Below are 64,994 nucleotides of genomic sequence, written 5' to 3'. Positions count from 1 at the left end.
ATTAGTAGAGGACGTGTTGGTAAAGGTTAAAGGCCTTTACATTCCTGCTGATTTCATAATCTTGGACACTAGGAAGGAGGAGGATGAATGCATCATCCTTGGAAGACCTTTCCTAGCCACAGCAGAAGCTGTGATAGATGTTAACAGATGAGAATTAGTCCTTCAATTGAATGGGGACTACCTTGTGTTTAAGGCACACGGCTATCCTTCTGTAACAAGAGAGAGTAAGCATGCAGAGCTTCTCTCAGTACAGAGTCAAACAGAGCCCCCACAATCAAACTCTAAGTTTGGTGTTGGGAGGCCACAACCAAACTCTAAGTTTGGTGTTGAATCCCCACAACCAAACTCTAAGTTTGGTGTTGGGACTATACAACATTGACCTGATCACCTGTGAGGCTCCATGAGAGCCCGCTGTCAAGCTATTGACATTAAAGAAGCGCTTATTAGGAGGCAACCCAATTTTTATTTATCTAATTTTATTTTTTATTTTATTGTTCTTTTATGTTTTATTAGGTTCATGATCATGTGGAGTCACGAAAAAATTATTAAAATTAAAAACAGAATCAAAAATACCAGAAGAAAAATACACCCTGGAGGAAGGACTTATTGGCGTTTAAACGCCAGTAAAGAGCATCTGGCTGGCGTTCAACGCCAGAACAGAGCATGGATCTGGTGATGAACGCCATAAACAAGCAACATCCCGGCGTTCAAACGCCAGGAATGCACCCTGAGGGGAGCTGGCGCTGAACGCCAGAAACAAGCATGGAACTAGCGTTCAACGCCAGAAACATGCTGCACATGGGCGTTGAACGCCCAGAACATGCATCACTTCGGCGTTTAAACGCCAGAATTGCATGGAAAGGCATTTTACATGCCTAATTGGTGCAGGGATGTAAATCCTTGACACCTCAGGATCTGTAGACCCCACAGGATCATCTCAGGATCTGTGGACCCCACAGGATCCCCACCTACCATATTCTCCCCTCTTCTCAACATTCATCCTCTCTTTCCAATAAACACTCTTTCCCAAAACCCTTCACCAATCACCTTAATCTCTCTTCCCAATCACCCCCTTCACCACTCACACCCATCCACTATTCCCCACAAACCCCACCTACCTTCAAAATTTAAATTTCTTTCCCATCCAAACCCACCCTAAATGGCCGAACCTACTCCCTCAACCCTCACTATATAAACCCCTCCATTATTCTTCATTTTCACACAACACAAACCTCTTTTCTCCTTCTTGGCCGAATACCCCTCTCCTCCATATTTTCTTCTTCTTCTTCTTCTCTTATTTCATCTCTTGCTCGAGGGCGAGCAATATTCTATGTTTGGTGTGGTAAAAAGCATAGCTTTTTTGTTTTTCCATAACCATTGATGGCACCTAAGGCCGGAGAATCCTCTAGAAAAGGGAAAGGAAAGACAAAAGCTTCCACCTCCGAGTCATGGGAGATGGAAAGATTCATCTCTAAAGCCCATCAAGACCACTTCTATGATGTTGTGGCCAAGAAGAAGGTAATCCCCGAGGTCCCTTTCAAGCTCAAGAAAAATGAGTATCCGGAGATTCGACATGAGGTCCAAAGAAGAGGTTGGGAAGTTCTAATCAACTCGATTCAACAAGTCGGAATCTTAATGGTTCAAGAGTTCTATGCCAATGCATGGATCACTAGGAACCATGATCAAAGTAAGAACCCGAACCCAAAGAATTATCTTACAATGGTTCGGAAAAAATACTTAGATTTTAGTCCGGAAAATGTGAGATTGGCGTTCAACTTGCCCATGATGCAAGGAGATGCACGCCCCTACACTAGAAGGGTCAACTTTAATCAAAGGTTGGACCAAGTCCTTATGGACATATGTGTGGAAGGAGCTCAATGAAAAATAGATTCCAAAGGCAAGTCGGTTCAACTACGAAGACTAGACCTCAAGCCTGTGGCTAGAGGATGGTTGGAGTTCATCCAACGCTCCCTCATCCCCACTAGCAACCGATCTGAAGTTACTGTGGATCGGGCCATCATGATTCATAGCATCATGAATGGAGAGGAAGTAGAAGTTCATGAAGTCATCTCCCATGAATTCTACAAAATAGCCGATAAGCCCTCTACTTTGGCAAGGCTAGCTTTGCCTCATCTTATTTGCCATCTATGTTACTCAGTTGGAGTTATCATAGAAGGAGACATCCTCATTAAGGAGGACAAGCCCATCACTAAGAAAAGGATGGAGCAAACAAGAGAGCCCACTCATGAAACCCAAGAGACGCATGAGGAAGCTCATCACCAAGAAATCCCGGAGATGCCTCAAGGGATGCACTTTCCTCCAACAACTATTGGGAACAACTCAACACTTCCTTAGAAGATTTGAGTTACAATGTGGATCAATTAAGGGTGGAACATCAAGAGCACTCCATCATTCTCCATGAAATTAGAGAAGATCAAAGAGCAAGGAGGAAGGAGCAACAAAGGCAAGGAAGGGACATAGAAGAGCTTAAGGACATCATTGGTCCTTCAAGAAGAAGACGCCACTAAAGTGGATTCATTCCTTGTTCTTATTTTTTCTGTTTTTCGTTTTTATCTATGTTTTATGTCTCTACTTCATGATCATTAGTATGTAGTAACTATGTCTTAAAGCTATAAATAAATTCCATAAATCCTTCACCTCTCTTAAATGAAAAATGTTTTTAATTCAAAAGAACAAGAAGTACATATATTTCAAAAATTGTCCTTGAATTTAGTTTAATTATATTGATGTGGTGACAATATTTTTTGTTTTCTGAATGAATGCTTAAACAGTGCATATTTTTTATCTTGTTGTTTATGAATGTTAAAATTGTTGACTCTTGAAAGAATGATGAAAAAGAGAAATGTTATTGATGATCTGAAAAATCATAAAATTGATTTTTGAAGCAAGAAAAAGCAGTGAATAGCAAAAGCTGGCAGAAAAAAAATTTAGAAAGAAAAAAAAGCAAGCAGAAAAAGCCAATAGCCCTTAAAACAAAAAGGCAAGGGTAAAAAGGATCCAAGGCTTTGAGCATCAATGGATAGAAGGGCCCAAGGAAATAAAATCCAGGCCTAAGCGGCTAAATCAAGCTGTCCCTAACCATGTGCTTGTGGCATGCAGGTCCAAGTGAAAAGCTTGAGACTGAGTGGTTAAAGTCGTGATCCAAAGCAAAAAGAGTGTGCTTAAGATCTCTGGACACCTCTAATTGGGGACTCTAGCAAAGCTGAGTCACAATCTGAAAAGGTTCACCCAGTCATGTGTCTGTGGCATTTATGTATCCGGTGGTAATACTGGAAAACAAAATGCTTAGGGCCACGGCCAAGACTCATAAAAGTAGTTGTGTTCAAGAATCAACAAACTTAACTAGGAGAATCAATAACACTATCTGAAATTCTAAGTTCCTATAGAAGCCAATCATGCTAAACTTCAAAGGAAAAAGTGAGATGCTAAAACTGTTCAGAAGCAAAAAGCTACAAGTCCCGCTCATCTAATTAGAATTAATATTCATTGATATTTTGGGATTTATAGTATATTCTCTTCTTTTTATCCTAATTGATCTTCAGTTGCTTGGGGACAAACAACAATTTAAGTTTGGTGTTGTGATGAGCGGATAATTTATACGCTTTTTGGCATTGTTTTTAGGTAGTTTTTAGTATGATCTAGTTACTTTTAGGGATGTTTTCATTAGTTTTTATGTTAAATTCACATTTTTGGACTTTACTATGAGTTTGTGTATTTTTCTGTGATTTCAGGTATTTTCTGGCTGAAATTGAGGGACCTGAGCAAAACTCTGATAGGAGGCTGACAAAGGACTGCTGTTGCTGTTGGAATCTGACCTCCCTACACTCAAAATAGATTTTCTGGAGGTACAAAACTCCAAATGGCGTGCTCTCAATGGCGTTGGAAAGTAGACATCTAGAACTTTCCAGAAATATATAATAGTTCATACTTTATTCGTAATTAGATGATGTAAACTGGCGTTCAACGCCAGTTCCATGCTGCATTCTGGAGTCAAACGCCAGAAACACGTCACGAACCAGAGTTGAACGCCCAAAACACGTTACAACTTGGAGTTCAACTCCAAGAGAAGCCTCAGCTCGTGGATAGATCAAGCTCAGCCCAAGCACACACCAAGTGGGCCCCGGAAGTGAATTTATGCATCAATTACTTACTTCTGTAAACCCTAGTAGCTAGTTTAGTATAAATAGAACTTTTTACTAGTTTATTAGATGTCTTGGACTATCTAGTTCTTTTGACCATTCGGTCTTTCATGGGGGCTGGCCATTCGGCCATGCCTGGACCTTCATCACTTATGTATTTTCAACGGTGGAGTTTCTACACACCATAGATTAAGGGTGTGGAGCTCTGCTGTACCTCGAGTTTTAATGCAATTACTACTAGTTTCTATTCAATTCGACTTATTCTTATTCTAAGATATTCGTTGCACTTCAACATGATGAATGTGATGATCCGTGATACTCATCATCATTCTCACCTATGAACGCGTGACTGACAACCTCTTCCATTCTACCTTAGACCAGCCGCATATCTCTTGGATTCCTTAATCAGAATCTTCGTGGTATAAGCTAGAATTGATGGCGGCATTCATGGGAATCTGGAAAGTCTAACCTTGTCTGTGGTATTCCGAGTAGGATTCCGGGATTGAATGACTGTGACGAGCTTCAAACTCGCGATTGCTGGGCGTGATGACAAACACAAAAAAATCAAGGGATTCTATTCCAACATGATCGAGAACCGACAGATGATTAGCCGTGCTGTTGAAGGGTGTGATAGGCTTAGAGAAGGGGGGGTTGAATCTATGCCTTCCTTTTTACAGTTGCTGTTTTGACCCCTTTTAATCAAAGTTACAAATCTGATTCTGTTTGAACTCAGCAGCGGAAATTTATGAGACAATTTATTTTTGTCTCATGAATATCAGAAAACAGAACATGACAGAGAAGAAAAAGCTAACACCAGCATATATCCTGGTTCGGTTGCTTTGTGCTATGCAACCTACATCCAGTCTCCTCCACAAATGTGGAAGAATTTCACTATAGTTAACAGTATTACATACACCAATTTCACACTCAAGTTCTAACCTAACTTGACATTGGCTATGCTAACACCTAACTATTTACTCTTAGTGCTAACCCAACTAAGAAACGGATACCAAACAGGTTCAAAATACAAGACACTTAACCAACCTAAAGAAATCTGAAAATAACTCTAGGCTTTTCTCTCAAGTGTATCTCTCAGCCTTTTTCCACTCATGGCTTTTTCTCAAGATTTTTCACAATGCCTTTTCTCTCAAGAAATTACAGAAAGATAAGCTTAGAAAAGTACATCACAATCAGAAAAACATGAAGGAGATTGACTTCATCAACAGCCTCTGTGCTATGCGAAAAACCAGATTAGCAAGCCTCTGATTTAGTTCTTCATACTGGCGGAATGCACCTTTGAATAGGTTACACCATCCAGTTAGTTGAACTTCTTCAAAGAGCTCTTTCAGAACAAACACCTCAAGTTCACTGGTTATCTCTCCTTACTTCAGAATGAACAGCAAGCTTCTTTTTATCTCCTAGCATGTTCCTTGGTTCTTCCTCCAAGGTCAACATCTTGAGCCTTGAGCTTCACCAACCACAGATTCACTTTTTCTCCTTAATCATCAAAGTAGAACCTTTCCTTCTGACTTTTCCAACTTGACCGAAAGCCACAAAGGAGTAACCGAAATTGTTTTCCAATGGTCAACCAAATCTGAACCCTTGAACACCAACTTGGTCCCCAAGTTTTGATTAAGACCGTAGATACACAGCAGAATAGGGCAGAGAACAACTTTCCCTTCAAAGCCATTTTCGGATAGAGCAGAGAGTAGGGAAGAAAGGATGAAGATCTGATGCATGCAAGATGATATGGTTTACCTTTCTTAAGCTTGATTTAGCTTGGGATTTCTGTTTTAGCTTCTGTGCTTCAAGCTTCAACTCTCTCTCTCTTGCTTCTTTGGTTAATGGCTTATGGAAGAAGCTTTTCTTCTCTTTCTCTTTCTTGCTTTTTCTGAAATCTTGATGTGACTTGATTAGAAGGAAGAAGAACGTTGCTTTTAGTTAAGCAAGAGAGAGGGAATTTTAATTCTGAAACCAGTTCGGGCTTGGATCGGGTATTAGTATGCATGGCCCGATTTAATTTCTTTGGTTTCTTCCTTTGCTTTTGCTTGGACTCTTTATTTTGCTTTCAGCCCAATATTCTTTGCTGAATGCCTTTTATTCCATTTGGGCTATTAACATTTGGCCTGCAACAATAAACAATTAGTTAATAAGTAGATATAATTAATCAACACTAATTATTTATTTTGCCCAAAAATAATGTTTGTCATCATTAATTAATTTAGTTAATTTCTTAACTCAACAATCTCCCCCTTGATGACAAACATGATTTAAGCAATAATCAAAAGGAAATAAGTTTGAGTTAGGTTTTGAAAACTCCCTTTGATTTTATGTTGCTCCCCCTATCCTTTTCAACATTAGCTCCCCCTGAATCTATGCTTTCCTCTTTATCCCTGTTTCACATTGTTCTTAAAGAAAGCATGATAAAGAGTTATGTACAATATATCTTGTATAAGGGATATCAAATGAGCAACATCAAATAATCAGCCCAATATCAAGCTATTATCAGCAAACAAATTCAGCATGTGAAAACAAGTATTAATGCAACAAGAATAAGTAAGAGGTACTAGGATCTACTATCCTATCCTATCCTATTGCTAATTTTACTATTGCTAATTTTACTCCCCCTTTTGTCATCAAGGGCGGATAAGAGCAACAAAAACAAAGTCTTGTATCCTGCAGAAAAGAGTTAGAGCACAGACCAAAGTACTAATTAAGCTGTCTAAAGTGCACCAATATTAAGAGTTATTACAGTCATCCAAAATGAAATAGTTCAAAAGTAGCAAAAGAAGCAGAAATCATGAGACAAAAAGAGAGCAGCAGCAGTTTTTATGAGTCTTCCCTAGGCATCAGAACCATTCCCCTCCGAAACAGCATCCTCTTCAATATCAGTGGCAACATCTTCATCATTTTGAAGGTTATCAATGAAGGTCATCAGTACAGCCACCCTATCCCTTGATTTCTTCAGGAAGTTCTCATGCTTGCTAGCCAGCTTCCTTTTCTCTTTGCTCAATTCAATCAAGTGGTTCGATTGGGAGACAAACTCTTGAGCAACATCCCTGACCACATTCAGCAGAGTGGATTTCTTCCCAGTGGAAATGGAAGTACCCTCAGTGGAAGGAGCAGTAGAATCCTCAGGGACAAAATCCTCATCTTCATCATCTAGGACGACTCGTTCAGATCGAGTGGGTCCTTTGTTCTGTTTCACTGAACCACCCCCTTTTAGGTATGAATGTCTCTTCTCATATTTCTCATTGGTCAAGTCAACACCAAAATACTCAAAAATACAAGTTAGAAACATGCCATAAGGTAGAGCTTTGTCCTTTTCACTTCTAACAGAATCAAACATGTATCTAACCATCAAATATGCAAATGAAATTTCAGTTTTGGTGAGAATGGCATATAAAACAAGAGTGTCAGTGTATGAAACCCTTTGATATGAACCACTTTGAGGAAGTATAATGTGGTTGACCATTCGGTGCAACTGAGCACGTTCATATCCTAGGGCTTTGTGTGTGGGTGTAATGCCATCTATTAAGGAAACATGTTCACAAATACTAGCCAGGGCATCATTGTATGAAACACCAACTCCTTCATCCCACTTAACTGACGTGTATGCACAAGGCCCAACATCAGTATACTTCAAAGCTTCACTGATGGTCTCATTGTTTAAAATGATATCTCGGCCCTTGACATACGAATGAGCAGTGCCTTCATGATAAGTCATGTTTGCATAAAACTCTTTGACCAGCAATGGATAAACAGGTTTTTTGATGTCAAAAAGGTGATTCCAGTCCAGAAAAATTAAGTTGTCAACAAAAGGAAAACCTTTTCTTTTCAAAGATGGCAGATCAGCGAGAAATGAAGAGCATAGGGTACGATACTGGATGACTCCCTCAAAAAAATCATTATTCATGGCAGATTTGAATCTATAGGGGTTATAGTTTGAATGAGAGGTCATAAAATGGGCTTTGTGATCAAATGGTCCAATTTCTGGTTCTTTAACATTTTTGAGAGGGACTCGAGTGTTACCTCTCTGTGAACGCACAGGAACTGACCTTGCCCTGGGTTGCTGTGGCTCAGGAACAGGTTCTTCCGTCGCCGGACGCTTCCCTTTGGATGAGGGTGGCTTTGAAGAGCCAGGTTTTGAAGAGGCGGGTTTGGAAGGCGTTGCCTTTGGTGGTGGAGTTGGTTTGGCAGAGGCAGGGAACCTTGGAGTGTTCTTGGTTCGAGCCATGGGGTCACACCGAGGAGGAGAGGTTGGAGGAGAAGGAGAAGGCTTTGTGGGTAGTTTGTAAATCTTCTCACGAGGAGCCCTTTTTGCAATGACTTTCTTCCTCATTTTGGTTAAAATGATGCCTTTTGATGAAAGAGAGATAGTGGTGTGAGAGGGAAGAAACCGAAGGGTTGAGGAGAAGTTATGGAAGGAAGAGAAGGAGTGTTGGTAACCGTACCCAAAAGCAAATTTCCAAAACCATGCAACTGCATCACCATTTGAAAAGACTTGACAAGACATGACCTCATAAAAGAAAAGATTTTATTTGATTTTCAAAAATTAATTTCAAAAAATGAAAGACAATCAGCATTAAATTGAAACTCCTTTTGGACCAAAATCAAACATTAAGGTTGCCAAAAAAAACTTTCCGGCCAAAAAAAATGGCTTTTAATAAAAACTTAAACACACAAGTAAGAGTGTAACATTCACATTGGGCCCAGATGTGGTTTGAATTAATGAAACATATAGGACTATCCAGATCTGAATTGATGTTGGCCCAGATTGATTTTTCACTTGCAATAGGCCCAGAACACGCTGTTTTGAAGGAAACATTCATCATCTGCCCAGAATTGTCTCATACCTGTTTATGAGACAAAATTCTCCAGCAAACACATCAGCACTTTTCAAATAAAGAATTATAACTCAAAATTCCTAGACAAGTCCTAAGCATGCAGAATCTATCCTCAGCTAATGGTTTAGTAAAAATATCTGCTAATTGCTCTTCTGATTTAACAAATTGAATGCAAATATCCCCCTTTTGGACATGTTCTCTTATTGAGTGAAATTTCACTTCAATATGCTTAGTCCTAGAGTGCAAAACTGGATTTTTAGAAATATTGATGGCACTCATATTATCACACATTAAGGGAATATTTTCAGCATTTAATTTGTAATCAGCAAGCTGTGTTTTTAACCATAAAAGCTGAGAACAACAAGAAGAAGCAGCTATATACTCAGCCTCTGCGGTGGATAAGGCCACTGTTGGTTGCTTCTTACTTGACCAAACATTTAAGGACTTTCCAAGGAAGCAACATAAACCAGAAGTGCTCCTTCTATCAACTCTGTCACCAGCAAAGTCTGCATCACAATAACCAACTGCAGAAAAATCATCAGTCTTAGGATACCAAAGACCAAAGTTGGATGTGCCATGAACATATCTAATGATCCTTTTAACCGCAGAAAGATGTGACTCCTTAGGTTTGGATTGGAACCTAGAACACAATCCAACACTTTGCACAATATCGGGTCTAGAGGAGGTTAAGTACATAAGAGAACCAATCATCCCTCTATACCTAGTCTCATCAACATCTTTCTCATTGTCTCCTTTATCCAATTTAGAATTCGGGTGCATGGGAGTCCCCATGGTTTTGGCATTTTCAAGACCAAATTTCTTAACTAATTCCTTGGCATACTTTTCTTGATGAATGAAAATACCATTTTCAGTTTGTTTAATCTGTAGCCCAAGGAAAAAATTAAGTTCACCCATCATACTCATGTCAAATTCACTTGTCATGAGCTTTCCAAATTCAGTACAAAGGGATTCATTTGCTGATCCAAAAATAATGTCATCAACATATATTTGGACTAGGATAAAAGAGTCATTAGAATTCTTGATAAATAGAGTTGTATCAGTGGTGCCTCTTTGAAAACCATTTTTCAAAAGAAAAGAGCTAAGTCTCTCATACCAAGCTCTAGGAGCTTGTCTTAAACCATAGAGAGCTTTAGACAATTTAAAAACATGATCAGAATGCTCTTTATTTTCAAAACCAGGAGGCTGCTCCACATATACTTCTCTATCTATCACACCATTTAAAAATGCACATTTCACATCCATTTGATATAATTTAAAACCACAAAATGCAGCATAGGCTAGGAGAAGTCTAATGGCTTCCATTCGTGCAACAGGGGCAAAGGATTCATCAAAGTCTATTCCTTCTTCTTGGTCATATCCTTGTGCCACTAGCCTTGCCTTGTTTCTTGCAATGCTACCATCTTCTCCCAACTTGTTCCGGAATATCCACTTGGTGCCGGTCACTTTTTTTCCACTTGGCCTTGGAACCAACGTCCACACTTGGTTCTTTTCAAACTCAAGAAGCTCATCCTCCATAGCCTTGATCCAAGAGGGATCACTAAGGGCTTCCTTGACGTTTTGAGGCTCCATTTGTGAGAGGAGGGCAATATTTGAACCTTCATTTGCCTTTCTAGTGGAAGACCTAGTTTGCACTCCATGAGAGATGTCCCCAATTACAAATTCTTCAGGATAATTCTTCAAGAATCTCCATTCACGAGGTTTGGTGGACTTGGAGGCAGATTCGGTCACCAATGGATTCTGTATGATGCTATCTGCAGAATTTCCTTCAGATTCATGAGACAAAATGGAATTGTCTCTTGAATTTTCAGCATTTGCTGTTTCTGGTTCAGCTTGTCCAGAATTTTCTTTTCCATGATTCTGAGCAGTTTCATCATCCTTTTGAGCTTGATTTCCTGCATCACCATCTTCCAAAATGCTTTGCACCAAGTTAGTATCACAAAATGTAACATGTATGGATTCTTCAATAATTCTAGCATCTTGATGATAAACTCTATATGCTTTACTAGTTGTGGAATATCCTACAAACAAGCACTCATAAGCCTTTGGATCAAATTTTCCCAAATTTTCTTTGTTATTCAAAACAAAACATTTGCATCCGAAGATGTGCAAGTAATCTAAGTTTGGTGGGTAGCCTTTCCAAAGTTCATAAGGGGTTTTCTTCAAAAATTTCCTTATGATTGTTCTATTCAAAATGTGGCAAGCCGTGTTAACCGCTTCAGCCCAAAGGAATTTTGGAACATTACTCTCACAAAGCATAGCTCTTGTCATCTCTTGTAAGCTTCTATTTCTTCTTTCCACAACACCATTTTGTTGTGGTGTTCTTGGACAAGAGAAATTGTGAGATATTCCAAATTTCTCATAAAAGGATTCAAACAAATTATTTTCAAATTCAGTTCCATGATCACTTCTTATAGAAGAGATTTTCAAATCCTTTTCATTTTGAATTTTCTTGCAAAAAGGTTCAAAGGCCGAAAAGGCTTCATTTTTGTGTGCAAGAAATAAAACCCAACCAAACCTAGTATAGTCATCCACAATTACTAACCATAATGTTTACCACCTAGGCTTTGAGTTCTTGTTGGACCAAATAAATCAATGTGTAGCAACTCAAGTGGTCTCTTAGTAGAGATGTCTTCCTTAGGTTTAAAAGAACTTTTTGTTTGTTTTCCCATTTGGCAAGCATCACAAGTGATGTCTTTGTCAAATTTTATCAAAGGAAGACCTCTCACTAATTCTTTCTTTACAAGTTTGTTTATTTGAAACATACTTGCATGGCCCAATCTCTTGTGCCATAACCACTTTTCAGAATCTTTAGAGTGGAGACACGCTACATTTTGATCTTTTAGTTCATCAAGAGTAAGTCCATACATATTATTGAAACGCTTGGCAACAAAAATTACTTCATTTGTCTTTTCATTTACAACACAGCATTCAAGCTTTTTGAAAACAACTAAATATCCTAAATCACACAGCTGGCTAATACTCAAAAGATTGTGCTTTAAACCACAAACTAAAAGCACATCATCAATGAAAGTAGATTGCTCATTACCTACTTTTCCAACAGCAATGATTTTACCTTTACCATCATCTCCAAAGGTCACAAAACCTCCATCATACTTATTTAGTTTGATGAAGTAGGTTGACCTTCCAGTCATGTGCCTTGAACATCCACTATCCATGTACCACATGTCCTTTTTGTTCTTGGATGCTAGGCAAATCTGCATGATGAGTTTCAAGTAGCCTTAGGTATCCAAATTAATTTGGATCCTTTGAAGTTAATCCATCTTGGTTGCCCAAGTGCATTGAAATCACAAACAACATTGTAGACTTTGTTTCCTACAACTCTCTTCTCAATGAAGCATTGTACATATGAGTGACCAAATTTCTTGCAATTAACACAATGGTTTTCTTGTGTGCGTTGCTGAAACTGATGTGAGTTATATTGCTTGAAATGATTAAAGCTTTGAAATTTTCTGGTTTTTTGAGGAGATGCATTTCTTTTAACAAACTGATTTTTATTAAAGTTATTCCTCTTTGCAAAAGTATTTTCACCAGAATTTTTTTAACATTATTGCCTTTCGAATATGAGGTTTTGTTGTAAAATGGTGGTTTCTTGAAAACAACCTCATTTTTTAAAACATAGCCCAAACCTGGTCGGTTTGAACTCGGACCAGTTCTTGGTGAAATTTCAGTTTCATTTGTGTATTCTTCATCAGATTTTTCTTCACAAGTGGAAACATATCCGATACCTGATTTATTTGGTATGGATTTAGTATTTGATGAAGAGGCCACAAATTTTATAGAGGAAGTGTTGGAAACAGCATCTTCCTTGGCTATGTAGCCTAAACCAGATTTTTCAAACAATGGTCTTTGACTTGCAAGTAATTTGTCCAAGTTACTAGAACCTTGTGCAAATTTTGCCAAGTCACCATTCAGTCTTTTAATCATATCATTTAATCTTTCATTTTCAGCAATTAACTCATGAGAAGGATCCACAATGTGCTTTCCTTTTAATTTTTCAAGTTCAGATTTTAAAAATCTGTTTTCTTCAATGATGTCCAAAGCACATTCAGTTTCCTTTACTTTTTCTTTTAAAAATTCATTTTCAGCTCTTAACACATCTCTTTCAGATCTGCAACCATTGTATTTATCAAGCAGTTTTGAGGTATTTAAAGTGAGATCATCAATAATAGCATGCAAGTCCTCAATGGTCAAATCATAATAATTTACCTCATCAAGATTGTTGTTTCCAGCCATGAAACAGTCTTTGTCATCTCCTTCAGATTCTTCTTCTTCATTTGAGTCATTCTCAAGATCTTCCCAAGCTGCCATGAGTACTCTCTTCCTTTCCTTCTTCCCTTTGTCTTCCTTTTTGAGCTTTGGACAGTTTGATTTGAAGTGTCCAGCCTCCTTGCAATGATGGCACGTCACTTTACTCAAGTCTATCTTGTGCTCCTTTGAACTTGAGCCCTTGTATTTGCCTTTGCTCTTCAACATCCTTCTAAATCTCCTAGCAAAAAACAAAAGCTCGTCATCTGAAATACCATCACTTGACTCACTCTCTTTCGGTTCTATTTGTGACTTAAGGGCTATTCCCTTTTTCTTTGAGTCTGTGTTTGTGTGTGTGGCTTCATAGGCAAGGAGTTTTCCTCTCAGCTCATCATAGGTTATGGGACTTATGTTGTTACTCTCGGTTAGGACAGTGGCAGTGTTTTCCCACTCTTTTGTGAGGCTTCTAAGGAGTTTTCTCACTAAGGTTTGTTCTACATAGTTTGTACCCATAGCATCAAGGTTGTTGATTATGATTGAGAATCTCTCAAACGCTTCATCAATGCTTTCTCCATCCTTCATGCTAAACATCTCGTACTCTTTTCGCAGCATATCAATCCTCGTTTCTTTGACTTGTTTAGTGCCTTCGTGTGTAACCTGGAGTTTTTCCCAGATTTCTTTGGCTGTCTTGCATCTAGACACCTTCCGGTATTCTTTAAAGCTGATAGCACAGTGAAGAAGGTTGATTGCTTTAGCATTCAGCTCTATCTTCTTCTTATCATCTTCATTCCATTCAGCTTCTTCTTTTGGAGTCACCACTCCATCAGCACTTGTTTTTGTTGGGATCTTTGGACCGCTCACAACGATCTTCCATAGGTTGTAGTCAATGGATTGGATGAAGATCCTTATCCTTTCTTTCCAGTAGGAATAGTTCTTCCCGTTGAAGAAAGGTGGTCGGTTGTTTGACTGACCTTCAGTGAGGGTGTAGGCAACTGTGGTTGTGCCCAAGTTGTTCGCCATTGGATCTTTGCTCCAAGCGGTTAAGCTTGATTCTTGAGACCTTTGCTCTGATACCAATTGAAGGTTGTGGTAGGCTTAGAGAAGGGGGGGTTGAATCTATGCCTTCCTTTTTATAGTTGCTGTTTTGACCCCTTTTAATCAAAGTTACAAATCTGATTCTGTTTGAACTCAGCAGCGGAAATTTATGAGACAATTTATTTTTGTCTCATGAATATCAGAAAACAGAACATGACAGAGAAGAAAAAGCTAACACCAGCATATATCCTGGTTCGGTTGCTTTGTGCTATGCAACCTACATCCAGTCTCCTCCACAAATGTGGAAGAATTTCACTATAGTTAACAGTATTACATACACCAATTTCACACTCAAGTTCTAACCTAACTTGACATTGGCTATGCTAACACCTAACTATTTACTCTTAGTGCTAACCCAACTAAGAAAGGGATACCAAACAGGTTCAAAATACAAGACACTTAACCAACCTAAAGAAATATGAAAATAACTCTAGGCTTTTCTCTCAAGTGTATCTCTCAGCCTTTTTCCACTCATGGCTTTTTCTCAAGATTTCTCACAATGACTTTTCTCTCAAGAAATTACAGAAAGATAAGCTTAGAAAAGTACATCACAATCAGAAAAACATGAAGGATATTGACTTCATCAACAGCCTCTGTGCTATGCAAAAAACCAGATTAGCAAGCCTCTGATTTAGTTCTTCATACTGGCGGAATGCACCTTTGAATAGGTTACACTGTCCAGTTAGTTGAACTTCTTCAAAGAGCTCTTTCAGAACAAACACCTCAAGTTCACTGGTTATCTCTCCTTACTTCAGAATGAACAGCAAGCTTCTTTTTATCTCCTAGCATGTTCCTTGGTTCTTCCTCCAAGGTCAACATCTTGAGCCTTGAGCTTCACCAACCACAGATTCACTTTTTCTCCTTAATCATCAAAGTAGAACCTTTCCTTCTGACTTTTCCAACTTGACCGAAAGCCACAAAGGAGTAACCGAAATTGTTTTCCAATGGTCAACCAAATCTGAACCCTTGAACACCAACTTGGTCCCCAAGTTTTGATTAAGACCGTAGATACACAGCAGAATAGGGCAGAGAACAACTTTCCCTTCAAAGCCATTTTCGGATAGAGCAGAGAGTAGGGAAGAAAGGATGAAGATCTGATGCATGCAAGATGATATGGTTTACCTTTCTTAAGCTTGATTTAGCTTGGGATTTCTGTTTTAGCTTCTGTGCTTCAAGCTTCAACTCTCTCTCTCTTGCTTCTTTGGTTAATGGCTTATGGAAGAAGCTTTTCTTCTCTTTCTCTTTCTTGCTTTTTCTGAAATCTTGATGTGACTGGTGCGCGAAATTGTGATCACTACACAACTTTGCACAACTAACCAGCAAGTGCACTGGGTCGTCCAAGTAATACCTTACGCGAGTAAGGGTCGATCCCACGGAGATTGTTGGTATGAAGCAAGCTATGGTCACCTTGTAAATCTCAGTCAGGCAGACTCAAATGGGTATCGATGATGAATAAAGTATAAAGATAAAGATAGAGATACTTATGTATATCATTGGTGAGAGCTTCAGATAAGCGTATGAAGATGCCTTCCCTTCCGTCTCTCTGCTTTCCTACTGTCTTCATCCAATCCTTCTTACTCCTTTCCATGGCAAGCTTATGCAAGGGTTTCACCGTTGTCAGTGGCTACCTCCCATCCTCTCAGTGAAAATGTTCCTATGCTCTGTCACAGCATATGGCTAATCAGCTGTCAGTTCTCGGTCAGGCCGGAATAGAATCCAGCGATTCTTTTGCGTCTGTCACTAACGCCCCGCCTGCTAGGAGTTTAAAGCACGTCACAGTCATTCAATCATTGAATCCTACTCAGAATACCACAGACAAGGTTAGACCTTCCGGATTCTCTTGAATGCCGCCATCAGTTCTCGCCTATACCACGAAGACTCTGATCTCACGGAATGGCTGGCTCGTTTGTCAGGCGAGCACTCGGTTGTCAGGCGATCAACCATGCATCGTGTATCAGGAATCCAAGAGATAAACACTAGAGCCTTGTTGCTTGTAGAACAGAGTGGTTGTCAGTCACTTTGTTCATAAGTGAGAATGATGAGTGTCACGGATCATCACATTCATCAAGTTGAAGAACAAGTGATATCTTGGACAAAGAACAAGCGGAATTGAATAGAAGAACAATAGTAATTGCATTAATACTCGAGGTACAGCAGAGCTCCACACCTTAATCTATGGTGTGTAGAAACTCCACCGTTGAAAATACATAAGAACAAAAGTGATCATTGGTTTCGGCCCCAGAGAGGGAGCCAGAAGAACCAAGATGAAAATACAATAGTAAAAGGTCCTACTTATAGAGAACTAGTAGCCTAGGGTGTACAGAGATGAGTAAATGACATAAAAATCCACTTCCGGGCCCACTTGGTGTGTGCTTGGGCTGAGCAATGAAGCATTTTCGTGTAGAGACTTTTCTTGGAGTTAAACGCCAGCTTTTATGCCAGTTTGGGCGTTTAACTCCCATTTTGGTGCCAGTTCCGGCGTTTAACGCTGGAATTCCTGAGGGTGACTTTGAATGCCGGTTTGGGCCATCAAATCTTGAGCAAAGTATGGACTATCATATATTGCTGGAAAGCCCAGTATGTCTACTTTCCAACGCCGTTGAGAGCGCGCCAACTGGGCTTCTGTAGCTCCAGAAAATCCACTTCGAGTGCAGGGAGGTCAGAATCCAACAGCATCTGCAGTCCTTTTTAGTCTCTGAATCAGATTTTTGCTCAGATCCCTCAATTTCAGCCAGAAAATACCTAAAATCACAGAAAAATACACAAACTCATAGTAAAGTCCAGAAAAGTGAATTTTAACTAAAAACTAATAAAAATATACTAAAAACTAACTAGATCATACTAAAAACATACTAAAAATAATGCCAAAAAGCGTACAAATTATCCGCTCATCACAACACCAAACTTAAATTGTTGCTTGTCCTCAAGCAACTGAAAATCAAATAAGATAAAAAGAAGAGAATATACTATAGACTCCAAATTATCAATGAAACTTAGCTCCAAATTAGATGAGCGGGACTAGTAGCTTTTTGCCTCCGAATAGTTTTGGCATCTCACTTTATCCCTTGAAATTCAGAATGATTGGCTTCTTTAGGAACTCAGAATCCAGATAGTGTTATTGATTCTCTTAGTTAAGTATGATGATTCTTGAACACAGCTACTTTATGAGTCTTGGCCGTGGCCCAAAGCACTCTGTCTTCCAGTATTACCACCGGATACATACATGCCACAGACACATAATTGGGTGAACCTTTTCAGATTGTGACTCAGTTTTGCTAGAGTCCCCAATTAGAGGTGTCCAGGGTTCTTAAGCACACTCTTTTTGCCTTGGATCACAACTTTATTTCTTTCTTTTTCTTTTCTTTTTCTTTCTCTCCTTTTTTTTTCTTTTTCGTTTTTCTCTTTCTCTTCTTTTTTTTTTTGTATTCACTGCTTTTTCTTGCTTCAAGAATCATTTTTATGATTTTTCAGATCCTCAGTAACATGTCTCCTTTTTTTTCATTCTTTCAAGAGCCAACAATTTTAACATTCATGAACAACAAATTCAAAAGACATATGCACTGTTCAAGCATACATTCAGAAAACAAAAAGTATTGTCACCACATCAAACTAATTAAGCTAGTTTTAAGGATGAATTCGAAATCCTGTACTTCTTGTTCTTTTGTAATAAAAACAGTTTTCATTTAAGAAAGGTGATGGATTCATATTCATAGCTTTAAGGCATAGACACTAAGACACTAATGATCATAAGACACAAACATAGACAAACATAAGCATGAAAATTTCAAAAAACAGAAAAACAAAGAACAAGGAAATTAAAGAACGGGTCCACCTTAGTGATGGCGGCTTGTTCTTCCTCTTGAAGATCCTATGGAGTGCTTGAGCTCCTCAATGTCTCTTCCTTGTCTTTGTTGCTCCTCTCTCATGATGAGAGGGGTCTCTTGTATGCTCCATCCTTTTCTTAGTGATGGGCTTGAGGTCATGCCTTCTCAGTTGAACCGGCTTCCCTCTTGAATTTCTCTTCCATTGGGCGTCCTCTTCACAGATATCTATGAGGACTTGGTCCAACCTTTTGATCAAAGTTGACCCTTCTTCATGGCCACAACTTCATAGAAGTGGTCTTGATGAACCCTTGAGATGAATCTATCCATCTCCCATGACTCGGAGGTGGAAGCTTTTGCCTTCCCTTTCCTCTTTCTAGAGGTTTTTCCGGCCTTAGATGCCATAAATGGTTATGGAAAAACAAAAAGCAATGCTTTTACCACACCAAACTTAAAAGGTTTGCTCATCCTCGAGCAAAAGAAGAAAGAAGAGAGTAGAAGAAGAAGAAATGAGGAAGAAGGGAATGGCTTTTGTGTTCGGCCAAAGAGGGGGAGAAGTGGTGTTTAGGTTGTGTAAAGATGAAGGGGTGAAGAAGGGTATTTATAGGAGAGAGGGGGGATAGGGTTCGGCCATTATGGGTGGGTTTGGGAGGGAAAGTGGTTTGAATTTGAAGAGAAAGATGGGAGTTGATAGGTGAAGGGTTTTTGGGGAAGAGGAGTTGAGGTGATTGGTGAATGGGTGAAGAAGAGAGAAAGTGGTGGGGTTGGTGGGGATCATGTGGGGTCCACAGATCCTGAGGTGTCAAGGAAAAGTCATCCCTGCACCAAGTGGCATTCAAAATCACGTTTTGAGCCATTTCTGGCATTAAACGCCGGGCTGGTGCCCATTCCTGGCGTTTAACGCCAGGTTCTTGCCCTTTTCTGGCGTTTAACGCCAGTCTGGTGCCCCTTTCTGGCGTTAAACGCCCAGAATGGTGCCAGACTGGGCGTTAAACGCCCAACTGCTAGCCTCACTGGCGTTTAAACGCCAGTGGGTTCTTCCTCCAGGGTGTGCTGTTTTTCTTCCTGTTTTTCATTCTGTTTTTGTTTTTTTTTCAATTGATTTTGTGTCTTCTTATGATCATCAACCTACAAAATAACAAAAAATAACAAAAGAAAATAGATAAAATATAACATTGGGTTGCCTCCCAACAAGCGCTTCTTTAATGTCAATAGCTTGACAGAGGGCTCTCATGGAGCCTCACAGATACTCAGAGCAATGTTGGAACCTCCCAACACCAAACTTAGAGTTTGAATGTGGGGGTTCAACACCAAACTTAGAGTTTGGCTGTGGCCTCCCAACACCAAACTTAGAGTTTGACTGTGGGGGCTCTGTTTGCCTCTGATTTGAGAGAAGCTCTTCATGCTTCTTCTCCATGGTGACAGGGGGATATCCTTGAGCCTTAAACACAAAGGATTTTTCATTCACTTGAATGATCAGTTTACCTCCATCAACATCAATCACAGCCTTTGCTGTGGCTAGGAAGGGTCTGCCAAGGATGATAGATTCATCCATGCACTTCCCAGTCTCTAGGACTATGAAATCAGTAGGGATGTAATGGTCTTCAATCTTCACCAAAACATCCTCTACAAGTCCATAAGCTTGTTTTCTTGAATTGTCTGCCATCTCCAGTGAGATTCTTGCAGCTTGTACCTCAAAGATCCCTAGCTTCTCTATTACAGAGAGAGGCATGAGGTTTACACTTGACCCTAAGTCACACAGAGCCTTCTTGAAGGTCATGGTGCCTATGGTACAAGGTATTGAAAACTTCCCAGGATCTTATTTCTTTTGAGGTAATTTCTGCCTAGACAAGTCATCCAGTTCTTTGGTGAGCAAAGGAGGTTCATTCTCCCAAGTCTCATTTCCAAATAACTTGTCATTTAGCTTCATGATTGCTCCAAGGTATTTAGCAACTTGCTCTTCAGTGACATACTCATCCTCTTCAGAGGAGGAATACTCATCAGAGCTCATGAAAGGCAGAAGTAAGTCCAATAGAATCTCTATGGTCTCATTTTGAGCCTCAGATTCCCATGGTTCCTCATTAGGGAACTCATTGGAGGTTGGTGCACGCCCATTGAGGTCTTCCTCAGTGGCGTTCACTTCCTCTCCCTTCTCTCCAGATTCGGCCATGGTTATGGCTTTGCACTCTCCTTTTGGATTTTCTTCTGTATTACTTGGGAGAGTACTAGGAGGGAGTTCAGTAACTTTCTTGCTCAGCTGTCCCACTTGTGCCTCCAAATTCCTAATGGAGGACCTTGTTTCAGTCATGAAACTTTGAGTGGTTTTGATTAGATCAGAGACCATGGTTGCTAAGTCAGAGGGGTTCTGCTTAGAATTCTCTGTCTGTTGCTGAGAAGATGATGGAAAAGGCTTGCCATTGCTAAACCTGTTTCTTCCACCATTGTTGTTGTTGAAACCTTGTTGAGGTTTCTCTTGATTCTTCCATGAGAAATTTGGGTGATTTCTCCATGAAGAATTATAGGTGTTTCCATAGGGTTCTCCTAGGTAATTCACCTCTTCCATTGAAGGGTTCTCAGGATCATAGGCTTCTTCTTCAGATGAAGCATCCTTAGTACTGCTTGGTGCATTTTGCATTCCAGACAGACTTTGAGAAATCAAATTGACTTGTTGAGTCAATATCTTGTTCTGAGCCAAAATGGCATTCAGAGCATCAATCTCAAGAACTCCTTTCTTCTGACTTGTCCCATTGTTCACAGGATTCCTTTCAGAAGTGTACATGAATTGGTTATTTGCAACCATTTCAATGAGTTCTTGAGCCTCTGTAGGCGTCTTCTTCAGATGAAGAGATCCTCCAGCAGAGCTATCCAAAGACATCTTGGATAGTTCAGAAAGACCATCATAGAAAATGCCTATGATGCTCCATTCAGAAAGCATGTCTGAAGGACATTTTCTGATTAATTGTTTGTATCTTTCCCAAGCTTCATAGAGGGATTCTCCATCCTTCTGTCTGAAGGTTTGGACTTCCACCCTAAGCTTACTCAATTTTTGAGGTGGAAAGAACTTTGCCAAGAAGGCATTGACTAGCTTTTCCCAAGAGTCCAGGCTTTCTTTAGGTTGAGAGTCCAACCATAATCTAGCTCTGTCTCTTACTGCAAAAGGGAATAGCATCAGTCTGTAGACCTCAGGGTCAACCCCATTAGTCTTGACTGTGTCACATATTTGCAAGAACTCAGCTAAAAACTGATGAGGATCTTCTAATGGAAGTCCATGGAACTTGCAATTCTGTTGCATTAGAGAAACTAATTGAGGCTTAAGCTCAAAGTTGTTTGCTCCAATGGCAGGGATAGAGATGCTTCTCCCATAGAAGTCGGGAGTAGGTGCAGTAAAGTCACCCAGCACCTTCCTTGCATTGTTGGCATTGTTGTTGTTTTCGGCTGCCATATCTTCTTCTCTTTTGAAGAATTCGGTTAGGTCCTCTACAGAGAGTTGTGCCATAGCTTCTCTTAGCTTTCGCTTCAAGGTCCTTTCAGGTTCAGGGTCAGCTTCAACAAGAATGCCTTTGTCTTTGTTCCTGCTCATATGAAAGAGAAGAGAACAAGAAAATATGGAATCCTCTATGTCACAGTATAGAGATTCCTTGAGGTGTCAGAGGTACAGAAAAATAGAAGGAAGAAGTAGAGAATTCGAACTTAATTAGATAGAGTTCGAATTGTGCATTGAGAAGGAGTGGTACTCCATAAATAGAAGGATGTGGAAAGAGAGGAAGAAATTTTCGAAAATCAAGTGAAGTATTTTGAAAACATTTTTTTTAAAAAAAAAAATAATTAATTTTCGAAAATCAAGAGTGAGAAAGAGATCAAGAAATTTTTGAAAAAGATTTTTGAAATGAGAAATCAAAAAGATATGATTTGAAAACTATTTTGAAAAAGATGTGATTAAAAAAGATATGATTGAAAAGTTATGGTTTTTAAAAAGATATGATTGAAAAGATATGATTTGAAAACAATTTAAAAAGATTTGATTTTAAAAATTAATGACTTGCCTAACAAGAAAAGATGTGATTCAAACATTAAACCTTTCTCAACAGAAAAGGCAACATACTTAAAATGTTCAATCAAATCATTAATTGTTAGTAAGTATCTTTAAAAAAGGAAAGAAATTGATTTTGAAAACATTTGATTGAAAAGATATGATTTGAAAAAGATTTGATTTTGAAAAACTTTGAAAACTTGAAAAAAATTGATTTTGAAAACAAAACCCTCCCCTTGTGCCATCCTGGCGTTAAACGCCCAGAATGGTATCCATTCTGGCGTTTAACGCCCAAAATGCTACCTTTTTGGGCGTTAAACGCCCAACCAGGTACCCTAGCTGGCGTTTAAACGCCAGTCTGTCCTTCTTCACTGGGCGTTTTGAACGCCCAGCTTTTTCTGTGTAATTCCTCTGCTGCATGTTCTGAATCTTCAGTCCCCTGTACTATTGACTTGAAAATAGAACCAAGATCAAATAAACAAGGCATGCAAGACACCAAACTTAAGATTAGACACTAGACTCAAACAAGAAACATAAAATATTTTTGGTTTTTATGATTTTTATAATTTTTTTGTGCTTTTTCGAAAATTATATGAAAATAGAAAATAAAGGTTTCAGAATTCTCAATTTGAATTTCCAAGAATCATTGCAATGTTAGTCTAAGACTCCGGTCCAGGAATTAGACATGGCTTCACAGCCAGCCAAGCTTTCAAAGAAAGCTTCGGTCCAAAACACTAGACATGGCCAATGGCCAGCCAAGCCTTAGCAGATCATTGCTCCAACAGCAAGATTGATAGAAATCAACAAGCTCTTGTGATGATAAGTTGAAACCTCGGTCCAATAAGATTAGACATGGCTTCTTAGCCAGCCAGACTTCAACAGATCATCATGAAACACTAGAATTTATTCTTAAGAACTCTGAAGAAAAAAAATACCTAATCTAAGCAACAAGATGAACCGTCAGTTGTCCATACTCAAACAATCCCCGGAAACGGCGCCAAAAACTTGGTGCGCGAAATTGTGATCACTACACAACTTTGCACAACTAACCAGCAAGTGCACTGGGTCGTCCAAGTAATACCTTACGCGAGTAAGGGTCGATCCCACGGAGATTGTTGGTATGAAGCAAGCTATGGTCACCTTGTAGATCTCAGTCAGGCAGACTTAAATGGGTATCGATGATGAATAAAGCATAAAGATAAAGATAGAGATACTTATGTATATCATTGGTGAGAGCTTCAGATAAGCGTATGAAGATGCCTTCCCTTCCGTCTCTCTGCTTTCCTACTGTCTTCATCCAATCCTTCTTACTCCTTTCCATGGCAAGCTTATGCAAGGGTTTCACCGTTGTCAGTGGCTACCTCCCATCCTCTCAGTGAAAATGTTCCTATGCTCTGTCACAGCATATGGCTAATCAGCTGTCGGTTCTCGGTCAGGCCGGAATAGAATCCAGCGATTCTTTTGCGTCTGTCACTAACGCCCCGCCTGCTAGGAGTTTGAAGCACGTCACAGTCATTCAATCATTAAATCCTACTCAGAATACCACAGACAAGGTTAGACCTTCCGGATTCTCTTGAATGCCGCCATCAGTTCTCGCCTATACCACGAAGACTCTGATCTCACGGAATGGCTGGCTCGTTTGTCAGGCGAGCACTCGGTTGTCAGGCGATCAACCATGCATCGTGTATCAGGAATCCAAGAGATAAACACTAGAGCCTTGTTGCTTGTAGAACAGAGTGGTTGTCAGTCACTTTGTTCATAAGTGAGAATGATGATGAGTGTCACGGATCATCACATTCATCAAGTTGAAGAACAAGTGATATCTTGGACAAAGAACAAGCGGAATTGAATAGAAGAACAATAGTAATTGCATTAATACTCGAGGTACAGCAGAGCTCCACACCTTAATCTATGGTGTGTAGAAACTCCACCGTTGAAAATACATAAGAACAAAAGTGATCATTGGTTTCGGCCCCAGAGAGGGAGCCAGAAGAACCAAGATGAAAATACAATAGTAAAAGGTCCTACTTATAGAGAACTAGTAGCCTAGGGTGTACAGAGATGAGTAAATGACATAAAAATCCACTTCCGGGCCCACTTGGTGTGTGCTTGGGCTGAGCAATGAAGTATTTTTGTGTAGAGACTCTTCTTGGAGTTAAACGCCAGCTTTTATGCCAGTTTGGGCGTTTAACTCCCATTTTGGTGCCAGTTCCGGCGTTTAACGCTGGAATTCCTGAGGGTGACTTTGAACGCCGGTTTGGGCCATCAAATCTTGGGCAAAGTATGGACTATCATATATTGCTGGAAAGCCCAGGATGTCTACTTTCCAACGCCGTTGAGAGCGCGCCAATTGGGCTTCTGTAGCTCTAGAAAATCCACTTCGAGTGCAGGGAGGTCAGAATCCAACAGCATCTGCAGTCCTTTTCAGTCTCTGAATCAGATTTTTGCTCAGATCCCTCAATTTCAGCCAGAAAATACCTGAAATCACAGAAAAACACACAAACTCATAGTAAAGTCCAGAAAAGTGAATTTTAACTAAAAACTAATAAAAATATACTAAAAACTAACTAGATCATACTAAAAACATACTAAAAATAATGCCAAAAAGCGTACAAATTATCCGCTCATCAGTGACTTGATTAGAAGGAAGAAGAACGTTGCTTTTAGTTAAGCAAGAGAGAGGGAATTTCAATTCTGAAACCAGTTCGGGCTTGGATCGGGTATTAGTATGCATGGCCCGATTTAATTTCTTTGGTTTCTTCCTTTGCTTTTGCTTGGGCTCTTTATTTTGCTTTCAGCCCAATATTCTTTGCTGAATGCCTTTTATTCCATTTGGGCTATTAACATTTGGCCTGCAACAATAAACAATTAGTTAATAAGTAGATATAATTAATCAACACTAATTATTTATTTTGTCCAAAAATAATGTTTGTCATCATTAATTAATTTAGTTAATTTCTTAACTCAACAGCTGTGACAGAGCATTTGGATCATTTTCACTGAGAGGATGGGATGTAGCCATTGACAACGGTGATGCCCTACATACAGCTTGCCATAGAAAGGAGTGACAAAGATTGGACAAAAGCAGTAGGAAAGCAGAGATTCGGAAGGAACACAGCACCTCCATACACTTATCTGAAATTCCTATCATTGAATTACATGAGTAACTCTATCTTTATTTTCTGTTTAAATTTATTATTATTATTCGAAAACCCAATAATCTCTTAATATAGTTGAATCCGCCTGACTGGGATTTACATGATGACCATAGCTTGCTTCATACCAACAATCTCCGTGGGATCGACCCTTACTCACGTAAGGTATTACTTGGACGACCCAGTACACTTGCTGTTTAGTTGTGCGGAGTTGTAACAAAGTGTGATTTATGTTTGAGAGCACTAAGTCTTTGGAGCCATTGTTGATGATCACAATTTCGTCCACCAAGCGGCAATCAAAGACACTTACAACGAGGAGGACAGAGGAGCAGTGATGACTAAGGAGAGCAAATCGGCGACAAGTTCAAAGATTACAGCCTCACCAGAGAAATATCGAGAATCGAGATCGAGTTAGAGCAAGATCGAGAAGAGAGCGAGAGCAGATCAAACAAGAGCTATATTGAGATTGAAATTCAGTAAGATCAATGTCGAAGCAAACACACGAAGGAATATATGATTAGATTGAACCGTGAGCGAGATTTGGATTTAAGAAATGAGAGATTTTGATTTTGTGAGCAGTGTGTTTTGTTTCCTTCTGTAAATATGAATAAGTGATTAGAAAAAGGTAACACTTTTTAAAAATTTAAATATATTTACTAACATTTATAAATAAATGTTACTTAATATTTAATTTTATGGTTATTACTAACACTTTAACAACTGTTAAAAGAAAAATGTTACTAAATCTTTAAAATGTTGTAGTGGCGGTTAGGTTTTCCAGGGGTTTGATGTGAAAGAGGATAACGGTTAGTTATTTAGTTATGAATATTTGTGGTATATATATATATATATATATATATATATATATATATATATATATATATAAGATTTTATTCACTCTACAGAAATATGAAAAACACTTCACATAGATCTTCACATGATACATGCATGCCAAGAAAAATAGTTCAATTCGGCTGAATCCTTCGATTCAGAGAAAATAATACGTGCAATTGAGTAATGAGAATAGAAATTTTAATATTAATTTGTATTACGGTATGATTTTCATTGAATTAAAATTATAGGTTTAGTTTAAACTCTGATCCTCTTTGTATTTATATATATCTCAGTGTAAGTGCACAACACCGATCCTTCAATTTTAATCATTGAAATTTTAAAATTATATATATATAAAATAGCTTTAATTTTATACTATAATCGGAAAATTCCCTCCTTAATTAAAATGGCCTCATTAGAGAATTGATCCTTAATCCCAAACGTTTAATACTTTATTCTCAAAATCAACGTATAAATTAACCGACTCCATTTCTTTAATTAAAGTTAGACAAAAACCTAAAAATTGGTAAGCAAACAAACCATTCCCCCATTTAGCTTTAATCCTATTCGTTTTCCTCAAAAAATTCCCTGGCTGATTTGTTATTAGTAAAGTTATCATATCTTAAATGAGTTTTTAGAAGGTCAATAGTTTTTTGGCCGATAATATACTTATAAAAGTGATGTAAATTATAAAATATGGATTTTGTTAGATAATTGATTTTTTCGGCTAATAATCAGCCAATAAGGTAGCGGATGAACAAATATTAAAGGAAGAAAAAGAAAAATTAAAAAATGTACCAATCTTTTGTTAAAAAAAAATCTTAATATTTTATATTATATATATTTTGGGTTTCATATGGGACAATCATATATTGGCTTGTTGTGAAAGCATGCCAACGTGCGATTATTCTTAATGTTACATCGGATTAAATAAGCAACCATCATTTTTGGATGTGTTCTCCGAATAACTTTATTTTGTTTTATTATATATATTACACTTACACATAGTATGGGCGAAATCTCAATATGTAATGGGTCATGCTGACATGGCTTATCAAGAAAGCTGAACAATGCAAAATATATATACTTTGTTTTGGAGGCTGAGGATTGGAATTGTGAAGAAAGCATCCGTTATCTTTAGCTTAAGAAAATGAGGTATCTAGTACACCTTCATCATTATAATATTACGTAAACCTATACATGCACGTACGGATTTAATACTATTTTTCATTATAAGAAATATACGAGGCACTTTACCTACCCTATATATATAGCTCTTTTTTGTAGAGAAATAAAAAGTTGCAATGCATGTAGATCACTGGATTAGAAAAGAGATTTTAATCAGGGTCTGATAGGCAGGATATTGTATTTAAAAAAAAATGTATGGAGCAGCTGAGGCCCAGCACAGTTGGCATATCTGTCCGCCTCATACAATGCTGCACCCGGGTTCAAATCCCAGCTGAGGCTGGTTGTGGTTTAAGAACCTATGATACCCATGGTTGTGTGTGTGAGTGTGTTGTGTGTGTGTGTGAAACATGGGTGAAATGCCTAGGATTGGGGGCTGTCTAATCCACTTGACCAAAAAAAAAAAAAAAATGTATGAAAACCACCATGCCCCAATATTACAAATTGTGGTTTAAGAACCTATGATACCCATGGTTGTGTGTGAGTGTGTTGTGTGTGTGTGTGAAACATGGGTGAAATGCCTAGGATTGGGGACTGTCTAATCCACTTGACCAAAAAAAAAAAAAAAATGTATGGAAACCACCATGCCCCAATACAAATTAAATTGACAGCGGTGTTATACGAACAACAAGTAACAATTTTCAGTAAGTACATTCAGGGCGCTACTCACAGAAAAACATCTTTTCTTAATTTAAAAAAGGGAAAAACAACACTTTGTACCTATAAACTTTATGAACGCTGACAAAAATACCCAATAAAAAAGCTGACAAAAATACCCAATAAAAAAAAAACTAACATTGTATCCATCAAAGATGGATTCCGTACGACAAAAGTACCCAAATCCTAAATTTATGTTGACTTTTTAATAAAATTCCAGAATTACCCCATCTTCTATCTTCAACCCCTCTCCTCTTCTTTTTCAAATCTCAAACACCTCCATTACCACTACCTTAACCACCTTTTATTCTCTACTACTCTACTAACTACCACTGCCGCCATCTTTTCACGCTGACGATAACAAAGACGACAACAAGGCAACCAGACAATCCATCCGTTCCCACGCAACGCGCAAGGTCCTGTGGTGCAATTCAACTCCTCCTAAGTCCACTTCAACCTCATGGACTCTATGGAAATAGGTCCTATATTTACAACAGTACAAATTACAAATTTATTATATAATTAACGAAATTGAACTTTCTCATTCTCCCAAATCACCACCATCATGTGCAAGATTCCTGTGTTACTCACCTTCGACCCCACCAAAGCAATCTTGCCAAAGTTTCAATTTTTAGCATCCAAAGGTGCTTCTCCTTCTGACATTGTATTGAAAGTGATGGAGGAATGGTGGTGATGATAATGACGGTAATAGAGTGTTGATAGGATTTGAGATTGGAGAAATGATGATGAGAAGTAAAATTAAAAGTTAAAGTGAAGTTGTTGTTGATGGCCGTGACAGTGGAGAAGGAGAAAGATGAGGCTGACGGTTGGTGACGGTGGCGGTGATGATGGTATTGGTGAAGGAGGTGGTAATATTGATGAAAAGAATAAAGAAAGGGTTGAAATTTGCTTAAAGGGGTATTGAGATTAGGGTTAGGAAAATGAAGGTGTTTGAGATTTGGAAAAGAAGAGAAGAGGGGTTGAAGATAATGGTGAGGATAATTCTGGAATTTTATTAAAAAGTCAACATAAATTTAGGATTTGGGTACTTTTGTCGTACGAAATCCATCTTTGATGGATACAACATTAGTTTCCTTCTTTAATGGGTACTTTTGTCAGCGTTTGTAAAGTCCATGGGGTACAAATGATTGTTTTTCCTTTAAAAAAGCTTCAGGGAGGGAGAAGCGTGAGTTCGTATCAGATGAGTTGGGAACGATGATCCGGGTCGAGTGTAGTGACGGATCTAGAAAATTTTGATAGTAGGGTGAAACATATATAACATGATAATAATTTTTATAATAAAAATATTATGTTTACATAAAAAATTAGCTATTAAATTATCTACTATAAATTTGTATATAAATACATATATCATTTAACTTATTTTTAATGTGTATTTTGTATTTCAAAATTTATATTTTAAGATTTATTCCGTACAAGTGATTATTTTATGTATACGTAGCATAATTGTTCTTATAATTATATTTTGTCATTACAAAATATGATTAGGTTTTAAAAGATCTAATTACAAATTAAAATACTAAAATAGTAATTTAAATAATAACATATAGTTTAAAATTTAATTTTTTATATTTCATATTTTAAAACCTTGACAATATAATTAAAATGTCTTTTTTTGTATATGTCGTTAAACAATCATTTAAAACTCAACTTTTATACAATTATATTCATAGTTGAAAAAGTTCATTTAATTAGTGTAGTTATTATGAAAAAACTAAAGCTAATTTTAAAAGAAGAAATATAAATGGATAGATAATATTCTTTTGAGTCGATTTATAAGAAAGAACATCAATCTTATTTAAATGTGAAACTTAATCATTATAATAGACATCTAATATAAAATTTAAATTAGCTATTAAGTATCGAAAGTTGAATAAAAAATTATTGTGGGGTTAATTTAATAATTTAGTGGAGGTAAATAAATATTATTATTATATACTACTCAATAAAATTCTAAATTGTAGTGGAGACGTTTACCCCCGGAAAAAGATCCTCTCCAGTTTTTTAACAATTGATAGAATCCAGTGTGATTTATCACCTTTGATTCTATGAGTGGAACCAGAAATAAATAAGAGAGAGAGTGCAATGAATGGTTAAATTGAACACTGGATACCATCCAGTTTTTTTCTCACTGGAGAGGATCCACTCCCTTTACCCCCACACCCTAAAGAGTGGATCCGTCCCTAATCGAGTGAGACTAGGTAGGTTCGAGTTTATGGGTAAGTTAGCTCTCAGATGAATTTGGTCTCTTTCTGTATGTTTGGATTTAATTAATAAAAAAAGGATATTTTAAATCATATAAAAAACAAAAGTCCACAAAAAATTAAAAAAAATAGTTAAAATTATATAAAAATTTCCATATCAATAAAATAAAAAAAATACATTTGGTCCAATACTACACTATTTGATTTAAAAAAGAAAAAACCACAAAAAAAATTCGTTTATAACTAAATAAAAAACCGTTAAAGATAAACTATATTTTTATTTGACCAATGCCATATATTGAGCATTAATTAGTGGAGTTAATGTGTCTTTAAAAAAATATATTTTTTTTAGTCTTGATATTAGTGGCCTTTAAATTTAATTAAGTTGACTAAAATTTAATAAAAATATTCACATGTGCGTACGTCTTTTTTTTGTGTTTTTAATTAATGTAGTACATAAATTTTTGTTAAAAATTACAGAAATTTATTAATAGACACAGATTTTTACATATAACACAAAAATTTATTTATATAATATTAAAATTTTTTATACATAATATATAAATTTTTGTTGTACAGCTAAACAATTATTTATATTGCTGCTATTCTTTTATTATTTTTTATACTATTTTTTTACTTTTAATCTAATAATTTTGTGTGGAATTTTGATAATATCGAATATCTTAAATGTATTTTGTTTGTTGAATGAGCTAATATTTTAAATTTGTTATTTTTCAAAAACTTTTGTACTGATAATCATATTACAAAATTTTTATGCTCACTTGTTTTGTTAAACATATATAAGAGAAAGAAAAGGAGGCAAAATAAAAAAAAAGAAAGATGAGGAGGAGGGATTAAAAGGAGGTAGTGGTGATGACAATGATGATGATGATAATGATGTCGATGGAGGAAGAAAAAAAAAAGAGAAAAAAAATCAAATTAGAGAAGAAGAAAAAGTAAAATGTAAAAATAAAAAAGTGTACCTATGCTACAAAAAAAATGCTAAGCAATTACTATCGGATTTATCGTCGTCTTGGATTTGATAGTATCAACAGCACTGGAAATTATTTATCGGCGGATTATTTTTGTCTTACGCTAATTATTGACGAATTTTCTGTCAGTTTTTTCAATAGATTTGTCAATACTAAGTTGATGATTACCAACAGATTAATCCGACAGTAACTTTAGCGCCATTTCAAGTGTCTAGGTGCCAAGTTACTGTTGAATTTATACGCTGATCACTACTAGAAATAGGATTTTTTCAGACGAATTTTGAGAAGAAATTGAAATAAATTTCGAACAAATTAGAGACAAATTTTTTCTTTCAAACAAAATTGGTACGGATTTTTTTTTGTCTCAAAAAGCCTTGTTGCTAATTTAAATTTTGTCTAAAATTTCGTCCGAAATTTTTTTCAGACGATTTTGTGAGAGATTTCGAATAGGCATTTATTTGCTAGATTTCTAATTATTATGATGTATTTTAGACGAATTTTAGACAGATTAGCCAACATAAAAATAACGTATTTCAGACAAATTTCAAACATAAAAATATTAATTTTTAGACAAATTTCAAACAAAAAATATACTTTATTATAGACAAATTTCTAATGAATTTAGTCAAATATATCAAATTTTTTTCGAACAAATTTTAGACAAATCAAATATTTCTTTTCAATTAAATTTCAGACAAATTTAATTTAAAAGAATTTACGTATTTGAAACAAATTTCATACAAAACAAAAAAATATTTTCGCACAAATTTTTTACAAATTTAATATAATATTTCAAATAATTTTCATACAAAATAATTTGCTATTTAATAGATAAATATTTTAGAAAATAAATTATATTCGATCTGCTTTCTATATTAAGACCATCATAATCATTTTTTTCATATTATATCATCCAAATTCTAAACACATAATAAAATCATGAAAAAGTTAATTACCATAAAAGAGTTATAAAAATATTTATTATTAAAATACTTTTGTCCATAAATGTAATCAAACTAAAATAAGAAAAAAAATACTTAAACTAAAACAAAGAAAGCCTTTAAAAATGTCAAATATCATGAATAAAATAAAATGTACTAACTAAATCACCTAAAAATTTCTTAATCTAAATCAGAAAAAACATATACTCCAAATATCAATCACTCATGTTATTATCACTAGAGCCTGTCCCAAGCTCATCTTTCGTAGGATCAGACAAGGTTGAAGGAAGTGGCAGATTCAACTTTTTATACAAAGCATGAATTGTCTTTTCAGTAGAACCAATTCTTTTCTGTTGAACTCTTAGTTGACGTCCTTGATCTTTTAACTTGTACTCAGCATCTTTCAACTTAACCTTTTGCTCTTCATTGATCATTTCTTGCTCTTTTGCCTTTTTTTTCCACATGTGAAGTTCTTGCTCAATATTTAGATTGTCTTTGGATGTCTCTGAACAATTTCTGGAATCCAACTTTGAAGAGAGATCTAAACCAAAAGCAGCTTTCTTTTTTCCTTTTGTCACAACTTCGTTCCAAACAGTATAATCATCTGGTATATCTAGGCCTTCCTTAGATGCCTCAACATCTCCCTCATTATCCAAGAATAAAGCTACTTGAGAAAGTTCTGTCTTTCGCTTTTTGAATTCATCCTACAAAATCAATTCATGTTAATCGCAACTAAATATGCCATGAAACAAATACTAACATATAGTGAAAATTAGCAATTGAAAAAAAAACAAAAAGAAGAACAAATTAAACTAGCACCACATACAATGACTTTCTCAGATCTTTCATCAATCCAACTTTTGTCTTTTTTGGTGTGGTATTTAGTATAAACCTCCTCTAGAAAAGGTTTTACTCCCGTAGCTTTCTCCTATAATATAACAGTTTTAATCGATAGGAAAGAAAAAAGAATAAGCAAACAGTGCACATAATAAGAACAAGACTAAAAATAAACTATTTTTATCTTACCATTCTGCGTGCATGTTCACCCATAGATATGGAACCACCAGTATGCATGGAACTTCCAGTATTTGATGCTCGATTCACAGTATTTGCTGCTGACCAGTTCTTAAATTTTGAATCTGTAGCAAAATAATGTAATAGTTCGTTGACGCCAAAAGGGTTCAGGAATATATTTTGGTACATGGTTAGAGTCTTTTGAATAATTGAGTCTCTCCTGATTCATCAACCCTCTTAATCGAGCACTCCCTTTAATCTAAAAAATTTGACGAATTCTTGCATTGTGTTGAGATTCCCACATACAATTTTTCTATAAAAGAAAACAAACATATATATTGAATTACCTACTATGTATAATATCAAAATAACAAAAAATGATAATAAATACTTACTTTAAATTCAGTAAACCACAAATCTCGTATTTGTTCACTGGCATGTCCCCAAGAAGGGTAGAATTCTGAAAATTTGCTTTTAATGGCATTTGTTACATGACGAACAGCAGTACATGGATTAAACCTATAAGAAGTTCAAATAATGAGTAATTACAAATGTATTCACAATAAAAACAATATAGAGAGAACGTTAAAACACAAAAGTAGTTGTTGTACTTACTCATTGCCAAAAGGCACTATTTTCAAGAGCCCTTCTTGAGTGACAAGTTCAACTTCTTGAGTAAGAGATTCATCTTGATGATTTTTATCCGATGAGTGAGCATGATGTAAATTTCGTTCATTATTAGGAGCATTATCAAATGATTGAGGTTGGATAGGTGAACAGTATGGTGATTCAGTTGGTGATGGTGATGGTGATGGTGTATGATTGGCATGGGAAGATAGTAAATTTCTCTTGAATTTTTGTGGTGGCTGCAAAGAAGAGGGTGGTAATGCTGAAGGCTTTTTAGATACATGTGAAGGAATTGGAACTCGTGATTTTGTAGGTTTAGGGTGTGAAAGCTTAGTTTTGTGTGCACTAATTACCTCCTTATTAACAGAATTTTGTACTTTAATTGACAAGTATTTTTTATTTTTTTTAGAACCTGACATCTAAAATAACAAAAGATTTATAAGATTAGTAAGACATTGCATTTAAATTTCAGTAACATGTACATCATCGAAAGAATTAAAAAAAATAACAATGTAAAATAATACATAGCTGCCAAAATAATCAATGAGGATGTAAAATAAAGTGCTACTATGCTTTAGTACTAAACTACTAATATATATGTACACATGAGCATTTTAAGAAGTTCATAGCAAGGATAATACTATATTTGTGAAAGGAGCAGATTGTGTGAAAGGTGGAAACAGAAAATACTATAAATTAATTGATCACTATTTATGTTACTACTTAGTAATATCATTCTAACTCAATAATTTTCTCCTAGTTTTTCGTTACCAATTCTAACAAGGCAGCAACATGGTTCATTTACAAGCACTCAATTCAACCAAAACAATAATCGCAACAGACATACTCAAAGTAAATCCAACCATTAAACTATAATCACAATAATATCAACGATAATTATAATTTATAGTCAAAAACCAAAGTCAATTACATCAAATAATCACATAATAAAACGCTAGATGTTTTAGCAACAAAATTCCAGTCATAAATACCTTTTTCTCCTTTTTTTATTAAAATGCATGATTATGCCGTAGTCTTCACTAAAATATGTGTGCGTATAGCTTGTTACTGACTCCCGCTTTCCTAAAAAAAAGCCGTACAAAGGATACAATCAAAAAGTTATATATGATAAAAGCCATTTTAACAAAAAAAATTTGTACATAAATTATGTTTAACGTAAAACCTGGTTAAATTAGTAGATAATTAGTCAATAAATTACTTTTTAATAAGGAGAATTAGAAATGCGAATATTATATCAAATTAGGGTAGAGTTCATTGAAACGAGAATTTTGACACTAATTTCAAAGAAAACGGTCCAAAATTGGACCGAAAGGACCGAACTGGTTGAACAGGATCCAAACCGGGCTGTCGGTCCAACCGGACCAGCCCTTTTAAGTGAACCCAAGCCCTTCGTCCCCTTCATTCCAACAGAAACGGAACTGAAGCACGTTTAGGGGAGAAGAGGGTGAGACATTACCGAAACTCTTACGGTGGTTTCCGATTCCCGTAACTTTTCCGTCCGAGCTCCGATCGCCGCACCGTTTGTGGCCACGTGTCCACCACGTCGAGCTCTACATTTCTACCGGAACAATTTCACTGGTAGCTTTTTTAATCACTCTCAGCCCTCTTTTTCTCTAATTTTCGAATTTTTAATGGGAAGGTTGAATTTCTTTAATTTCTGATGTTTTAGGATCCAATTAGCTTGAGAAAAATGTTCACTCTTGCTTATGTGAAGCTTGGATAAGGTGAGGATACGATAATTCTATTTTAATTTCATTGAATTTGAGATTTGAGTATTAAATTGGGTATATATGTGTTATAAATGTGTATTAGGTTGTGAATAAATAATTGGAGCTTGAAATTGTGAATACTGGAACTTGGAGGAAGCTGATTAGTTGAGTTTTGAGGGGCTGCCTTGGTTTTGAATAAATAGCTTTGGTCGTTACGTGGAAATCGGCCAAGGTATGGTTTAGGTTTCTTGCATTTAATATAATATTTGTGAAAACTTAGGCTAGATGACCATAGGATAAGTTGGAATGCAACTGTATATTTAATGTTTAGTAATGGGTTGATGAATATGCTTGGTTTGGTTTGGTGATTTGTTTGTAAGATGATATTGGTGACTAGTTGGATCTTTGAAAGGATATGTGATTGAATTGTTGATTATATGGCTATATTTGGTTTGGTTGAATGATGATTGATGAAAAGATATGGAGCTTGTTGAGGATTATTGTTGTCAATTTGGATTGGTGGTAATAGGTTTGAAAATAATTGGAATGTAAATTTTGAATGAAAAATGAGGTATTTTGTGTTAATAGCCTAGGATTTGTGAACTATGATTTTTAGTTGAATTTTGGTTATTGGATTTGAATATTGTATGAGTATAATTGTTGATCTTAGGTATATTTATTGTGATGATTGTTATGATGATGAGAAAAGATATGTTGAATCGAAAAGAATGCAGGTTTAGACTCGAAAAGAGTGGCAAAGTCTGAGTTTTAGAGGAGATGCTGCCGAAATTTTATAAAAATTAGAGATTTGTTTATATGATTATTTAAAAAGATTTAGATTCAAAGGTTATATGGTTTGATTTTGAGTTATTAAGAAAATGAGTATGTTTTAAGTTTGAATCATTTAAAAAAGAATGAATTATGTTTTGAAATGGAACTATTGATGGATGGAATGGGAGGTGTGGCAATGAAGGATAATAATTGAATATAATTGATGTATGATGATGAATGAGATGCGATTGAGAATGATGTGGATGTTGATGAATTATAATTGAATTATTTATATGGCTTATGAATTTGAATGATCTGAGATACGAGATTCCCTGGATTAAGTACCGTGGCTTGCCACCACATGTACCAGGTTGAAAACTCGATACTCTGTTGACCCTACGACGTAAGTGTGACCGGGCACTATATAAATTCCCGGGAATGTTACCCCCATTGAGCAATATTGATTATTTGAGAAAAAGGTATGCATAGACTCTTGGGAATGCACGTTGGGGGACAATCTAAGTACAATTCAGACTTGTCGGGTTGGCTGGATAACTTACAAATGAGCCTCATCAGCCATAGGACAGGCATGCATCATATGCGTATTACTTGAACTACTTGCTTGTGCTTTAATTGGGTGTGCCTATATGTACTTGCCGTGTTAAATGTGTATTTGTTACCTGCAGTAGCTGTAACCTTCTTGTGCTTGCCTTTGTCTGTCTACTTGTCTGTGAAAATACATGATGGAGTTGGAGGTATGGAGGAATGGCAGTATGGGACTTAGATTTAACGTTAAGTTTAAATTAGGTTTAAATATTCTTAGAAAACTACCTCTTATGGCTTCTATTTAATACTTTAAGCTCTACAATCTGAGTGTCGGCGTTCTAGGATTGCCTTTGGCATTTCCAGGACCTTATATATTATGTGTGTGGCACCTTTACTATACTGAGAATCTCCGGTTCTCATTCCATACTATGTTGTTATTTTTCAGATGCAGGTCGAGAGGCATCTCGTTAGGCGCCTGGACTCTTGAAGTAGAGTGGTTGCTGGGTAGTTTTGCTGTACATTGATGTATATATGTGTATTTAGTTTTCTCTCCGCATAACTTGTTCTTTTTTATTCTCTTAAAGGTTTATGGAGAGGCAGGATTGTGTATATGAACTTTTGGGTTTTGGATATATATGTATATATGTGTAAATATTCTCCGGCGAGTCTTGACTTCACGGGCTGAGTTAGGAGCTTGTTATTTTGTATCTTTGGCACTCTATTCCTACTTCTATTATCTTATGTTTAATAGTTATGGTTTTCTTAGCACGCAAGTAAACTCGTTTCTCGAGCGTTGCGCTTTTATTTCGCGATTTTTATTTCCTTTATTCTTCAAGGCTCCTAGCATATTATAATCTTCTGCTATTATATATATATATATATATATATATATATACACATTTTATTTTAGAGGTCGTACTTCCACACCACCTTTGTTTTACGACTTAAGCGTAAAACTCTGCGTGGTAGGGTGTTACATTTAAGAATCTTAATTCATCCTTCTATTAGTTCTATTTCTAATCATAACTCTTCTCAATATATATGTAATAGATAATAATAGATGACATATAAATAGTCACTTCTCTTATGGAGTTATAGATTGTCATCCCCAAAACAAAAATAAAGAGAAACTAATCAGATGGTATTATAATATATTTTTGGTATAACCTATTAATTTGAGTCCTATTAACCTTTTAACATACTGGTTGTTACATGATTTTATCCAGCCAGTGTTGTCACACCAGATGTTATAAGTATAAAAGCCAATGCCGAGTTTCCTTCTCACATCAAGGGTGAGGAGTTATCCAAGAATCTGCCTGGTGTTATTGGCAAAATTTGTCCTGTATATAGTGCAAGACTAGAAGGTGTACCGTTACAACGAAAATTAGCAAAAGTCAGCAGGAGTAATAATAGTTCATGTTCAAAGAAGCCACGAATATCACAATTAGAAGATTTTACTAGACCTAATGGGATTGAGGAGTCAAAGGATAGCTCTGATAAGCTTCGATTGCAGGATTTGAAGTGTACTTCTCCAGGTATTTTCTCCTTAAATAAACTACCAATTACTTTTGTATCTTTAAGCAGTTAACTTTTTCCTTTGACTTTATTTTGGTATAGATAAAATCTAAGTATCAAAGCAGAAAAGCAATGCTAGCAAGCGTAGTGATAGGAGGAACTTTAAAATCCCATCTGTTAAGTCAAAATTTGAGTCATCTATGAAGATGGGTGCATCCATGTTCAGTTCTACCTGTGGAGGGAACAACTTTTTTGGTATGTAATTATTAGGCCTATTGTAGTCTTTTTTCATAAAGATCCTATAGTTACCCATCTTCATAAAATTAATGTTTTCTTGTATTTATTTACTATGCATCCTACATATACACATTGTGATTGGTCAAGGTGTTTACAACATTAACAAGTAGGCATTAATTAACTTACCTATAGTTGTCTTGTTGACTGTTTGAATCTTGAATTTTGAAATCAGTATTGTTTTGCTTATGTTCACCACTCAAAGGCATTTTATAAATGTTCTTTTCTTCCCACTTAGAGAACTGTATAGAGTCATCTATCTCAGTTCTGTTTTCAATTGCATTTCTTATCTCTAAGGCAGCATGTTCTGCAAACATATCAAAACTACAACCCTACCAATACAATTTTATATGTTCAACAGAAATACCTAATATTTTATATCTAACATAAAGCTTCCCTTAACAATCAAATTAATAATGAAGAAAGGAAATTATCAATGAACAAAGCTGAGAAACAAACACTACTCACAAAAATTAGAACCTTGCAGAGGACGCACAAAGAGAAGAGGAGGCACGAACAATCTAGCGAAGGGGCAGTGTCTAAGGCTGGCAGGGGCGCAGGTTCTGAGACCGGCGGAGGTGAGCACATGCAGGAGGCGGAGCGGTTGTTCGCAAGTGAAGGCTGGTACCTGGGAGTGCGATTGACGATGGTGGAGGTGGTCTGAGGTGCGAGATTGAAGGTTGGAGTGGTAGATGTCTGAGACCAGAGACAGGAGGCAGAGCACGAGCGGCAATGCACAGAAAAAGGCAGAGCACGCAGAAGGGGAGCGAAGCACGAGCGGCAACCACAGACCGGAGGCAGAGCACGCAGAAGGAGGGAGAAGGAGATGAAGAACTTACCAGAAAACGGTGAAACCAAAAGACAGTTCTGAAAAAAGGTTTGGTTTTTGACAAGGTAATCTAGGTAGCTATAATATGAGGGAGAAAGCACTCAAAAACTAAATCCCCTGAAACTAAAATGTGGTTTTGATAAAGTTTTTATTTTTGGCGCAAAAAGTGAAATTTAATAAGTGGCATTGAAATAACTATGTATAGCAAATTTTTTAAAATTAAAATTATATCTAATTTTTAATATCAAATTAAAAAAGATAAAATTACAACAAAAATATATTCAATAAGTTATAGAATAGAATATTGATATCTAAAAGATAGGTATTTTAAAAAAATTATATCTAAGAATAATTTTAAAATATTTAAATTAAATTATGTTCTTAAACCTTTGTTATATAATAATCTGAAAAGATAAATATTTAATAAATTTAATATTTGAAATTAAATTTTTTTTATATTACTAGATAAGATAGATAATCACAAAAAAAAAAGATAAGATAGATAAGATAAGATAACTGCATCGAATTATATAAACGGGAGCTAGAGACTCTTTAGTTACATTTTTTATTTCACACACATATACGATAAATCCTACAGTAGTTTTTTTTATCAATTTATTTTAGGACATTTAAGCCACAAATAGTATCCAAATTAAAACTCTTGTTAACAAAATTTATAGCAAAAAAATCCAAAATGACTAAAAATCAACAAATTATTTTATTAAAAATAAATAGTCTGAATATAATAAAATTTCACAAAAGTAGAATACAATGAATTAGACAAAAAATATAGATTCCTAAACCCTACATATCTCGATAATTGTCGTCGTCGTCGAGGTCCCCCTGCTGAGGCGGCGGAGTAGGTGCTGATGTCGGTGCCCCACCAGTAGCATTGCCACTAGAACCAGTAGCATTGCTGACTCCAGCGCCGCTGGCTCCAGCACGTGTCTGCTGATTGTACAAGTCCATCTGCTCTTGCAAACGATCTAGCTGCTTCAGCTTCGCCATTAGGTCCGAGCTAATGGCAACAGCTCCTCCCACGACTACAAGAAGGTGGTTGTACCTCTGCTAATACTACTTCGTGTAACACTCTAATTAGTCTAAGCTTTATCTCGCATCGTAAAGCAAAGGTTAATCAAAGGTTACTATAGTTCTAAAGATTATACATATAATATATAGAAGAAATAATATAATCTAGAAGTCCGATGAAGGATACAACTCAAAAACAGGATTTAAAAAGCGCAAAACGTACCAACGAGCTTCTAACTTAAAGCACAAAAAACTGATGTAATATAACAAAAGATAATAGTATAATAATATAAGAATCTAGCCACGGCTCGCGTAGTTTAAGCCGGCTAGCCATATATACAGACAAAACAGAATCTGAAGTTAAAACAGCTTATACAAGTTTTTCTCTCTCAAAGTAATGTCGCTAGGCAAAAGCAAAATTCAAAAGTGAGAGATATATACAAAATAAATCAAAAGACTCCAAAAGTATCATGATCCTCCGCTTCTGTCACCATCCAAGCAACTCACCGAGGTGGGTTTAACCTGCATCTGAAAAATAACAACAGAATATGGTATGAGAATCGGAGGGTCTCAATATGGTAACATTGCCCAGTGATGTAAGATATAAAACCTCAGGACACCAAAGGCAATCTTAGAACTTCATATCCATCACAAGATTTATCTTAAAGCATACTAAAACAGTGAAGCAAAACTTAAACCATAATACAATAAAAGGGTAATCTATCTTAGGGGGTTTTCTATTCTAACAGTTTTTCGCTGTCCCACAGCCTTCACCAACCTATCCTCCGTGCGATCCCATCGCCACTGCCTTCTGAACCTCCTCAATCCCAGTAGAAAACACAGATAAATTTCAATACAAGTAAAACACAACTAGAAGTATATAAGGCAAGTAATTCAAGTAAGCAATTAGGCATGTTATTCACTTAGGCATACAATTACAAGTCGGCAAACCAAACAAACAGATAGAAGATGCACATGATGAATGCCCGTCCTATTGGCTATGATATCACATTGTCGGTTTAACTGCCAACCTGACACATCTCTATGGAGATGTCGCCCTTCGGAATCATCATTGGGAACCCCCAAGATATGGTGCTCGGATCACCGTCTAGGATTTTGTGCCTGTACACTCTATTGATCCGAAGGGATGTGAGCGGGATACTCTTGCCACAGACCTCACATCTTAACATAAGTGGGATTAACCACCGTCCTTACGCTGCCGCTGCTACCTCAACAGGCGGGATTAACCACCGTCCCTGCCGAGCGCATAGCGTCTCAACAATCTCAGTATAAAAATGATACATCAGTGGATTTAAGAAAATATTTTTAGTATATCATGGATCCATCATCTCATTCCGAGTATTCGACTCATCTCAACAACCGTCAATTCAACTTTTTCCTTTCGAACTCATTAGTTCGTCACTTTCTCAATTCATACATCTTTCACCCTTCTCAATCCATTGATGCGTGAGCATCTTTCCTATCTTTTCCTAGTGAATTTGCATCTAATTTATTGAGTTTAATAAAGAATTAATTATCTTTTAGCCAATATGGATGCTACTTTGAGCCTTTTGCAATTTTGTTTATTTTAGGTAGCATTCGGCTGGATTTTGTGGAGTTTCTGCAGCACAAGAATCAAAGGAGATGGCAGCGAGGAGCGACGCATATGCATGACTGACGCGTACGCGTGATTTGGAGCTTTCCACGGTGACACGTGCGCGTGACTGACGCGGACGCGTGATTTGAAGAATTTCACAGCGACGCGTGCGCATGACCGACGCGTCCGCGTGACTTGCTGTAAAACCCGGTTAATTAACGGCTAATTAACCCATAAATAAAAATTTATTCTAGAAATCCTTAAATGTGATTTTTATGGTTTAATATGATAGAGGAGATTGAGACGAGAATTTTGGTACCAATTTTGTGGAATTCGGACCAAGATTGGACCGAACGGGCCAAACCGGGCCAACCGTACCCAAAGTGGGCCCTTGGCCCAACTAAACTAAACCAAAACCCTAGTTTTCAGCATTCTCTCTCCTCATTAAACACACACACACGCTGAAATGGTGGAGAGGAAGGGAAGAACACTCTCTCAAGTTCTCTCCCTTGGTTGATCTTCAAACCACCATAACTTTTGATCTAGAGCTTCGATTGCCGCACCGTTTGCGGCCACGCGTTCACCGCGGAGAGCTCTAAAAAACCCATACAATTAATCTTGAGGTAAGCCACGTTTTGCTCTTCGAATTTCCAGCCTTGTTTTCGAGTTTCATGAGCAAAAATATTGAGATTTTGGGCTCTTTGATGTTATAGGACCCAACTCTCTTGAAGGAAAAAATTAATCTTGTCTCCTTGGACCTTGGGTGTGGTAAGATTCTCAACCCTAGTGTAATTTATGGTTCTATGATGTTTGGGTTTTGAGATGTTGTGTATGGGTGTGATGATTGTGGCTTAGGTTGTGTATATGTGAATATTGGAGCTTGATTGGTGATATTGAAAGGCTTGAAAAGGGTTTGGTGGTAAAAAATCTGTTCTTGGAGGTGTTGAGGCCTTGAGAGCTTGAGGAAAAAGTGGTTTAGAAGTGTTCCGGTTGAGCTTGGGAAATCGGCTAAGGTATGGTCTCGGTTTCCCGTATCTAATATGTAATGTGGTAGGAAATACTTAGGCTAGAGGCCCTAAGATAGGCATTGAATTGTTGATGTTGTTGAATGGTTGAAATATATGATGTGGTCATATATGTGATGATGATTATTGATGCCTTAATGGTATGATGTATGAGAAATATGCTTGTTGTGATATATGCTTGATGATTGGTTATGGTTGAATTGTGGGTTGAACCATGTTGATGGTGAGTATCATATTGATTGTGTACAATGATGATTTATTGGAATTGGTGTTGTTGAAAATTGGCATGAGGAAGAGTATATGATATGTCAATGTGTTTGAGTTTGAGCCACTTGTGTGAAGTGGGTTAAAATGATGGGATAGTGCTTTTGTAAATTGTGGTAAAGTGTCAATGTGTGAGTTGAGGAGGCTTGATGTTGAATTTGATATATTTTTATTGATTTCAAAGAAAAGGGATGAAATTGGCATGTTTTGATTGATTTTGAAAAGAGTTGAAAATGGCTTGTTTTGAAAATGGCACTTTGTGGTTTTGTATGAAAAACATGGTTTTTGGGCATACTTTGATGGGACATAGCTTGGACTACGGATCTTTGTTTTGTGCCAAATCTATTTAGAAATGAAATTGGATATGGGATGTCCATGCCATTCGAAGAACGGGTGAAAAACGATTTAAAATGAGAAAGTTATGTCCGTTGGGAGATTGGAGGTTGAATATGTGAATTCTGTAGCTTTTAACATAGAAAATTTTTAGCAGAATGACCCCTCGCGCGTAGGCGCACTTGGTGCGTACACGCCGTTCTTTCAGAAAATGCCATCCACGCGTGTGCATGGTGTGCGCGGGCACGCTGATGTGCTGCACCCAATGGCCAGCCATTTTTCATAGGGTTGTGCCTGAACTGTGCCTGTTTTGCGCCTGGGGCACGAGAGCACCCACGCGTACGCGTGGTGGACGCGTGCGCGTCGCTTGGGTATTTTTCAATCCACACGTTAGCGTGCATGATGCATATGCGTCGATGAGTTTTGTGGCCATCCACGTGTGCGCGTGGAGTGCGCGTACGCGTGGCTGATGAGCGGATAATTTATACGCTTTTTGGCATTGTTTTTAGTATGTTTTAGTTAGTTTTTATTATTTTTTTATTAGTTTTTAGTTAAAATTCACTTTTCCAGACTTTACTATGAGTCTGTGTGTTTTTCTGTGATTTCAGGTGTTTTCTGGCTGAAATTGAGGGACCTGAGCAAAAATCTGATTCAGAGGCTGAAAAGGACTGCAAATGCTATTAGATTCTGACCTCCTTGCACTCGAAGTGAATTTTCTGGAGTTACAGAAGCCCAATTTGCGCTCTCAATTGCATTGGAAAGTAGACATCCTGGGCTTTTCAGCAATGTATAATAGTCTATACTTTGCCTGAGATTTGATGACCCAAACAGGCGTTCCAAGTCAGCTCAAGAATTCTGGCGTAAAACGCCGGAACTGGCACAAGAATGGGAGTTAAACGCCCAAACTGGCACAAAAGCTGGCGTTTAACTCCAAGAAAAGTCTCTACACATGAAAGCTTTAATGCTCAGCCCAAGCACACACCAAGTGGGCCCGGAAGTAGATTTTTATGTCATTTACTCATTTCTGTAAATCCTAGGCTACTAGTTCTCTACAAATAGGACCTTTTGCTATTGTATTTTCATCTTTGGATCTTTGATCATCTTTAGATCTTTGAATCTTTTGATCATGTTTTGATGATTGAACCCTCTTTGGGAGGCTGGCCATTCAGCCATGCCTAGACCTTGTTCTTATGTATTTTCAACAGTGGAGTTTCTACACACCATAGATTAAGATGTGGAGCTCTACTGTACCTCGAGTATCAATGCAATTACTATTGTTCTTCTATTCAATTCGGCTTATTCTTGTTCTAAGATATCACTTTTTTCTCAACTTGATGAATGTGATGATCCGTGACACTCATCATCATTCTCACCTATGAACGTGTGCCTGACAACCACCTCCGTTCTACCTTAGATTAAGTGGATATCTCTTGGATCCCTTAATCGGAATCTTCGTGGTATAAGCTAGAATTGATGGCGGCATTCAAGAGAATCAGGAAGGTCTAAACCTTGTCTGTGGTATTCTGAGTAGGATTCAAGGATTGAATGACTGTGACGAGCTTCAAACTCCTGAAGGCTGGGCGTTAGTGACAGACGCAAAAGAATCACTGGATTCTATTCCAACCTGATTGAGAACCGACAGATGATTAGCCGTGCTGTGACAGAGCGCGTTGAACATTTTTACTGAGAGGACGGGACTGTAGCCATTGACAACGGTGATGCCCAACATACAGCTTGCCATGGAAAGGAGTAAGAAGGATTGGATGAAGACAGTAGGAAAGCAGAGAGACGGAAGGGACAAAGCATCTCCATACGCTTATCTGAAATTCTCACCAATGAATTTCATAAGTATCCCTATCTTTATTTTATGCTTTATTCATAAATCATCCATAACCATTTGAATTGCCTGACTGAGATTTACAAGATGACCATAGCTTGCTTCATACCAACAATCTCCGTGGGATCGACCCTTACTCGCGTAAGATTTATTACTTGGACGACCCAGTGCACTTGCTGGTTAGTTGTGCGAAGTTGTGATAAAGAGTTGAGATTACAATTGAGTGTGCCATGTTGATGGCGCCATTGATGATCACAATTTCGTGCACCAAGTTTTTGGCACCGTTGCCGGGGAATTAAATGTCCTAACTACAGTTTCGCATTTGTTCCCTGCAATAACAGTGCCAAGTTTTGATCCGGCAACAACACCAAGTTTTTGGCGCCGTTGCCAGGGATTGTTTGAGTTTGGACAACTGATGGTTCATCTTGTTGCTTAGATTATGTATTTTTCTTCAGAGTTCTTAAGAATGAATTCTAGTGTTTCAAGGTGATGTTCTTATCATCACCAAAGCTGATTGATTCTCATCAATTTAGCTCTTGAATGCAATGTCCTGCAGAAGCTTGGTAGCCATGTCTAATTTCTTTAGACTGAAGCTTTAGACTAACATTACATGATTCCTGGAATTCTCATTAAGAATTTTGATATCTTTATTTTCTTTTCCACTTAATTTTCGAAAAAAATCCAAAAAAAATTTACAAAATCATAAAAACCAAAAATATTGTATGTTTCTTGTTGAGTCTAGTGTCTCACTTTAAGTTTGGTGTCAATTGCATGTTTCTGTTCTTCTTGTATTTTTCGAATTCATTCATGTGTCTTAATTGATCTTCAAGTTGTTCTTGATGATTTCCTTACTCTGATCTTTAAATTCTCTTGTCTTGAGTGTTTTGTTGTTTCTCATATGCATTCTCATTTTGTTAGTGTCAATAGTATACAAACTTCTAAGTTTGGTGTCTTGCATGCATTGTTTATTTGATTTTAGTTGCATTGTGATTACTCCTCATCATTAAAAATCCAAAAATTTTTAATTTGTGTCTTTTCAAGTCAATAATACAGAGAATTGAAGATTCAGAACATACAGCAGAGGAATTGCACAGAAAAAGCTGGGCGTTCAAAACGCCCAGTGAGGAAGGAAAACTGGCGTTTAAACGCCAGCCAGGGTGCCTGGCTGGGCGTTTAACGCCCAAAAAGGTAGTGTTTTGGGCGTTAAACGCCAGAATGTATACCATTCTGGGCGTTTAACGCCAGGATGGCACAAGAGGGAAGATTTTGTTTTTAACTCAAAATTTTTTCAAGTTTTCAAAAAATTTTCAAAATCAAATCTTTTTCAAATCATACTTTTCAATCATATATTTTCAAAATCAATTTCTTTCCATTTTCAAAAATACTTGCTAACAATTAATGATTTGATTCAACATTTCAAGTATGTTGCCTTTTCTGTTGAGAAAGGTTTAATGTCTGAATCAAATCTTTCTTGTTAGGCAGGTCATTAATTTTTAAAATCAAATCTTTTTAAATTGTTTTTCAAATCATATCTTCTCAATCAAATCTTTTAATCACATCTTTTTCAAAATAGTTTTCAATCATATCTTTTTTATTTCTAATTTCAAAATCTTTTTCAAAAATCACTTTATTTCTTTCCCAATCATATTTTTTGAAAATCATTTATCAATTTTTCAAAATGTTTTTAAAATCTTTTTAATTTATTTTCGAAAATTTCTTCCTCTCTTCTCACATCCTTCTATTTATGGACTAACACTCCTCCTCAATGCACAATTCGAACCCTATCTCTCTTGATAAGTTTGAATTCTTCTACCTCTTCCTTCTATTTTTCTTTTCCTCTGACACCTCAAGGAATCTCTATACTGTGACATAGAGGATTCCATATTTTCTTGTTCTCTTCTCTTTCATATGAGCAGGAGCAAAGACAAAAGCATTCTTGTTGAGGCTGATCCTGAACCTGAAAGGACCTTGAAGCGAAAGCTAAGAGAAGCTAAGGCACAGCTCTCTGTAGAGGACCTAACAGAAACCTTCAAAGAAGAAGACATGGCAGCCAAAAATAACAACAATGCAGAAGCTCAAGAACTCATTGAAATGGTTGTAAATAACTAATTCATATACACTTCTGAAAGGAATCCTGTGAACAATGGGACGAATCAGAAGAAAGGAGTTCTTGAGATTGATACTCTGAATGCCATATTGGCACAGAACAAAATATTAACTCAGCAAGTCAATATGATTTCTCAAAGTCTGTCTGGAATGCAAGCTGCACCAGGCAGTACTAAGGATGCTTCATCTGAAGAAGAAGCTTATGATCCTGAGAACCCTTCAATGGAAGAGGTGAACTACATGGGAGAACCCTATGGAAACACCTGTAATCCTTCATGGAGAAATCATCCAAATCTCTCATGGAAGGATCAACAGAGACCTCAACAAGGTTTCAACAACAATAATGATGGAAGAAACAGGTTTAGCAATGGCAAGCCTTTTCCATCATCTTCTCAGCAACAGATAGAGAATTCTAAGCAGAGCCACTCTGACTTAGCAACCATGGTCTCTGATATAATCAAAACCACTCAAAGTTTCATGACTGAAACAAGGTCCTCCATTAGGAATTTGGAGGCAGAAGTGGGACAGCTGAGCAAGAAAATTACTGAACTCCCTCCTAGTACTCTTCCAAGCAATACAGAAGAGAATCCAAAAGGAGAATGCAAGGCCATTAACATGACCCACATGGCCGAACTTAGAGAGGAGGAAGAGGCCGTGATCGCCACTGAGGAAGATCTCAATGGACGTCCACTACTCCAATGAGTTCCCTAATGAGGAACCATGGGAATCTGAGGCTCATAATGAGACCATAGAGATTCCATTGGATTTACTTCTGCCATTCATGAGCTCTGATGAGTATTCTTCCTCTGAAGAGGATGAAGATGTCACTGAAGAGCAAGTTGCTAAATACCTTGGAGCAATCATGAAGCTAAATGACAAGTTATTTGGTAATGAGACTTGGGAGGATGAACCTCCTTTGCTCACCAAAGAACTGGATGACTTGACTAGGCAGAGATTACCTCAAAAGAGACAGGATCCTGGGAAGTTTTCAATACCTTGTACCATAGGCACCATGACCTTTAAGAAGGCTCTGTGTGACTTAGGGTCAAGTATAAACCTCATGCCTCTCTCCGTAATGGAGAAGCAAGGAATCTTTGAGGTGCAAGCTGCAAGAATCTCACTAGAAATGGTAGACAATTCAAGAAAACAAGCTTATGGACTTGTAGAGGATGTTCTGGTAAAGGTTGAAGACCATTACATCCCTGCTGATTTCATAGTCCTAGAGACTGGGAAGTGCATGGATGAATCCATCATCCTTGGCAGACCCTTCCTAGCCACAGCAAAGGCTGTGATTGATGTTGACAGAAGAGAATTGATCATTCAAGTGAATGAAGAATCCTTTGTGTTTAAGGCTCAAGGATATCCCTCTGTTACCATGGAGAGGAAGCATGAAGAGCTTCTCTCAAAATAGAGTCAAACAGAGCCCCCACAGTCAAACTCTACGTTTGGTGTTGGGAGGCCACAACCAACTTCTAAGTTTGGTGTTGAATCCCCACATTCAAACTCTAAGTTTGGTGTTGGGAGGATCCAACATTGCTCTGAGTATCTGTGAGGCTCAATGAGAGCCCACTGTTAAGCTACTGACATTAAAGAAGCGCTTTTTGGGAGGCAACCCAATGTTATATTTATCTATTTTCCTTTGTTATTTTATGTTTTTTATAGGTTGATGATCATGAGAATTTGGTGGACGAAATTGTGATCACTACAACTTCACACAACTAACCAGCAAGTGTACTGGGTCGTCCAAGTAATAAACCTTACGCGAGTAAGGGTCGATCCCACAGAGATTGTTGGTATGAAGCAAGCTATGGTCACCTTGTAAATCTTAGTCAGGCAGACTCAATTGGTAATGGATGATGAATAAAACATAAAGATAAAGATAGAGATACTTATGTAATTCAATGGTGGGAATTTCAGATAAGCGTATGAAGATGCTTGGTCCCTTCCGTCTCTCTGCTTTCCTACTGTCTTCATCCAATCCTTCTTACTCCTTTCCATGGCAAGCTTATGCAAGGGTTTCACCGTTGTCAATGGCTACCTCCCATCCTCTCAGTGGAAATGTTCAACGCACCCTGTCACGGCACGGCTATCCAGCTGTCGGTTCTCGATCGGGCCGGAATAGAATCCAGTGATTCTTTTGCGTCTGTCACTAACGCCCCGCCCTCAGGAGTTTGAAGCACGTCACAGTCATTCAATCATTGAATCCTACTCAGAATACCACAGACAAGGTTAGACCTTCCGGATTCTCTTGAATGCCGCCATTAGTTCTTGCCTATACCACGAAGACTCTGATCTTACGGAATGGCTGGCTCGTTTGTCAGGCGAGCGCTCGGTTGTCAGGCGATCAACCATGCATCGTGTATCAGGAATCTAAGAGATATTCACCCAATCTAAGGTAGAACGGAGGTGGTTGTCAGTCACACGTTCATAGGTGAGAATGATGATGAGTGTCACGGATCATCACATTCATCAAGTTAAAGAACAAGTGATATCTTGGAACAAGAACAAGCGGAATTGAATAGAAGAACAATAGTAATTGCATTAATACTCGAGGTACAGCAGAGCTCCACACCTTAATCTATGGTGTGTAGAAACTCCACCGTTGAAAATACATAAGAACAAGGTCTAGGCATGGCCGTGAGGCCAGCCCCCCAATGATCTAAGAACTAGATGTCCAAAGATGATCTAGAGATCTAAAGTGATCAAAAGATCTAAAGATCAACAGATTCCAAAGATCAGAAGATGAAAATACAATAGTAAGAGGTCCTATTTATAGGGAACTAGTAACTTAAGAATTACAAAGATGAGTAAATGACATAAAAATCCACTTCCGGGCCCACTTGGTGTGTGCTTGGGCTGAGCAATGAAGCATTTTCGTGTAGAGACTCTTCTTGGAGTTAAACGCCAGCTTTTATGCCAGTTTGGGCGTTTAACTCCCACTCTGGTGCCAGTTCCGGCGTTTAACGCTGGGAATTCTGAGGGTGACTTTGAACGCCGGTTTGGGCCATCAAATCTTGGGCAAAGTGTGAACTATCATATATTGCTGGAAAGCCCAGGATGTCTACTTTTCAACGCCGTTAAGAGCGCGCCAATTGGGCTTTTGTAGCTCCAGAAAATCCACTTCGAGTGCAGGGAGGTCAGAATCCAACAGCATCTGCAGTCCTTTTCAGTCTCTGAATCAGATTTTTTGCTCAGGTCCCTCAATTTCAGCCAGAAATACCTAAAATCACAGAAAAAACACACACACTCATAGTAAAGTCCAGAAAAGTGAATTTTAACTAAAAACTAATAAAAATATACTAAAAACTAACTAAATCCTACTAGAAACATACTAAAAACAATGCCAAAAAGCGTACAAATTATCCGCTCATCAGAAGTCACAAAATAAATTGAAATAGCAAAAACAGAATGAAAAACAGAAAGAAAAATAGCACACCCTAGAGGAAAACCTTGCTGGCGTTTAAACGCCAGTAAGGGCAGCAAATGGGCGTTTAACGCCCAGTCTAGCACCATTCTGGGCATTTAACGCCAGAAAGGGGCACCAGACTGGCGTTTAACGCCAGGAATGGGCATCAAGCTGGCGTTAAATGCCAGAAATGGGCACCAGCCCAGCGTTTAACGCCAGGATTGGCAGAAGGAGCATTTTTTGCTCGCCACTTGGTGCAGGGATGAATTATCCTTGACACCTCAGGATCTGTGGACCCCACAGGATCCCCACCTACCCTAACACTCTCTCTCTTCTTCACCCATTCACCAATCACCTCAATACCTCTTCCCCAAAAACCCCCCCACCTATCAAATCCCACCATTCTCTTCACTACTCACATCCATCCTTCATAAAACCCCACCTACCTTACCATTCAAATTCAAACCACTTTCCCTCCCAAACCCACCCATACATGACCGAATCCTACCTCTCTCTCCACTCCTATATAAACCCGTCTTCACCACCTCATTTTCACACAACCTAAACACTACTTCTCTCCCCTTGGCCGAACCACAAAGCCTCCTCCATCTCCTCCATTTCTTCTTCTTCTACTATCTTCTTTCTTCTTTTGCTCGAGGACGAGTAAACCTTCTAAGTTTGGTGTGGTAAAAGCATTTCTTTTTGTTTTTCCATAACCATTAATGGCACCTAAGGCCGGAGAAACCTCTAGAAAGAGAAAATGAAAGGCAAATGCTTCCACCTCCGAGTCATGGGAGATGGAGAGATTCATCTCAAGGGTGCATCAAGACCACTTCTATGAAGTTGTGGCCATGAAGAAGGTGATCCCCGATGTCCCTTTCAAACTCAAAAAGAGTGAATATCCGGAGATCCGACATGAGATCCGAAGAAGAGGTTGAGAAGTTCTTACCAACCCCATTCAACAAGTTGGAATCTTAATGGTTCAAGAGTTCTATGCCAATGCATGGATCACCAAGAACCATGATTAAAGTGTGAACCCGGACCCAAAGAATTGGCTTACAATGGTTCGGGGGAAATGCTTAGATTTTAGTCCGAAAAATGTAAGGTTAGCATTCAACTTGCCCATGATGTAAGGAGATGAACACCCTTACACTAGAAGGGTCAACTTTGATCAAAGGTTGGACCAAGTTCTCATGGACATTTGTGAAGAGGGCGCTCAATGGAAGAGAGATTCAAGAGGGAAGCCGGTTCAACTGAGAAGGTATGACCTTAAGCCCATGGCTAGGGGATGGGTGGAGTTTATCCAACGCTCAATCATTCCCACTAGCAACCGGTCCGAAGTTACTATAGACCGGGCTATCATGATTCATAGCATCATGATTGGAGAAGAAGTAGAAGTTCATGAGGTTATAGCCCAAGAACTTTATAAGGTGGCAGACAAGTCTTCTACCTTGGCAAGGTTAGCCTTTCCTTATCTTATTTGTCACCTCTGTTATTTAGTTGGAATTGACATAGAGGGAGACATCCTCATTGATGAGGACAAGCCCATCACTAAGAAAAGGATGGAGCAAACAAGAGATCCCACTCATCATGAAATCCCTGAGATGCCTCAAGGGATGCACTTTTCTCCACAAAACTATTGGGATCAAATCAACACCTCCCTAGGAGAATTGAGTTCTAACATGGGACAACTAAGGGTGGAGCACCAAGAACATTCCATCCTCCTCCATGAAATTAGAGAAGATCAAAGAATCATGAGAGAGGAGCAACAAAGGCAAGGAAGAGACATTGAGGAGCTCAAGCACTCCATAAGATCTTCAAGAGGAAGAACAAGCCGCCATCACTAAGGTGGACCCGTTCTTTAATTTCCTTGTTCTTTATTTTCCTGTTTTTCGAATTTTCATGCTTTTGTTTATCTATGTTTGTGTCTTATGATCATTAGTGTCTTTGTGTCTATGCCTTAAAGTTATGAATGTCCTATGAATCCATCACCTTTCTTAAATAAAAAATGTTCTTAATTGAAAAAGAGAAGAATTGCATGAATTTTGAATTTTATAACAGATTAATTATTTTGATGTGGTGGCAATATTTTGGTTTCTGAATGTATGCTTGAATAGTGCATATATCTTTTGAATTTGTTGTTCATGAATGATTGGCTCTTGAAAGAATGATGAAAAAGGAGACATGTTACTGAGGATCTGAAAAATCATAAAAATGATTCTTGAAGCAAAAAAAAGCAGTGAATATTCAAAAAAAACGAAAAGAAAAAAAAGGAAGAGAAAATAATAAAGTCGTGATCCAAGGCAAAAAGAGTGTGCTTAAGAACCCTGGACACCTCTAATTGGGGACTCTAGCAAAGCTGAGTCACAATCTGAAAAGGTTCACCCAATTATGTGTCTGTGGCATGTATGTATCCGGTGGTAATACTGGAAGACAGAGTGCTTTGGGCCACGGCCAAGACTCATAGAGTAGCTGTGTTCAAGAATCATCACACTTAACTAGGAGAATCAATAACACTATCTGGATTCTGAGTTCCTATAGAAGCCAATCATTCTGAATTTCAAAGGATAGAGTGAGATGCCAAAACTATTCAGAGGCAAAAAGCTAAAAGCCCCGCTCATCTAATTAATACTGATCTTCATAGATATTTTTGGAATTCATTGCATATTCTCTTCTTTTTATCTTATTTTATTTTCAGTTGCTTGGGGAAAAGCAACAATTTAAGTTTGGTGTTGTGATGAGCGGATAATTTATACGCTTTTTGGCATTATTTTTAGTATGTTTTTAGTATGTTTTAGTTAGTTTTTATTATATTTTTTATTAGTTTTTAGTTAAAATTCACTTTTCTGGACTTTACTATGAGTTTGTGTGTTTTTCAGTGATTTCAGGTATTTTTTGGCTGAAATTGAGGGACCTGAGCAAAAATCTGATTCAGAGGCTGAAAAGGACTGCAAATGCTGTTGGATTCTGACCTCCCTGCACTCGAAGTGAATTTTCTGGAGCTACAGAAGCCCAATTTGCGTGCTCTCAATTGCGTTGGAGAGTAGACATCCTGGACTTTCCAGACATGTTAATAGTCTATACTTTGCTCGAGATTTGATGGCCCAAACAGGCGTTCTAAGTTAGCTCAAGAATTTCGGCGTAAAACGCCGGAACTGGCACAAGAATGGGAGTTAAACGCCCAAACTGTCACAAAAGCTGGCATTTAACTCCAAGAAAAGTCTCTACACATGGAAGCTTTAATGCTCAGTCCAAGCACACACCAAGTGGGCCCAAAAGTGGATTTTTATGTCATTTACTCATTTCGGTAAACCCTAGGCTACTAGTTCTCTACAAATAGGACCTTTTGCTATTGTATTTTCATCTTTGGATCTTTGATCATCTTTAGATATTTGAATCTTTTGATTATGTTTTGATGATTGAACCCTCTTTAGGAGGCTGGCCATTCAGCCATGCCTAGACCTTGTTCTTATGTATTTTCAACGATGGAGTTTCTACAAACCATAGATTAAGATGTGGAGCTCTGCTGTACCTCGAGTATCAATGCAATTACTATTGTTCTTCTATTCAATTCGGCTTATTCTTGTTCTAAGATATCACTTGTTCCTCAACTTGATGAATGTGATGATCCGTGACACTCATCATCATTCTCACCTATGAATGTGTGCCTGACAACCACCTCCGTTCTACCTTAGATTGAGTGGATATCTCTTGGATCCCTTAATCGGAATCTTCGTGGTATAAGCTAGAATTGATAGCGGCATTCAAGAGAATCCGGAAGGTCTAAACCTTGTCTGTGGTATTCTGAGTAGGATTCAAGGATTGAATGACTGTGACGAGCTTCAAACTCCTGAAGGCTGGGCGTTAGTGACAGACGCAAAAGAATCACTGGATTCTATTCCAACCTGATTGAGAACCGACAGATGATTAGCCGTGCTGTGACAAAGCACGTTGAACATTTTCACTGAGAGGATGGGACTGTAGCCATTGACAACAGTGATGCCCAACATACAGCTTGCCATGGAAAGGAGTAAGAAGTATTGGATGAAGATAGTAGGAAAGCAGAGAGACGGAAGGGACAAAGCATCTCCATACGCTTATCTGAAATTCTCACCAATGAATTACATAAGTATCCCTATCTTTATTTTATGCTTTATTCATAAATCATCCATAACCATTTGAATCTGCTTGACTGAGATTTACAAGATGACCATAGCTTGCTTCATACCAACAATCTCCGTGGGATCGACCCTTACTTGCGTAAGGTTTATTACTTGGACGACCCAGTGCACTTGCTAGTTAGTTGTGCGAAGTTGTGATAAAGAGTTGAGATTGCAATTGAGCGTACCATGTTGATGGCGCCATTGATGATCACAATTTCGTGCACCAGTGGCCCTGTTTTCATCCCAAAGTTGATTTTTGAGTTTCAAAAGCCAAATTTCATACTTCTAAGCCTCTGATCTCACCACTTATGTCTTAAATCATTATGATATGCCTAGCTATTAGAAAACGGGCTAGGGGATATGGTAACTTGCGAGTGAAGCAAGGGAAAAATGAATGATCAATAAGGATCAAGGATGATTATGTGAGGGGCAGAGGATGGCGGTGGAAGTGCTTGTTATGCCATGGGCCGAAGGGCCGTGATTGCTAATGAAATGGCTGGTTATGGATTTAACCGTGAGCCGAATGGCTGGTTATAGATTTAACCGTGAGCCGGATGGCTAGATTATTGCCGTGTTACGGCGGAGCCATGATTATGGCTAAGTATAAATGCATATATGCTGTTGAATGAATTGTGAATGTTGCACTTCCACTATCGGAGATGAGAGTTTCCCTGGAATGAAGCAGTGGCTAGCCACCACGTGCTCCAGGTTGAGACTCGAAACTCTTTTGACCCTATGTCGTAAGGATGGCCGGGCACTGTGAAAGCCCCGGATGAGCTCACCCCCGTAAATATTCACCAGTGAATGTGATGGATATAGATCATGATTATGATCAAGTTTATGATGAGTATAACTCGAGTTGGGGATGCGCGACAGAGGGACAGTCCAATGGTTAGCTACCAGGACTCGTCGGGTTGGCTCTATAACCGATAGATGATATCATCAGCCACTAGGGACAGGCATTCATCATATGCATACTATATGAATTGTTTGAGATTGCCTATTTGACTGCATATTACTTGCTAATTGTCTAAATGCCTTAATTGTTCCTATTTGTATATTCCTTGTTTGATATAACTGTGTTTGCTACATTATACTCCTGCTGGTGGTTGGGAGGTGTGAAGGAATTGGAAAGGGAAGTATTAGTTAGACTGAAGAATCTTTAGTCAGTCGCCACATATGGTTTAGCTTGTTTATAAGCTTTGATATTATCTGGAGGAAGTTCTAGGAGTGCCTTTAGCTTTCCTCTATTATTATGTATTATATATGTGGAAGTTGTTACCATGCTGGGGACCTATGGTTCTCACCCATGCGGATTTTGTGGTTTTCAGATGCAGGACGTGAGGTTTCTCGCTGAGGCCTGCTGGAGACTTCTGGATTAGCGAAGATCCTTTGTTCTTGGGGACTCTGTTTTAGTTTATATGTTTTGCTTAGATACTTTTATCTCCATTAAATAATACAAACTGAGATGACTCCTCTTATGGGAGATTTTGGAGAATAGGTTTCTGTATTTGTGTCCCTTTAGGTTTCCTTTGGGATTTTCCTTATTTTATCACATGTATATATTGTTATGCTCGAACCGGTTATCTTCACAGCCGGATTTTGAGTCTTGATATTCCTGTTTTTGACACTCCTTTGTATATATATAATCTCGCATTGGTTATCCCTGTTCGTTACGTTATCGATCGGAGTGTTGCGCTTTCGAGTTGCGATTTTTGTTTACCCCTTTTTCTACAAAGGCTCCTAGTTATAATCAATCATTCATACTACTATACGTACTAAATTTTTATTTTTGAGGTGTAATACCTTGCCATCTCTGAATTATGACTTAAGCATAAGACTCTGTATGGTAGGGTGTTACACTTGCGAAGAAGACCAGCGACGCGTACACGTGACTGACGCGTACGCGTGATATGCGCCACGTGCAGAAAACGCAAAAAAACGCTGGGGCGATTTTTGGGCTGTTTTGACCCAGTTTTCAGCCCAGAAAACACAAATTAGAAGCTGCATAATGGACACAACATGTGGTCCCCACCCATCAACTAAAGACCTGCTGATTATTCTGAATTAAATTCAAATCTTATCTTTAGGAAAAGATATTATTTTTAAATTTTAGATAATTAGATTTCAAAATCTATTAGGATTATTTATAAAAGGATATGCAATATTGAACTTTTCATTCAATTCCAGACTACTAAAATATATTTTATCAGAATCCTTATTTTCTTCTCTGAACCATGAGCAACTAATCCTCCATTGTTAAGGTTAGGAGCTCTGTCTATTTGTATGGATTGATTTTATTACTTTTTCTATTTTAATTCATGTATGGATTTATAATTTAAGAATTGTTTTTTCTCTTTATTTTATGAATTTGGGTGGAACGGAAGTATGACCCTCTTTTCTATTTGAGTTATTGTAAAACTTAGAAAAGCTCTTTACTTGAACAACAGCTTGAAAATAATTTCTCCTAAATTTTAATTATTTGGATTTAACAGGATACGTGACATATAATCCTCTTATTCTTGGGTAATTAGAATTTTTGTGGCATATAATTGGAATTTGAACTTCACCTTCTAATTGGAATTAATTGACCAAGGAATTGGCAGTTAATGAATTTTAGAGGAGGCTAGAAAGGTCTAAGGAATTAGGGTCTAGTGACATATAGTTTGCCATAAATTAAATCCTACATGATTAAAATAGTTAGTAAGAAAAGTTAATCCAGAAAAATAGATAACTCTGAAGCCTTAACTGTTTCTCCAATATTTTATTTTCAACTTATTTACTTGCATGCCTGCCTTCTGATATTTTTAAATTTAAACTTTTTGAATATCTCAAAACCCTTTTCTGCTTGCCTAACTAAGTAAATCTTTTAACAATTGTTGCTTGATCCATCAATCCTCGTGGGATCAACCCTCATTCACCTGAGGTATTGGTGCACGAAATTGTGATCACTACTTTTCACAACTCAAATAATCCCTAGTAATGGCCCCAAAGACTTGGTGCTCAATACCATGGGATAAACACAACTTCGCACAACTAACCAGCAAGTGCACTGGGTCGTCCAAGTAATAAACCTTACGCGAGTAAGGGTCGATCCCACGGAGATTGTTAGTATGAAGCAAGCTATGGTCACCTTGTAAATCTTAGTCAGGCAGACTCAAATGGTTATGGATGATATATGAATAAAACATAAAGATAAAGATAGAGATACTTATGCAATTCATTGGTGAGAATTTCAGATAAGCGAATGGAGATGCTTTGTCCCTTCCGTCTTCTGCTTTCTACTGTCTTTCATCCAATCCTTCTTACTCCTTTCCATGGCAAGCTGTATGTTGGGCATCACCGTTGTCAATGGCTACAGTCTCGTCCTCTCAGTGGAAATGTTCGACGCACCCTGTCATGGCACGGCTATCCAGCTGTCGGTTCTCGATCATGTCGGAATAGAATCCAGTGATTCTTTTGCGTCTGTCACTAACGCCCCACAATCGCGAGTTTGAAGCTCGTCACAGTCATTCAATCATTGAATCCTACTCAGAATATCACAGACAATGTTTAGACCTTCCAGATTCTCTTGAATGCCGCCATCAATTCTAGCTTATACCACGAAGATTCCGGTTAAAGAATCCAAGAGATAAACATTAGAGCCTTGTTTGCTTGTAGAACGGAAGTGGTTGTCAGTCACGCGTTCATAAGTGAGAATGATGATGAGCGTCACATAATCATCACATTCATCAAGTTCTTGGGTGCAAATGAATATCTTAGAACAAGAACAAGCTGAATTGAATAGAAGAACAATAGTAATTGTATTAATACTCGAGGTACAGCAGAGCTCCACACCTTAATCTATGGTGTGTAGAAACTCCACCGTTGAAAATACATAAGAACAAGGTCTAGGCATGGTCGAGAGGCCAGCCCCCAAATGATCTAAGAACTAGGCGTCCAAAGATGATCTAGAGATCTCAAGTGATCAAAAGATGAAAATACAATAGCAAAAGGTCCTACTTATAGAGAACTAGTAGCTTAAAGTTTACAAAGATGAGTAAATGACATAAAAATCTACTTCCGGGCCCACTTGGTGTGTGCTTGGGCTGAGCATTGAAGCATTTTCGTGTAGAGACTCTTCTTGGAGTTAAACGTAAGCTTTTGTGCCAGTTTGGGCGTTTAACTCCCATTCTTGTGCCAGTTCCGGCGTTTAACGCCGGGCATTCTTGAGCTGATTTGAAGCGCCGGTTTGGGCCATCAAATCTCGGGCAAAGTATGGACTATTATACATTTCTGGAAAGTCCAGGATGTCTACTTTCCAACTCCATTGAGAGCGCGCCAATTGGGCTTCTGTAGCTCCAGAAAATCCAATTCGAGTGCAGGGAGGTCAGAATCTAACAGCATCTGCAGTCCTTTTCAGTATCTGAATCAGATTTTTGCTCAGGTCTCTTAATTTCAGCCAGAAAATACCTGAAATCACAGAAAAACACACAAACTCATAGTAAAGTCCAGAAAAGTAAAATTTAATTAAAAACTAATAAAAAATATACTAAAAACTAACTAAATCTACTAAAAACATACTAAAAACAATGCCAAAAAGCGTACAAATTATCCGCTCATCACAACACCAAACTTAAATTATTGCTTGTCCCCAAGCAACTGAAAATCAAATAAGATAAAAAGAAGAGAATATGCAATGAACTCCAAAAACATCTATGAAGATCAGTATTAATTAGATGAGCGGGGCTTTTAGCTTTTTGCCTCTGAACAGTTTTGGCATCTCACTCTATCCTTTGAAATTCAGAATGATTGGCTTCTTTAGGAACTCAGAATCCAGATAGTGTTATTGATTCTCCTAGTTAAGTATGATGATTCTTGAACACAGCTACTTTATGAGTCTTGGCCGTGGCCCAAAGCACTCTGTCTTCCAGTATTACCACCGGATACATACATGCCACAGACACATAATTGGGTGAACATTTTTAGATTGTGACTCAGCTTTGCTAGAGTCCCCAATTAGAGGTGTCCAGGGTTCTTAAGCACACTCTTTTTGCCTTGGATCACAACTTTATTTCTTTCTTTTTCTCTTTCTCCTTTTTTTTCATTTTTTTTGTATTCACTGCTTTTTCTTGCTTCAAGAATCATTTTTATGATTTTTCAGATCCTCAGTAACATGTCTCCTTTTTCATCATTCTTTCACGAGCCAACAATTTTAACATTCATGAACAACAAATTCAAAAGACATATGCACTGTTTAAGCATACATTCAGAAAACAAAAGTATTGCCACCACATCAAAATAATTAATCTGTTATAAAATTTAAAATTCATGCAATTCTTCTCTTTTTCAATTAAGAACATTTTTCTTTTAAGAGAGGTGATGGATTCATAGGACATTCATAACTTTAAGGCATAGACACTAAGACACTAATGATCACAAGACACAAACATAGATAAACATAAGCATAAAATTTCAAAAAACAAGAAAGTAAAGAACAAGGAGATTAAAGAACAGGTCCACCTTAGTGATGGCTTGTTCTTCCTCTTGAAGGTCTTATGGAGTGCTTGAGCTCCTCAATGTCTCTTCCTTGTCTTTGTTGCTCCTCTCTCATGATTCTTTGATCTTCTCTAATTTCATGGAGGAGGATGGAATGTTCTTGGTGTTCCACCCTTAGTTGTCCCATGTTGGAACTCAATTCTCCTAGGGAGGTGTTGATTTGCTCCCAATAGTTTTGTGGAGGAAAGTGCATCCCATGAGGTATCTCAGGGATTTCATGATGAGTGGAGTCTCTTGTTTGCTCCATCCTTTTCTTAGTGATGGGCTTGTCCTCATCAATGGGGATGTCTCCCTCTATGTCCACTCCAACTGAATAACAGAGGTGACAAATGAGATGAGGAAAGGCTAACCTTGCCAAGGTAGAGGACTTGTCTGCCACCTTATAAAGTTATTGGGCTATAACCTCATGAACTTCTACTTCTTCTCCAATCATGATACTATGAATCATGATGGCCCGGTCTATAGTAACTTCGGACCGGTTGCTAGTGGGAATGATTGAGCGTTGGATAAACTCCAACCATCCTCTAGCCGCGGGCTTGAGGTCGTGCCTTCTCAGTTGAACCGGCTTCCCTCTTGAATCTCTCTTCCATTGGACGCCCTCTTCACAAATGTCTGTGAGGACTTGGTCCAATTTTTTATCAAAGTTGACCCTTCTAGTGTAAAGATGTTCATCTCCTTGCATCATGGGCAAGTTGAATGCCAACCTTACATTTTCCGGACTAAAATCTAAGTATTTCCCCCGAATCATTGTAAGCCAATTCTTTGGGTCCGGGTTCACACTTTGATCATGGTTCTTGGTGATCCATGCATTGGCATAGAACTCTTGAACCATTAAGATTCCGACTTGTTGAATGGGGTTGGTAAGAACTTCCCAACCTCTTCTTCGGATCTCATGTCGGATCTCCGGATATTCACTCTTTTTGAGTTTGAAAGGGACCTCGGGGATCACCTTCTTCAAGGCCACAACTTCATAGAAGTGGTCTTGATGCACCCTTGAGATGAATCTCTCCATCTCCCATGACTCAGAGGTGGAAGCGTTTGCCTTCCCTTTCCTCTTTCTAGAGGTTTCTCCGGCCTCGGATGCCATAAATGGTTATGGAAAAACAAAAAGCAATGCTTTTACCACACCAAACTTAAAAGGTTTGCTCGTCCTCGAGCAAAAGAAGAAAGAAGAGAGTAGAAGAAGAAGAAATAGAGGAGATGGAGATAGCTTTTGTGGTTCGGCCAAAGGGGGAGAAGTAGTGTTTAGGGTGTGTGAAAATGAGGGAGTGAAGATGGGTTTATATAGGGGTGAAGAGAGGGGTAGGGTTCGGTTATGGGAGGGTGGGTTTGGGAGGGAAAGTGGTTTGAATTTGAATGGTGAGGTAGGTAGGGTTTTATGAAGGATGGATGTGAGTGGTGAAGAGAAAGATGGGATTTGATAGGTGAAGGGTTTTTGGGGAAGAGGTGTTGAGGTGATTGGTGAATGGGTGAAGAAGAAGAGAGAGGGTGGTGGGGTAGGTGGGGATCCTGTGGGGTCCACAGATCCTGAGGTGTCAAGGAAAAGTCATCCCTACACCTAATGGCGTGCAAAAATGCACTTCATGCCAATTCTGGCGTTAAACACCGGGCTGGTGCCCATTTCTGGCGTTTAACGCCAGCTTCTTGCCCTTTTCTGGCATTTAACGCCAGTCTGGTGCCCCTTTCTGGCGTTAAATGCCCAGAATGGTGTCAGACTGGGCGTTAAATGCCCATTTGCTAGCTTCACTGGCGTTTAAACGCCAGCAAGTTCTCCTCCAGAGTGTGCTGTTTTTCTTTCTGTTTTTCATTCTGTTTTTGTTTTTTCAATTGATTTTGTGACTTCTCATGATCATCAACCTACAGAAAACATAAAATAACAAAGGAAAATAGATAAAATATAACATTGGGTTGCCTCCCAACAAGCGCTTCTTTAATGTCAGTAGCTTGACAGAGGGCTCTCATAGAGCCTCACAGATACTCAGAGCAATGTTGGAACCTCCCAACACCAAACTTAGAGTTTGAATGTGGGGGTTCAACACCAAACTTAGAAGTTGGTTGTGGCCTCCCAATACCAAACTTAGAGTTTGACTGTGGGGGCTCTGTTTGACTCTGTTTTGAGAGAAGCTCTTCATGCTTACTCTCCATGGTAACAGAGGGATATCCTTGAGCCTTAAACACAAAGGATTCTTCATTCACTTGAATGATCAATTCACCTATGTCAACATCAATCACAGCCTTTGCTGTGGCTAGGAAGGGTCTGCCAAGGATAATGGATTCATCCATGCACTTCCCAGTCTCTAGGACTATGAAATCAGCAGGGATGTAATGGTCTTCAATCTTCACCAGAACATCCTCTACAAGTCCATAAGCTTGTTTTCTTGAGTTGTCTGCCATCTTTAGTGAGATTCTTGCAGCTTGTACCTCAAAGATCCCTAGCTTCTCCATTACAGAGAGAGGCACGAGGTTTACACTTGACCGTAGGTCACACAAGGCCTTCTTGAAGGTCATGGTGCCTATGGCACAAGGTATTGAAAACTTCCCAGGGTCCTGTCTCTTTTGAGGTAATTTCTGCCTAGACAAGTCATCCAGTTCTTTGGTGAGCAAAGGGGGTTCATCCTCCCAAGTCTTATTACCAAATAACTTGTCATTTAGCTTCATGATTGCTCCAAGGTATTTAGCAACTTGCTCTTCAGTGACATATTCATCCTCTTCAGAGGAAGAATACTCATCAGAGCTCATGAATGACAGAAGTAAGTCCAATGGAATCTCTATGGTCTCATTTTGAGCCTCAGATTCCCATAGTTCCTCATTAGGGAACACATTTGAGGCCAGTGGACGTCCATTGAGGTCTTCCTCAGTGGCGTTCACTGCCTCTTCCTCCTCTCCAAATTCGGCCATGTTGATGGCCTTGCACTCTCCTTTTGGATTTTCTTCTGTATTGCTTGGAAGAGTACTAGGAGGGAGTTCAGTAACTTTCTTGCTCAGCTGACCCACTTGTGCCTTCAAGTTTCTAATGGAGGACCTTGTTTCAGTCATGAAACTTTGAGTGGTTTTGATTAGATCAGAGACCATGGTTGCTAAGTCAGAGTGGCTCTGCTTAGAATTCTCTGTCTGCTGTTGAGAAGATGATGGAAAAGGCTTGCCATTGCTAAACCTGTTTCTTCCACCATTATTGTTGTTGAAACCTTGTTGAGGTCTCTGTTGATCCTTCCATGAGAGATTTGGGTGATTTCTCCATGAAGAATTATAGGTGTTTCCATAGGGTTCTCCTATGTAATTCACCTCTTCCATTGAAGGGTTCTCAGGATCATAAGCTTCTTCTTCAGATGAAGCGTCCTTAGTACTTCCTGGTGTAGCTTGCATTCCAGACAGACTTTGAGAAATCAAATTGACTTGCTGAGTCAATATTTTGTTCTGAGCCAATATGGCATTCAGGGTATCAATCTCAAGAACTCCTTTCTTCTGATTTGTCCCATTATTCATAGGATTCCTTTCAGAAGTGTACATGAATTGGTTATTTGCAACCATTTCAATTAGTTCTTGAGCTTCTGTAGGCGTCTTCTTCAGATGAAGAGATCCTCCAGCAGAGTTATCCAATGACATCTTGGACAGTTCAGACAGACCATCATAGAAAATACCTATGATGCTCTATTCAGAAAGCATGTCAGAGGGACACTTTCTGATCAATTGTTTGTATCTTTCCCAAGCTTCATAGAAGGATTCTCCTTCCTTCTGTATGAAGGTTTGGACTTCCACTCTAAGCTTACTCAATTTTTGAGGTAGAAAGAACTTTGCCAAGAAGGCATTGACTAGCTTTTCCCAAGAGTTCAGGCTTTCTTTAGGTTGTGAGTCCAACCATATCCTAGCTCTGTCTCTTACAGCAAAAGGGAATAGCATAAGTCTGTAGACCTCAGGGTCAACCCCATTAGTCTTGACAGTGTTACAGATTTACAAGAACTCAGCCAAAAACTGATGAGGATCCTCCAATGGAAGTCCATGGAACTTGCAATTCTGTTGCATTAGAGAAACTAATTGAGGCTTAAGCTCAAAGTTGTTTGCTCCAATGGCAGGGATAGAGATGCTTCTCCCATAGAAGTCGGGAGTAGGTGCAGTAAAGTCACCCAGCACCTTCCTTGCATTG

At 37.9% G+C, this 64,994-nt stretch overlaps 2 non-coding genes across 2 annotated transcripts; both read left to right on the top strand.

The window, feature by feature from the left end:
- Positions 1-21,139: 21,139 nt before the first annotated feature.
- On the top strand, positions 21,140-21,247 carry LOC130953728 (small nucleolar RNA R71). Its single transcript, XR_009075894.1, has one exon. It is a non-coding gene; the product is annotated as a small nucleolar RNA R71 (small nucleolar RNA).
- Positions 21,248-64,510: 43,263 nt separating this feature from the next.
- Positions 64,511-64,618, top strand: LOC130951094 (small nucleolar RNA R71). Its single transcript, XR_009073831.1, has one exon. It is a non-coding gene; the product is annotated as a small nucleolar RNA R71 (small nucleolar RNA).
- Positions 64,619-64,994: the final 376 nt, after the last annotated feature.

The sequence above is a fragment of the Arachis stenosperma genome, chromosome 1, assembly GCF_014773155.1.
Source record: "Arachis stenosperma cultivar V10309 chromosome 1, arast.V10309.gnm1.PFL2, whole genome shotgun sequence".
Classification (NCBI taxonomy): Eukaryota; Viridiplantae; Streptophyta; class Magnoliopsida; order Fabales; family Fabaceae; genus Arachis; species Arachis stenosperma.
The sequence above is the reverse complement of the archived record's forward strand: the minus strand, read 5'-3'. Positions and strand labels throughout refer to the sequence as shown.